Consider the following 72089-nt stretch of genomic DNA (forward strand, 5'->3'; position numbering starts at 1 on the left):
CAGCTGTCATATACAGCTACTCTCTTTATTATGGGACAAGGGCGGGCAAGCAAGTATTTGTTTACATTGCTTTAGCTCCATGGTGGCTTCTGGTCAAACTTCTGAATCTGTGCTTCATTCCTAAAATGTATAGCTTACATAGAAAATGATGTATACAAATGATAAAATATACTGTGACCGGAGATACAATCAGGCAGCCCAGACATTTCTCCATACTAATAAGCGTCATGTTTTCTGCTGCCTTTTTTCCTCTCTGTTTTTACCTTTAGGAGTTCTTTATGAATATGTTATATTTGACCAATCAAAAGAGATATGTTCAATAACACATCTGGCCAATGCATGATAATTATGTTGTCAGATGACTGCAATTGTGTTAGTTTCAACTGGTTTAGTCCAGAGCAGTCATTGTGGTGTGTGGTGAGTCCCCCGGTGCCAGATCAGCATTGCTGTGGTCCTTTTTGTTTGAACACAATTATGGGCTGAGAGCTGGCAGCTAATCCCAATCAAGTCGGTTGCTTGTAAGCATAACAGTTGCAGAAGACGGTGAGCCACGACTCCACATGGAGCCTCAAATGTGTGTTTTTTCTCTGTATTTACAGAGACCAGTGTCTGATGCCAGCTTGCTCACTGGGACACTTCTATAAGAGCACTGCACTGCATCCACACCAGGACCTGCACAACAGATTTCTGCACATGCACCCTTAACCTCAGCTCATAAGCAAATCAGCAAAAAACAGTCTCCAGCAATTAGATACAGCTATTTTAATCTTTACGGCTTATACACACTGGGGCACTTTTTACTTATGTTTGTTGTCAGCATTTTTAAAATGTTTTTCTGTATTCAAACCTAGGCGATTTTCATCTGTGTTGAACAGAGTAAACATGCCAAATCACCCCCAAATGTTAGATGGCACTTAATAAACTTGCAAGTCAAGAAAAAAAGTGAACTTAAATTCTGAATTCTCTTTGCTATTCTCCATTCCTACTGACATTATTGTAGTTGCTGTTGTGTTTATCCTACAGTTCTTTGTGTTCAGACACCAATGCTAAAAAGCATTGTTTTTCGGCACATGTACGCTTCATGTAAATAAATCCTGTTCTTGTAAATAAACCCCTTCTGAGGATTTATGTTGTACCTTACTCTAATGTATTCACTCTACCTGTGATAAGTTTGAAAAGAAAAAAAAAACTTGCTACAATGTACCATTTGCTCCCTTTGGTCTGAACCAAACCACAGGTATGAAAGCATTCTAATATTAAATATACAAAAATAAACACCAAAACCATGAAAGGTAAAGTGAAACTACTTTAAAAAAACATAAAGCTGTATGTCCACATTAATAGAATTCTTACTAACTTCCTGCTGCAGTTTTATTTTTACACCACACCCAACACTTACCTCATGTCTCTGTTTTGTTATTGCTCTCGAGATGTTGTCCATACTATCTTCAGTACTTGTAGTTTGATCTTGGCATAGAGCAGAAAAAGGTGATATTAAAGCACAGAAGTGTTAAATCTAACAATCTGCAGAGTATGTACAATATTAATAGTGTACTTTATATATTTTGAACAAACACAATCCTGCACAGTAATGTAATTTAACCAAAAACAGAATATTGTAATCTAATATAAGTTAGTGGCTTTATATCCTTCTCGTTTGCTTTTTTATTCTCATCTCCTTATAATAGTTCATTATCAAGTGTTTGTTTTATTTTCATTTAGTTCCTGTGTTTAAATCTTTTTCCTGTGCCTTGATTTGGCATTTCTGGCTAAACATATCATTCATACTGTATGTTCTTGATTTTCTTTGGTTTTTCATTCATACATTTTTCTTTAGCTTAGTCCCTTTATTCATCAGGGGACACCACAGTGGAATGAACTGCCAACTTATCTAGCATATGTTTTACACAGCAGATACCCTTACAGCTCCAACCCAATACTGGGAAACACTCATACGCTCTCAGATTCACACACATACACTACAGCCAATTTAGTTTATTCAATTCACCTATACTGCATGTCTTTGGGATGTGAGAGAAACTGGAGCACCAAAAAGAAACCCACACGAACACAGGGAGAACATGCAAACTACACACAGAAATGCCAACTGACCCAGCTGGGACTCGAACTAGTGACATTCATGCTGTGAGGGGACAATGATAACCCCTGAACCACTGTGTTACTGTACCTTTCTTTGTTCTTACTTTCTCTAATTAAAAGATGGCCAACATTAGATAGAGATAGAGAGAGTGGGGATGGGATCAGAAAAAGTCTGTGAGCCAGGATTAGAAATTGGGACAGCCAAAGTGTGGAGAGTGACATATATTGCTATTGCCCTTCGGGTGTCCCAATTTCTAATCCTGGCTCACATGTTCCTGATCCTATCCTCTCTATCTAACCAACTTTGCTTCCTGTTTAATATTCTGTCCTATCCTAATATACAAAAACACTAATAAAACAATTAAATGGAACAACAAAAGCTGTACTAAAATTTCAAAAACAACTGACAATTTTGTTGAAGGGTTATGAAACCCCCTTCTTTCGTTTCAAGTCTACCTCGAGATGGGCATGGAGCACTGCAAGCAGAGGGAGGAGTAAGTGAGGCCCGCAGAGCAGGAGAGAACGAAGGGAGCAAACAACTGTTGTCAGTTGGCTCACAAAATAAGACACAAACAATGAGGATTTAATAATTTACATAGGTAAAATGCAAAGACATCAATTGCAAGTAATTGAATGCCCTGCTACATATGTTATTCGCAATTTCATATAGGCCTACACATAACCACACTTTGTTATATACATTTATACAACAGTTCTGTCTGGTTCTTGAATCTGATTGGCTGATAGCCGTGCAATATTTTGCCAGTAACACAAAGGCCTCTTTACCCTTTCCCTTTGTGTATTACTCCGCCCACATATAGTCAGCAACAAGCAGAGACACACTACAGTTTGACAAATATTACTGCTGTTAGACAACATAATGCACTTTTGATGCTTTTTTAGTCGAGAATGTAGTTGTTTAGATTGCAACTATGCAGTTTATTTATAAGAATAGTGCCTATTTTAAAGTATTTAAAAATTCTGAACGAGCTTGTCGACGGCCATTAGCCTGCCATAGAGTAGGCCAAAGATGGTTGACGTTTTCTATCCACAAGATGGCAACAGAACCACAAAGTAAGGCCTAACGCTTAGAAGATAACAGTCTGATTTCTAATTACAGCAAACCAAATCATTATTAAACTGGTAAGCATACCTGCCAACAGGTACAGTACCTGGGTTGCCAACTTTGGTACAGTACCTGACCGCAGGCTTAATTATTGTGATATCCCGATTGCAACAGAGAAATACGGTAGACTAACACTGTAAGAAGATATCTCTGTAGATTAGGGATGGGAAGATTAATCGATATGTATCGATACGCCGTCATGCGCGTGCACGATGCGAGTGCATCGGTTGAGCAGCAGAGGATGAATGAAATTTTGGAAGCAAATCTAGATGCATCGGTTTTTGCGAGATGCATCGGTTTTTCCAAGATACAGCTTATATTTTTAATAAAGAATGTATTTTTTATTTATTAACAAGTGTTGTCAACCTTTTTTTGGCGCATAATTTAATCGACCTACATAAAGTAAGCCTTAGCAACAGACTTGCGGATGTGTACACCACAACTCAGTGTATCAGGTGTGCGGATGAAGCTAGTGGTGCGCCCTCAGAAAGCGCGAGAAGCAAAACAAACATTTTATTCCCCACTGAGTTTTAAATCTAAAGTATGGCAACATTTAAGAATGGACGACATGACAGGACAGATGCAATTTGCAAAATGTGCCGCGCATCTATAAAATACGCGGGCAGTACGACTAATCTGAAATCTCACTTGAAGCGGCGCCACGGTGTTGTTGTGAAAGCATCTTCCAGTGTTCCTGCATCCCCGGCTTTCGCACTGCTTCAACTGTAGCTACCAGCTCCAAAAGTGGTGAGAAAAGCATTGCAAGTTTTTTTCCATGCGCAACAGTTTTGTGCGCTCTACGCCAATAACGGATGTTACTGCATTGTTTATCTGCAAAGATATTCAGCCTAGTGTCACGGAGAACGAAGGTTTTAAACGCATCCTCCTGTTAATTTTTATTTAATTATAATAATAATAATAATAATGATAAAAATAATGGGTGTCACGGTGGCACAGTGGGTAGTTTGACCACCTCACAGCAAGAAGATTGCTGGTTTGTTATTTTTATTAGCCTGTTGTTTACAGTGACAGTGATGTTTCAAAGCAGCATAACACTGCTAGTTCACCACCTTAAATTTTGAATATTCAGTGACACAATATATCTTTGTAAAACTTGTTTTCATAGTTGAAAGGTTAAATCACAATTCTTGTTGTGCAATGGTAAACCTTTATGTTGAAGGGTGCAAATAAATAAATATTTTAATATATATTGCACTTATACATTCTGTTTATCTTGAAAATACTTAAATAATATGTGCTATAGGTTCTAAAATGGCCCTCTACTATAAACTGACACTCTGGCTCTGAGAGAAGAGCCAGTTTGTAAAAAAAGTCTTGGTTTTGCTTGGTTAATAAATAATCAAACTCATTCAATGGCACAGCATCCTCTTTTACATAATCTCATAAACTTGATCTAATTAGTTAGTGCTGAATTATCGCATTGTATCATGATATGGATGTGAATCGTATCGTGTTGCATCGCATATGTCACAAATGTATCGCTAATATATCGGATCGTATTCTTTGTATCGAGATGCGTATCGGATCGGCATTATAGCTTAGATGCCCAACCCTACTGTAGATGGATGGCATTTCACGTCACGTTCAGCTTTATAATCTTAAAGTGTGAGCAAAATCAGCTGTTTTGTCATCACTTTAGACATTACGCTAGAGTCATTCAAACACTCGCTCTACTGTTGTTTTGTCTAGCTTCTGCTGTTTTGACATCAGCTGCAGATGTGAAAGAATAGTGGAAGAAAGTAGTTCCTAAAAAAAAGGGTTTTCAGACTCTCCGTGTTTGATTTTCTTATTTATATACACGACTGTGCCTTTGCACTGTCGTATAAATGCAATATCAAACGCGTAGCAGTGCGAAATGGCTGTATATCAGCACTGGTGGGATGCTAAGGCATGAGGCCGCAGTGATGATATACAGCCATATTGCACTGCTATGAGTGTGATATTGCTCATATATATCATGAAGATAATCATGTAAACACTAAATGAGTAGTACTTCACTCTCCTGAATCCGCAGGTCAAAATGCAGTGGACAATAGTCCAGCAGGTCTGCCCTATCTATTTCAACCATTAGCCCTGCTGTTAAACATAGGTGATCACAGCAGCACGGATATAAGTAATGTGTCTGAATGGTTACGAACTCAACTGATGAAAGGCAAAGTCCGACATTCTACAGTTCTCTTACAGCTCTCCCAACAAAAATGCTTGCTGCAAACCAACAGCTTTGCTGTATTGGCCCTAAGAGCATCGCGGAGGAAATACATGCAACAAACCCTATGGATCATGGAAACAAACACATACGACCATTTATGAACGGCTAAATACTGCTTGCCATGTGCGAACCATGTCTCACCCAGTCATTGGGTCTTACCGCTTCCTGCACATGGTCTCATGAATAATTATGAAGCAGGGACTTCTCATAGGATAAGAAAATTCTGCTATGAATAATAATGAGAAATCACAGATTTTGAACCCAGCCAAAATTATTTTAAACTCGAAGATGAAATAAGCTGACAAAAGCTCAAAATTATCCAGTTTTCCGTTGTCTTAACCTGATGCTCAACACACACAAATCTGTTAAAGTAAAAACTATTTAAGGGTGTCTTGAACCTTTAATAAGCACTTCTGTGGGGAATTTTAAATATTTCAAAACTCCAGGGGCCTCATGTATCAATGCTGCGTACGCACAAAAACTTTGCATACGCCAGGTATCACGCTCACGTGTGGATTTACTAACAATGAAATGAATGTCTGAATGTGCGCTGGTCCACGCTAACTTCATGCCTGACGTACGCACATTTCTTGTGCGTTTCTGTTTTATTTCCATTGCCGACTCCTAGAGGCAGTTGTGTTAAATTGCACACTACAATGTATCTTTGAGCTGTGCATAGGCAAGCTGTATGAAACGGGTTTATCCGCATATCTAGCAGGTATATAAGGTTTCCATACCATGCAATTGACCAGCCAAACAATAAAGCGCAACTTGCAGCAGTCGCCGGTTTTCCCAATGTAACATGAGTGTTCGACAGCATGCACATTGCTATAAAGGCGCCATCTGAAGATGAATTTGCATACGTGAATCAGAAACATTTTCATTGAATAAATATGCAAAAAAACATGATGCACAGACTTATTAATGATTCCTACTTGTCTTACTCATGATGAAGAGTATAGGCAAAATCTGATATGTAGCGGGGTGTGGGGGTGGGGGGAAAGAATAAGATCATCAGACTCTGGATTCGAACCAAGTTCATGCTCGAACGTGTCAAAACATGATGTCATGTGCTTTACTAGCTACGCTACTCACTGTGTTAAAGACACTACAAAATTGTACACCTATACATCGCACTATTTCTTTTTTAATCCACACAGCGCGATACTCAGACCCAACTATGTTAACCGCATCAGCTAAACTCTCCCCACTCTATTTTGTTCTTTTATTATTAATTCCTGTAGGACAAACTTGCAAGTAACAGTTTTTTCTCCGGTATACCTCCGAAAGCAGCACCGTGAAATCTCATTCTGTTCAAAGTTTCTCTTTTTGCTTACTTTTTCATTGCTTTTTTGTTGCAATGGCAAGCTGTATGAGACTGGTGCATCCGCATGTCTAGCAGGTAAATAAGGTTTCCATACCATGCAGTTGACCAGCCAAACAATAAAGCGCAACTTGCAGCAGTCGCCGGTTTTCCCAATATAACATGAGTAATCTACTGCACGCACATTGCTATAAAGGCGCCATCTGAAGATCAATTTGCATATGTTAATCAGAAACTTTTTCATTCAATAAATATGCAAATAAAACATGATGCACAGACTTATTAATGATTCCTACTTGTCTTCCTCATGATCTAGAGTATAGGAAAAATCTGATATGTAGCGGGGCGTGGGGGTGGGGGGAAAGAATAAGTTCATCAGACGCTGGATTCAAACCGAGTTCATTAGAACTGAGACACTACAAAATTTTACACCTATACATCGCACTATTTCTTTTTTAATCCACACAGCGCGATGCTCAGACCCAACTGTGTTAACCGCATCAGCTAAACTCTCACCACTCTATTTTGTTCTTTTGTTATTAATTCCGCAGGACAAACTTGCAAGTAACACAGTTTTTTCTCCGGTCTACCTCCGAAAGCAGCACCGTCAAATCTCATTCTGTTCAAAGTTTCTCTTCTTGCTTGCTTTTTCATTGCTTTTTCGTTGGGTTTTGCCAAAGTAGAGTCATTAGCATATTCATACGGGGGAGGAGGCAGGGAGGGGTTTTGCGCTCGTGCATTCATGCTCGTGCGTGCATCATTCGGATGTACAAAGAGAATATGCGTGTGATTCCGCGTATGCAGTGTTTCATACATCTGAATTTTTTACTGCGTACGCACATTTACAGCTTTGTGCGTTCGCAATGTTTTAGTATGATTTCAACGCTAGTCTTCGTACATGAGGCCCCAGGATCTTGATTCAGAAGCAAATATTCATGACATATAACCAACATCAATCAATTAAACCAAATCTGAATACCTTGAGATGTCCTGTTGTCCCGGTCTTGTCTAAACACAGTGTTGTACATTTCACTAGTGTAGAACTGCTGGTTATTATCAATAAACAGTTGCTCTATCCTCTTCATCAGGTCTCTAATGTCTGACTTCTTGTTCATGATCTTGCTGCAGGTGTGATATCTTCCTCCACATTTCTCAATCAGCTGCTCCAGAGCCAAGTTTTTCTTCAGGTCATCGATTATAGAGTCGGACTCTTCCTCGTTCTCATAGGTGAAGAGAATCATCACAAACTTATGAACTCTGTCTCCAAAAACACTTTGAAGCCACTCAATACCCATAAGACCTGCATCTGATAACTGTCCAAGTCGCACAACAAAGACGAAGGCCACTATTTTATTTTCACTGACAATTTGACCTGCAATTTGATCCAGATCATGTGCAGATTCATGCAAACCAATCAGATTAATCACAGACACATGACGTCCTAATATCTTCTGCAAAAGAAGATTTCTGGATCTTGCTACATTTCCGATATTTGGTTGTGTGTCTCCAACAAGAATATTGTCATCTTGAAACTGGACTGCCACAGTGTTTCCAAATAACACAATGGTAAGATTATTATCTATAAACACACACACACACACACACACACACAACAAACATTATATTATTCAATACCCTGCAATATCAGAACAGAAAACTAATACCATCCAGCAAATGCAAAGAATCAGAAATTATTTTCATACCCATACTGTTGAGCGAAAGAAGAGTCGAGACACTCGAGGTGCCCTGCTCATCAGGATTGAAGATAAAGCTGTTCATAATTCTAAAAAGGATAAAGTAGTTAAAAAATCTTCCATCAGGGTGTTACAGTGTGCAAGATCATGTGTATAATGTCAACTGATTTCTGTTCAAAGTGTATCTTTCCAGATAACTAGCTTGTGTTCATCGTTTAATTACTCTATGAGTATCAGGTCATAACTCCAGAGACTTTAACCTTTCCTGTTTGGTGAAAATCCAGTCTAACAAGATCTGAAGTCTGATGATCTTTACTACATCACATGCCTTCTTTTCTAAAAACAGCTGACCAAATACACCTGTATCTGTTTACACTAGCTTTCAAGTAAAAGAAAATTAGGTACAGTACAACGTACATGCTAAATAATGCTGGGCTGTATTAACCCAAAGTTGGGGAAAATATTGACAAACTCAACAGTTATTGAATTTTTATTTTATAAATAACAACAACAACAACAACATTGGGTTAATGCAGAACAGCATTTTTTGTCTACTTGTACTCTAATTATTATTATTTACTTTAGATTTTTTCCACACAACCCCAAAGGCTGCTTTTTTTTATTAATACCAACAATCTGTATGATGTAATTCTGTCAGAAAATAAATATTTTAAGGTAAATCTAAATATTTAATAAATATTTCAAATATTTGAATATTTGAAATTTGTTCTTCAGAATTTTTTACTGAAATATTTTTGAAATTTGCCATTTTGTGTTTTACCTTTACAAGTATAACAAGCTATGACAAATATGGTTATTTAACTTTGACATTTCATATCTTGGACACTAAAGGGTAATCATGAGCCATAAAAATACATTACAAGGCAATAAAAAATAATCTGCTTTCTTACTGGGTGTGTCATCTCTCCTGAATTTCATGAGCGTCATATGATCCACAGTACAGTATGTGAAAGTGAAAATGCTTCTCTGTTTTGTACACGTATTCGCTTTTTGTAATTTGCATTACAGTACAAAGCCTATATTCAACATTAACTTAACACTTAAACATCTTAAAAGTTCAAAATTAATGATTTGTAATCAACAAACAGTTCACCAATTTCAATTGAGAAGTGAATTTTCACTGAATCACTGAATTTTGTGAGCAAATAAACAACATAATCTTTAGTTATGACAAATTACTACAATCATTTATGACAGCTTTACATAATGCTGTTAGAATCATTAACCCAAATTAACTTTTTTGGTTCTAACAAAATAGCTAAAATCCATTAAAAAAAAAAAAAAAAAAAATTATGTTTATTCCTTTTTATTTTTTTTGTGCTAAAACTAATTTGTGTGTGTGTGTGTGTGTTTTACCTTGTCCACGTCGTCGTAATTTTTCATGCCATTAGTGATGAGTCGTTTGCGAACCAGCCGCATTTATTAAGAGCCGACTCTTTGTAGCGAACAGGTGTATTCGACGTAAACAGTCGTCGGTCACCGAGTTGAGCCGAGCGCAGCCGAAGGCGGAGCCGAAACCGAAACTCTCGGGCTCCCGTAGTTTGGTGCAGTCAAGGCAGATTACATGGCTTGGTCAATGAGTTTTGTTATTGCATTAGCAAGAGAAGACACAGTATTGAAACATGGTGTATAAATGTAAATAATAATTATAATAATCATGAATTTCAGGACCTCTATTTAAATTCAAACTGGACAATTAAACTGTAATATCATAATTTTTTTAATCTTAATTTTTGTTTATTTTTATTTCTCTTGCTCTTTTGTTTATTTTTTTCTCTACTTGTCATAATATGTACGATTGACTTATTGTGTAAATTGTATTTGGTGTAATGTGTTCATGTGCAATAAAATAATTATAATTCTTAAGCTGTGGAAAGCTAAAAAAAAAAAAAAAAAAAAACATGAGGGAACAGCAGCCTGTATACAAATCAAACTGAAAATATATAAATTTATTTATTTATTTTTTATTTATAATTTTTATAGATTACTTTTTATCATACAAAGATTATAATACAATATGTATTATAAATACAAGATTAAGCAGAGCTCAAATTATTTGTTTTAATAGCTTTCTTGTTAGATGTTGAAATTTGATTTGTTTTAAAATGCTAATTAGGGTTTACATTTATTAAACTTATATGGATATCAAACTTTTGGTCCCACTTAATTCATGATAGTAACAACTAATTAACCAAAAGTAGTAGCTAAAAAAACTAATTAGCAGCTTAGGTGGGTAATAAGTAGGTAATAAAGCGATATTGTAAATATTTAAACTAAAGCTACACCAACCTTTCCATAATTTACCATAAAAAATATGACGTTTGTGCAAAAAACAATAAAAAAATCTTTACAAATATTTTGAACAATGAAATCATTCACATTAAAAATAATAATAAATTGAACAAAAAGACATTGCCAAAATTGAGCAACGCTTTAGATGAACATTTCAGAGAAAGAGCCAGATATATTGATCACATTTAAATCGGTCATGCCACAGCAAAAATAAACAAATAAATAAATAAAAATAATGTAAATGCACCAATAATTTATGTTAAACAAAATAGATTTTTATAGATTTTTTTTACCACCACTGCGCACCTATATAAGATAATATATATACTTTTTTTTCCAACAATGTAAATTTGCTTAAATTTGGCTTTTGCTTCGTATTTCATAGAGACATTGTGTATGTTGTATCAAGTCATTCAAATTTGAATTGGTATCCTTTAAAAACCAACCATTTTTATTGTTGCTGATAATGAACCTAGCATGACTGCTTATTTACACCAAAACTGTGTGTTATATACTCCTCCCTTCTTTCAGAATTCTGTTGTCTTAATAATATTTTTATTTAATTTTTACATTATAATTATTTTCATTTAAACTGGCACTGGTAGTAAAAAAAAAAAAAAAAAATGCAAGAAAATACCTTGGCACTGGATGTGTGTGTACAAAGATGTGCGTGTTCTCACCATAGGAAAAATCCAACAGTGCAGGGACAGCCAGAGGGTACATTAAATTGAAATGAAAAGGAGGAAACTATGGAGGCTTTGTAAATGTATCAAACAACAAGAATAACAATAGAAACAACAATTAATAAGTTATTTAAAAAATCTCAAAAACATCTAAGTCTTTGCATGCTTTCACTTTGATACTTCAGATTTATTAGAGGCGGACAGATTTAAGAGGAAAAATATTTTGCATGCAAAGTATAAGCTGAAAAAAAGAAAATTTTTTCAAGTCAAGTCAGTTAATTGCTTCTTTTATAGTTGGTAAATTATTGAAGAATCTTTCTAAACTGAAATGATCAGAACTAGACACAGTACCTTTTAAGGGCCAATCCAGAATGAAGGTTTCTGAGGAGTGAAAAATCTTTATTGTCAAACTTGCACATTTTTTTTTATTGCATAACAGCATTATAAATAAATTCTCCTCACAAAGAGACACACCCTAATACAATAATACCTTATTCAGCTCCAAGACAGCCTAATGTACAAATTACTTCTTAAATTTCACTTTATTACAATTTGGGACTCTAAAAAAATGCTTAGACTTTAAAGGTGTAAATTCATGATGCAACATGACTAGGGTTCGAAATTGTACCTTGCCAGCCTTGTGATATAAACGGTCCTACAGTATAATTTCACAAGAGGCTTTCTTAGTGTCTTTGAATAGATTTTAATCTGGTTCATCAACTTTGTTTTTAGACTCTGACAGACTCATATACCATACAGCATTCCAATACTGCAGAACACTCATAAGTACAGACACACACACACACAAAAAACATTTTTTTAGATGCTCCAAAAAATTGATTCCTTGTTTTACTTAGCTTACTTATCTAATTATTAGTTCAGAAAAAAAAAAACTTGGCAACAAAACAATCACTGCAAATGACTAAAACAAACAAACTAACAAACTATAAATAAAATATAGTTGTCTACCAAATTATTATACAATCAACCCTACAGATTGTGAGTTTTGTGTCATCCAAAATAAAACGCTAACATTTTTACTAACCGGAAATTCAAACTGTTTTCCATTCAATGTTAAATGGTTGCCAAATTATTGAAATAAATTGCCAAACTACGAAATTGCCCCTGTCATAAGTACAGCAGCATTTACTGTTGGTAGGTGGTGCAATCGCTTATGTAGCAAAACCAGAATTACATTCATTATTTAAACTTTAAAACCATTTGATAAAACCATATTTAAACAATAGCTCCTTTTTCCAAGAGTTCATACTTAGCTAATAATCAATAAAGCGTAATTGGCATGCTGTCCCGGAAGAGAGCCCTGAGCTCGTGATATCCTCGAGCCTGTTAAAAGAGCCAGAGGGGAGTTCGAGCTCAGGTAGGTCTCGAGAACTCCCCTGCTGTCGCCGTGTGAGAAGTGTTAACTTAGGTGATAATTTGGATTAGTCGATTGGCTATGGTGTATGTTATTGGACGGTGGGAGGAAACCAGGGAACCCGGGGGAAACCCACACGAACACGGGGAGAACTTAGAAACTCCGCTCAGAAACATCAACCGACCCTGTAGGAGGTTGTACCGGTTGTGTTCTTGCTGCAAGGCAACAGTGCTAGCCACTGAGCCACCGTGTCGCCCTATCAGAAAAGGGTGGAGAGTAGGGGTGGAAGGGGGGAAACTTCAAGTCGAAGATAACTGGAGTGAAAAATTCTGGTTCCCCTTCGGTTGGGGAACTTCAGTGCCATAGAGTGGATTGATTGAATCCACGAAATGGGAGGATTCGGTTCAGAAGCCGCTTGTCTGAAAGAGTATTGAACGGGCCAATGAATGCAATGAATTGGCAGCGTAAGCTTGCACAGGTGTACTTCATTGCCAATTATCCCAGCATATAAGCACACCTGGAGCGAGCAGACGCCATCATTTTCGCTTCAGAGACTTTCTGATCGAGTCGATGAGGGTTCCTCCTGCTGTGACCAGCGATTCTGAGCGAACGAGAGCATTCTCCCGGTCCAGAGTGTGTACACGCAGCGGCAGACGGTCGAGCTAGGTTTCTCCCTTGCCTGGCGTTCTTTGGGTCTGCTCCTCCAGAGCGGTGCGTATAAAGTTGCAAACTTCACAGACAGAGCAACACAGTCGTGCAGCACGTCCTTTTCAGGACGGCGCTCCGACTGTGCGTTTCTGGATGCGGTGGTTTCCTGTCCTCGGATGATGGGCACGAGCACTGCGTTGCATGTCTGGGGGGTCCAGTATGTTAATGCGCTGCTCGCGGGCAGTTCATGTCGTCATTGCGATGCCATGACTGTTGCGCAGTAAAGATCGCGGCTAGTCTTTGCAAAAGGGCGAACCACCCCAGTTGTCCCCTGCACTCGGGCACTCGGGCAGATCTGAGGGTTTCAGCGAGAGATAATCCGTCGCCCACGGGCCCGCGGACCTCCCGCTCCTCTAAGCGCTCCATCCAAGCTTCGGGCGGGGGAAGCGATCCGTCTAACAGATGGTAGCCCTTACGCCCGATGACACCAGAGACCAGACGTCCACCGCGGCATCGGAGGGTGGGCTTTCATTGTCCGATGATGATCCAGACCCGCTCGCCCCCTTCGGGCTGGTGAGCGCTGTCACTACGGATCCTGAAACGGACATGTTAGCCGTGCTTTCCCGGGCTGCTTCGGCCGTGGGTTGGAGATGGTTTATCCCCCAGCTCCGCGGCCGGACCGACTAGAGGGGCGTTCCCTTCTTCCCGGAGGTGCACAGTAGGCTCACGCGGTCTTGTAAAGCACTTTTTTCTGCTCGTGCTGCGTGTCCCTCCACCCTAACCACTCTTGATGGTGGAACAGCCAGGGGGTATGTGGCGATTCCTCAGGTTGAGGGCGCGATGGCGGTAAATCCGCGCGGAGCCTCTTCTTGGCGGGGTCCGCCTCGTCTCCCATCCAAAGCCTGTAAGTTATCTACCTCCCTCGGAGCTAGAGCTTACATAGCTGCGGGCCAGGCTGCTTCCGCCTTGCATGCGATAGCCACCTACCAGCGCTACCTAGTGCAGGCGCTGGCCGAGCTGCACGAGGGTGGGTCCAACCCAGGCTTACGAGCTTCGCACCGCCGCCGACTTAGCTCTTCGGACTACTGAGTCCGCTGCGTGTGCGTTGGGGAGGACGATGTCCACATTAGTTATCCAGGAGCGCCACCTCTGGCTGAAATGCGCAAAGTCGACAAAGTCCGCTTTCTTGACTTTCCCCATATCCCAAGCCATGTTCGGCGACACCGTCTGTGAATTCACCCAGGAATTCAAGGCGGTGAGAGAGCAGTTGGTGGGTGATGTCTTATCGGCGGTCCGTAGCCCGCTCCGCCCGCCGTGCCATTCATACCTGCTCCTCGCCGAAGGCGCCCGCCTACGAGAGCTGCTCCGCCCCCGCACACGCCTCTGGCGAAGCGAGCGCATCGGGCACCTCGGAAGCAGGCAGCCCCCCTGCCCAGAACGCCGCTAAGTCTGGCAACGGACCGCGAAGCGTCCCTGGGACAGGCCATCTGGAGAAGAGGGAACTTGCTCTTTCCCCGCTGGAGGGCGGGGCCCCATTTCCAACGGCACTTTTTACTGCCATAAAAACATTATGAAAGGGCACTTTTCACTTCCCCAGATGTGACAGCCCGTAATCTGCCAGTCTGGGACGCTATGCTTTCTAGCTTGCAGATTTGGTGCGTTTCGCCAGTGGCTCACGAGCGCTGGGAGGACGGTCTCCTTTCTCCCACCCCTCGAGCCTCCTCTCCGGAGCTCGGGTTTGGAGTGAGAGCAAATATCTCACCTCCAGCTTTTCCGTGGGACCCGCGAGCTTCCCGGATCAGCACACCCACTCCGCGCTGCCCCACTGCTGGTACGTCAGCAATTGTAGCGATGAGTCCATTAGCGGGAGCTCTGCCTGCCTGGTTAGCGCGGGCCAGCTCTTCGCGGTGGCTCATACGCACAATCAGACTCGGCTATGCGATTCAGTACGCGAAACGGCCCCCCAAGTCGCGGGTGTGTATTCACCAGGGTCAGCCCCCTGTCCGCCCTTGTCTTGCGAGAGGAGATTGCTGTCCTCCTGGCGAAGGATGCAATCGAGCCGCTCCCTCCAGCCGAGATGGAGAGCGGGTTTTACAGCCCACACTTCATCGTGCCCAAAAAGAGCGGTGGGTCACGGCCAATCCTAGATCTGCGCGTTTTGAACCGCTACCTGCACAAGCTGCCATTCAGAATGCTCACGCAGAAGCGCATCCTCCGGTGCGTTCGTCCTCTGGGTTGGTCTGCAGCATTAGACCTGATGGACGCGTATTTCCATGTCTCCACTCTTCCTCGCCACCGTCAGTTTCTGCGGTTTGCGTTTGAAGGTCGAGCTTGGCAATACAAAGCCCTCCCCTTCGGGCTCTCTCTGTCTCCGCGGGTCCTCACCAAGCCCGCGGAGGGTGCCTCAGCGCCCCTTCGGCTCGCGGGCATCTGCATACTCGATTTCTTTACGACTGGCTGATTTTTGCCCTCTCTCGGAGCAATTGATTATGCACAGAGACAAAGTGCTCTGGCACTTCCACCTGTGGGGGTTTCAGGTCAACCGAGAAAAGAGCAAACTCGCCCCCGTGCAGAGGATCTCTTCTCTCGGGCTGGAGCTGGACTCGGTCACCATGGCAGCGCGCCTCTCTGGAGAGCGCGCTCAGCTGATGCTGTACTGTCTGAGAGAGCTCGACAGTAAAATAGTGGTCCCACTGAAACTATTTCAGAGGCTCCTGGGGCATATGGCATCCGCAGCCGCTTCATGCCGCTCGGATTATTCTATATGAGACCACTTCAGCACTGGCTTCACGATCGAGTCCCCAGACGCGCATGGCACGCGCGCGCACACCGAGTCTCTGTTACTGCGCTGTGTCGCCGCGCCCTCAGCCCTTGGAGCGACCCCTCGTTCCTACAGACCTGGGTGTCTCTAGAACAGGCGTCCAGTCTTGTTGTCGTTTCAGCAGACGCTTCCAACACGGGCTGGGGGGCTGTGCGTTGCGGGCATGCGGCTGCGGACCTGTGGAAAGGTACCCAGTTGCATTGGCATATCGCCTGGAGCTGTTGGCAGTGTTCCTCGCTCTCCACCGTTTTTTTCCGGTGCTGGAGCGGCAACACGTGCTGGTCAGGACGGACAGTACGGCGGCGGTGGCGTATATCAGCCGTATAGGGGGTATGTGCTCTCGCCGCATGTCTCAGCTCGCCCGCCGTCTGCTCCTCTGGAGTCATCCGCGGCTGAAATCGCTGCACGCCATTCATATTCAGGCAAGCTCAACCGTGCAGCCGATGCGCTCTCACGGCAGCCTTGCGTCCTGGAGAATGGAGACTCCACCCCGAGTCTGTTCAGCTGATATGGGCGCGATTCGAAGAAGCCCAGATCGATCTGTTGCTTCCCCCGAGATCGCTCATTGCCAGTTGTTCTTTCCCTGACCGAGTGCTCTCGGCACGGATGCACTGGCTTACAGCTGGCCTCGGGGCACGCGCAAATACGCGTTTCCCCCAGTGAGCCTGCTTGCGCAGTTACTGTGCAAGGTCAGGGAGGACGAGGAACAGGTTGCGCCCCTCAGGCTCAACCGGACCTGAATGTCAGAGCTCTCCCTCGCGATAGCCCTCCCCTGGCAGTCCCTTCGAGAGAGCACCTACTCTCTCAGGGACAGGGCACCACCTGGCACCCTCGCCGTTCTTTGGAGATTTTTAGACGCGAGGAAGACTTAGGTAACCTCCGATTGCGGTGGCTAATACCGTCACTCGGGCTAGAGCCCCCTCCCCGAGCGCGCCTATGCCCTGACGTGGAGTCTATTCACTGAATGGTGTGTCTCTCGCTGTGAAGACCCCCGTAATTTGCCAGATCAGCGTTGTGCTTTCTTTACACCGAGAGAAGTTGGAGAGCAGGCTGTCGCCCTCCACACTCAAGGTTACGTGGCTGCCATCTCCGCTCTCATGACGCGGTGGCTGGCAGCACCGTGGGAACGCATAGCCTCATCATCCGGTTCCTCAGGGGCGTTAAGCGAATTAATCCACCCCGCCCCCTCTCATGCCCTCTTAGGATCTCGCCCTCGCTACACAAGCCGCGTCAGATCCTTTCGATTCTCGACTCAGTATCTTTCTGTCCCTGAAGACAGCTCTGCTGGTCGCGTTGATATCGATTAGAGGGTCGGGGACCCGGAGGCATTTTTCGGTCAGTGACTCGTGCCTGTAATTGGGCTGGCTTTCTCTCACGTCCTGAGACCCCGCCCGCGATATGTACCCAAGGTTCCTACCACTCCGTTTTAATACGAGGTAGTGAGCCTCGGAGTAGGCAGACCCAGCCCTTCTTTATTGTCCAGTTCGCGTTTTGCGTATTATCCGGACCGCACTCAGAGTTTAGATCATCTGAGCAGCTCTTCGTCTGTTATAGCGGTCGGCAGCAGGGAAGTGCCGTACCGAAATAAGTTCCCACTAGATTGTGGATGCCTTTCTTTCACTATCAGAGCCGAGATGAGCCGCGTCCCCCGAGAGCGCTTCGCATCCTCTCGAGGGCGCGCACGCGGCGCCCCTCTAACAGACATCTGTAGAGCTGCGGGCTGGGTGACACCCAACACATTTGCAAGGTTTTACAATCTGCGAGTGGAGACGGTTTCCTCAAGGGTATTAGGTAACATTTGGTGATTGAGGAAACAATTCGGTAGGGTGTTGAAACACGCTTGCTGCGCCATTTTCGCTAACACGGAGATACGTGCGCCTTTTTATCTGTCAGTAAAGTTCCCCATCAGGTGAGCCCTGCAGATTCCTCCGTGGCCCCCAGCACTGACTCAGCGGAGGAGTCACTTGCTGGCCCACTACGTTGTAGGTCTGCCCGCTGGTCAGCCCGCGTTTTGGGTAAAGGTGCCTGCTATGCGTGATCCCCACTAGGCGATCCCATATCCCAGGTCCTCCCTATCGGGATTGCACGCTTCCCAACGTACTGTCGTATTTTCCTAGAATTATCTAGATGCTCACGACTTCCCAAAAATATATCTAAATCCGTAAAACTTCTGTTGAAGTAGGATAAATTAGGGCCCGGGACACGTTGGAGGACCACGCCTCCCATGATGTGGGTGCGTCACGCTTGCTTGACAATTCCCTCATCGGGGGCGTTGGTAAGGTGCAGTCATTATGGCGCTTTCCATACTTCTCCCATTTCGTGGATTCAATCAATCCACTCTATGGCACTGAAGTTCCCCAACCGAAGGGGAACGTTCGAGGTTACAGAAGTAACCCTTCGTTCCCCGAGGAGGGGAACGGAAGTGCCATACTCCGTCGCCATAATGACTGTCCCTTAGCTGTTTGAAAGTCTCTTCAGCTTAAAAGGATGGCGTCTGCTCGCTCCAGGTGTGCTTATATGCTGGGATAATTGGCAATGAAGTACACCTGTGCAAGCTTACGCTGCCAATTCATTGCATTCATTGGCCCGTTCAATACTCTTTCAGACAAGCGGCTTCTGAAACGAATCCTCCCATTTCGTGGATTCAATCAATCCACTCTATGGCACTTCCGTTCCCCTCCTCGGGGAACGAAGGGTTACTTCTGTAACCTCGAACGTTATTTATAATGCTTCCATAGAGTAGATTACAGAACTAATGAAGTGCCAGCCGTGTTGATTATAAGCACGTGATCTTCTTAAAATTAGTTTATAAATAAATAATACTTAATTATAAATAAAAATTTTAGATCTTTTCCAGGACTTTTTAAAAATGTAATGAAAAAATTAAAAAGTGATTGTCCCCTTACTGATTTCTTTTTTCCCCATGCTTGTCACACTTTAATGTTTCAGATCATCAAACAAGTTTAAATATTAGTTAAAGACAGCACAGGTAAATGCATCAAACAAATTTTAAAAGTACATAGCCCTGAGTGAAAAACTGTTTGTGCAACCAAGCATTTTTGATAGCGTGCAATGAGTCTGTTACAGCACTGCGGGGGATGTTTGGCTCGCTTATCTCTGCAGAATTGTAATTCAGCCGCTTTGGAGGGTTTTCAAACTTGAACAGCCTCTCATGGTCATGCCATAGCAACTTAATTGGATTCAGGTCAGGATTTTGAAGAAGCTGAACCAGTGTCTTCATTTTGTTTTGCTTCAGCCATTTAGTAATAATTCAGCCGTGCAGAAATTCTTCAGCTGCTCAGTGTCATGTTTACCAGTGAACAACCACCAGATGTCGCTGGTAAACACACACACACTTAGAACTACACTTTTCCTGTACTACATGTTCATACATGCTCTTCACCCACACACCTGCTTTCTCATTTAGCTTGATTTACATTCACACCTGAGGACTTTCAGAGACTGATTAACACACACTATTTAAGCCACACATTCACTCCTTCAGTTTGCAGAGTCTTGTTCACTGTAAAGTAGCATTACAACGCGGTTTCCTTGTCTTGTTTTCCTGTGTTTTGAACCTAGCCTTGTTTATTTAGTTATCCTTGTCTGCCGCCTGCCTTTCGACCTTTTGATTGTTAAACTGACTACGATTCTGGATTGTCCTCACATACCTGTTTGCTCCCGTATTGACCACTGCTTGCCTGACTGTGAATAAACCTGCATATTGGATCCTACCTTCTGTTGTGGTGTTACTCCCCGGCGTTACACTCAGAAACATATGTGATAACATAAAGAGTTTTTTTTTTTTGCCAGTAAAGTGGTAGATTGCCATTTAAAAGTAGCTTTATGCAGTGCATTTGTTTTCTGTCTTTTAGTTAAATTCTAGTGCTGGGGTGCACAAACGTGGTGCTGGAGGGCCAATCTACTGCAGAGTTTAGGTCAAATTTGCCTAGATACACATACCTGGATGCTTGTAATACTAGAAAGAGTTTGATTAGCTTGTTTAGGTGTATCCAATTGGGGTTGGAGCTAAACTCTGCAGCACACTGGCCCTCCAGGAAACACACTTCCTTACTCCTCTGTTTAATTACATACAGTAGCAGAATACAAACAGAATTAAAAAAGACACAGTCGTCTCTGCTCTTGTTTCTGATCCATGGTTTTTTCTCTCTTCATTCTCTGCATCACAAAAAAGAAATATTTAATGCTTAGTTTATATAAAATGCCTATTTAAAAATATAAATTATTTTTCACATACTTTTGACCAAAAGCTGTGTGCTTGGATTTTCATTTGTCATGGTGATGTAGCAGACGTATGTTCCTGCATCATTATATTGAAGACCTTTAAGTCTGAGTGAGAAGTTTCCTTTCAGATACTCATTAGGGAAGGTTTGGGTTCTGTTTTTGTAATCCAGGCCTTGCTCCTCTACTGAAGGTTTCCCCTTGATGATGCCATAAACTTTCCTGCTGCTGTTATGTCTCCAGTAAACTGTAATATCTTCTTGTTGGAAATCATTTTTATTAGAACAACAAGGCAAGACTGCAGAATCCCCAAGATTACCCTCAACCGTGGCCTGCAGAGACACTGAATATGAGAGATATATATTTTAATAAACAGTAGCTCCAACCCATTTTAAATAAAAATTACATAAGTGCTCATTTATTCAAGAGCCCCTATTATGGGTTTTTGAAAATGACCTCCTATGCAGTCGAAAAGGTCAACAATAAACATTTCCAAATATGAGGTGCCGGATCCACCGTTGAACTTGCCCTTGCCTTCAAACACAGGGCATGGGATTGCATCACGACTGAAGAGCGATCACTGTGAGATGGCCAGAGATTCGGGGTTGTGGAGTATAATTAAAGTTCATTTTCACAACAATATCACTGTATAGCCAAGCCAAAGTTGTGCTGTGTTCGTGCCTGTCACTGTTCTGATGATTGATATAACCTACCCTTCAGCACAGGATTTGCCAGCCATCTGTTATTAAAGGAAAGATAAGCAAGGACTATTAAAATAGTGTATGGGATTTTGTCAGACCTTTTCAGTAAACAGTTCATAAATGGACCAGTTTCTTCTCCCTTCAGAGCATAACCTGTAAGTATGAAAACGGTTGCCTCCTTGCTTTCTGTAGCTTCCAAAATTTGTTTTATTACGATAAATATGTGCTTCTTTTGATATGATGTAATTTTAGAGAAAAATGATGTCCATGTATGTAGACTCGTGGTCCGAACTTACATAAAACACCTGTTCCCGAATTTATTTAAACATGTTTAGACTATCAGAGAGTAAAAACAACATTTTTTCCCCATTTTGGATAGTTAAAAATAGGGTTTGAGACATTTCATATGCTGCAAAACATATGATAAAACATATAACATTTTAGGATGACACTGTATTTCTGTAACAAAATTCAAACATACTTGAAACATCTAAAGTAATTTAAATAGCCACTTAAGAGCTAAAAATGTGCTGTACACATATGTGGACACTCAGGCCCTAGGAGGTTACAAGACACTAAAAAGTGTTTTTGGCCTTGCATGCAAATCTACCTGCTGTTGGAAAACCAAAACATGACCCTTTTATAATGCATAATAGGAGCTCTTTATTGGCCATATTGCGACTTCCTGATGCCTCACAGGGCTCGAAATTAACTTTCTTACTTGGTAGCACCGGTGCTCCCAACATGAAATATTTAGGAGAACCAGAAAAAATTTAGGAGCACCCACCAAAAATTTATAATATTGACAAGTTGTATATTAAAGGATTTATTGTATTTGAAAACAACATCAATTGGGACTAACAAAATACAGAAACAACCATCTAACTAATGCTGTGATGATTTAATATTTGTGCAATAATTCTAAAATGAATGTTGAATAATTATAAAATATTAATGATGACGATGATGACAATAATACTAATTATGAAATATATTTTTCATTATCATGCTGCCTTGAATGTGCTTTAATGTAAGTTATCTGCTATATAAAGTCCTACTGTTACTTTATGAAAAATAAATTTATAGTTTGCATCAAACACAAATGAAGCATTGTAGTAAGAAATATTTGTTTTGTACTATTATGTTTATATGCATGTCAATTTAATAAATAGTAGCCTATTTCTGCTACAAAACAAACGATGTAATATAATAAATCCATTAAATTCAATGCTGAAAGCTGCAAAGCAGTCATCAGTAATTAAATAGAAAAATAATATACACCTCAAGAAAGAACGGACAAAAGAAAGTAAGAAAAGTCTCACTTTTAAAAGTTTTGGTTTCGGTTCGTGTCGTTTTAATGCTCAGCTTCGTTACGCGCTGAATTACAATTTTCTGTGTTTGTGGAAAAGCATGCTAGTCAGCCGACCCAATATATGAGGGGGGCAGAGCAGGATTCTCCCAATGACCACCGGCGCTATACTGTTCTTTGTTATAACCCGCATCAGTTTAAACGCAGTAAAGGCAAGCTTCATTGGCGATGGTGTTTTAGCGGACATTTGCGCTGTTGCAGCCTGATCTCACGAGGAAACGTATGAAAAAGTTACGAATTGCCGTGAGATTGTGTTGGCAGCACACGCAGTGCATGCAACGCATCGAGATTCAGTGTACTTTTCACTCTTCAGCAGTTTGCATTCCCCGCGGTCACAGAAGCTCCCTCCCTATCATCTGACAGCGGAAAGTCTTGAGTGATTGACAGCTAATATGAACCAATATAGCGGCAGGGAAGAGCGATTTTACCATGTTAAAAAATAAAAAATAAAAAAAAAAACAGGTCGCACTCCAACCTAAATATTCAGTCGCACGAATGCTCCCAATATATATTATGAGGTCGCAAAGCTCAAATTTCAGGCGCATATGCGACCAAAATGGTCGCTATTTCGAGCCCTGCCTCATATAAGTTGCTCGAGAGGCAGTGAGGGTCCTTTGAATTTGTGATGCGCTGGTGGCTTTAGACAGACACACTGAGCCCAAGATGTTATAAGGAAAACTTTATGTAAACTTGAAGCATGACAAACAATACAGCAATTTGTGTCGTTGAATATCTGTTTTGTATGGTGCCGATTATTGCGTTGGTGTGATGGTTGTTGCGTGTGCCGTTGCGATGCCGGTTTGCGTTGCTTGTTTTGTGTAGCTGTTTTGCGTGGCTGTTTGCGGTCAACAAAAAATACGGTAACCCCCCTCTCCTTCTAACACCTGTGTGATTGTGCACGCGCTTTATATGTTCTAGCAGGTGCCAGTTATGCCCACGTGACCAAAACATAAAACGTCACTGTGAAACCCAAACTAATCAGTATACAAATAAATATTATAATTAAATGAAAAGTAATATGGCTCCTATAGGCCACTTTGGTCCTGGTGGGCCAGTGTCCTGCAGAGTTTAGCTTCAACTCTATTCAAACACTTTCCTATAGCTTTCCAGTGATCTTGAAGACTCTTTGATTTGTGTTGGAGCAAAACTCTCCAGGACTACATGTATGTTGACACACTCAATGAAAATTAAAAATAAAATTGGTTCATGTATACTCACCTTTGCTTAACAACGCTGCAAACACAAAGAAACGGCAGTACCTGTAACACATTATTTTTTAAATATGTTTTACCTTTATCACATTTTTATCTATTTACTGCTATATATTAACAACAATGCAGCAATGATGCAGCATGAAGCAAGATGCAATTTAAGGAGTCATGAACTGTCTTTTTATTCTTCATAGATTAACCATTTGACACATATTTTCACACTGGTGTGATCTCAATGTTCAATGCATGATGTGATCAACTGCTGATTTAAAATCTTTCCTCCAAGTAAGCCAGAGAAAGAGATGTGTGGCGCTTGTCATAAATGTATTAATTTATTTTTATTTTATGTCTCAAGCATTTACTTGCACAAAAGTACCAGAAAATCCAGCCTGATCTCACGAGAAAACGTAAGTATTTTACGTTTTGCCAGTTTAGTGGCTAATTCATACGAATTCGTACGAGTTCAGTCGTACGAAATGGTACGATTTTAAAAAGGAGGCGTGGCACCTGACCCCACCTCTAACCCCAACCGTCATTGGGGGATAAGCAAATCGTATTAAATTGTACGAATTAGATCGTACGAATTCATACGAATTAGCCACTAAATGAAAAAGTTACGAATTGCCGTAAGATTGTGTTGGAAAATCATAGCCTTTAAGGTTTGCAAAATACAAGGTCAGGTGGTGGACAGAGTGCAGTGTCAAGCCGGACCTCAGGCCCGTTTACACTAATATGTTTTAGCTTTAAAATGGCATTTGAAATGAAAACGATCCGCGTCCACACTACTGTTTCACCCAGCGTTTCTAAACAACTCTCCGTCCACATTATATCGCTGGAAACGCACATTACGTGACCACACACTCACACTGGCATGCACTGGAGCATGCTTTGAGTACATCTACCCATATGATATGAGAGTTGTGCACATCAAGAATCTACTGCTGGATCACTATATTTGTTAAACGTGATGTTTGATTCATCTTGTTGTCTATATCTAATGACATATTCGCAGACTTTGGTGTTTTGAGTCTATTGCTTGTTCTCAGGCAACGTGTTTTGGCAAAGATAAGTTAATATATTAATTAATTTTACGGTCACACTTTACAATAAGGTTCATTAGTTAATGTTAATTAATGCATTTACTAACATGAACAAATAATAACCAATGCATATACTACCGTATTTGTTCATGTTAGTTAACGTTAGTTAAGGAAAATACAGTAGTTCATTGTTAGTTCATGATAACTCATGGTGCATTAATTAATGTTAACAAGTATGGACTTGAATGTTAATAATGCATTAGTAAATGTTCAATTATGATTGATAAATGTTGTACATGTGTTGTTCATGATTAGTTCATGTTAGTAAATGCATTAACTACTGAAGCTTATTGTAAAGTGTTACCAATGTAACCACGTACACTGATTCTGTACATTTGACCGATTGGTTGCCTTTATTTCCTTTATTTAGTTATGCTTTTATAATGGCCATTATTGATTATTAAATCTGATATTCAGCAGAAGAGAGGGTATGTTTCATATTAGCCCCTTTCAAACATACACACTTTTCCGGAAAATTACTGGCAATTTTCCGGAAAGTTGTGTATGTGTGAACAGGCCCTTTTTGAAAATGCCGGTAAATTCGTTCTGGCTATTTTCCGGAAAGAGAAGTTGTAATATTACCTGTAATTTGCCGGAATCCTGCGCTGTGTGAACGCAAAAGGAAGATTGCCGGAAAGAGCGCGTGCACGTCCAGAACGTGCTGACGTGAGACTTCTGCTTTAGCCAATCAGAACAGTCAGACGCATTCACGTCTGTGCGGTTTATGAGAATAAAAGGCTTTGAATATTTTTCCAGACACATTTAGCTGCTAGAAATTAGTCAGATAACGTTTATATGTTCATCTTAATGCCAACCTTGTAATTAATTATTGATAAGATGCTTATGCTAAGCCGTTGTTTGTTTACCTTCAAGCTTTTCGTGTGCCCATGAAACAGCCCATGAGCACACACACATATCATGTACATCTCGACATCCGAAAGTGTTTCTCTATATGTTTTCATCGAAGTTGTTCTCAATACTGATCCATCCACGGAGTTTGTGATGTAGTCAAATGTTTACAAATACAAGCGTAGCCGTTTGGAGGTCATTTCTGGTTAATGATGTCAGAATTTAACTGTATTTTGCGATGGATGTGTGGACGCTCTTTTCCGGAAAAAAATCCGTAACGTCCTCGCCTGTGTGAACAGCACTTTTTTTGAATTTACCGGTAAAGTCGTTCCAGAAATTTTCCATATATTTACCGGTATCACTGTGTGAAATGGGCTATTGTCAATGAAAATGAAAGGAGGCAGTTATGTTATCTGCTGTGTTTTGTTATAAATATGCATACAGTGAAGATGACGATCATATAAATATGCAGCTGTATATAAATAAGCCTATAAGATGCCTCAATATTTTAATGTCTGGTAAGGTAATATCAAAATATGGAAATGAAAATAGGGAGTTCCTTATATTATGTTTTCATTTTATTTATAAGACTAGTGAAACAGCATAGCCAGGGTGATGTGAATGAGGTTATAAAGTACACTGTTCCCTTTGAAGATTTACCTGACGTGTTCTCGGGAGTTTGTTTTCTATATCAAACTTGCGAAGTCTGAACTTACAAGGAGAGGATGCAAGACTGAACTGTGTGTAAGCTACTTAATATTGAGAAAAAAGGGCCAAACGGCCAAAAAAGGCTGGCCGTTGGAACTGTAGCTGCTTTAGCCCAATCAGGCCCCGGGAAGTGACTGTGGAAACACGACTGGCCCTGGCTCTCTTGCTTTTGCCGTGACAGTGGAAACGTGGCTAATGTTATGATTACCTTGTATAGGTAACAAAAGTATATACATGTACAATCATTACATCCCCCAGTTAAACAGCCACTTACTTTTATGCAACTCAGGAGACATTGATAAATTAGCATGTTGTAAATCCAGCTGTTCTGATATCACCACCAACATGGCACCACCCATCACCTGTCATATATCAAATAATACAATCATTATTAAGCTGTCTATAGGATGAAGTACATGTTCATACACATACTTGAGAATCAGAATATCAGATATTTCCTAATAAATTTAGTATGTTGTCAATAAATGTAGACAAGAGAAAAAAAAGAATCAAAAGGGGATATCTTTGTAAATCGTCAGGGCTGCTGGTGATTCATGACTCATGTAGGTTAGTCACCTGAGGCCTCATGTATCAACGCTGCATATGCACAAAAACTTTGCATATGCCACGTTTCACGCTTGCGTTGGGATTTACTAACAATGAAATTAATGTGAGAATGTGCGTTGGTCCGCGCCAATTTCATGTCTGGCGTCCGTGCATTTCTTGTTTGTTTTATTTCCATTGGCGACTCCTAGAGGTAATTATGTAAAATAGCACATGTAAAAAAACATTGCTATTAATTTAAAATTGATAAAATGGGTTAATTGACACATTTTTTTTTTTACCAACTATGTGATTTAGAACATATAAAAGCATTTGCAAATGTATAAAACCCTTAGTCTATGGCAATGGCAGTGTTGGCCTTATTAGAGGACATTGACAATGGTTGAATCCGAAAGGAAACACATCTTTAGGGATCACAGTAATTTTCTGGCCCACGATGATGACTGGATTATTAGGCGTTTCAGATTTCCAAGAGCTATCCTCTTGGAGCTCTGTGCCGAGTTGGGTCTAAATTTGGAAAGTGAGACAGTGAGGAGGCTCCAATGTGGCAGGGTGCACGATGGGATGGCTTCTTGGTAAGTAATGTATTTAAAGATATTATTCCAGGATTTATTTTTATTTTTTTATTGAACGTAATTATTTAACTGCATATCAGGAGACTGGTTATCCATTAAAGTTGTGGCTGTTGACCCCCCTTAACAACCCACAAACTGACCAAGAGTGCAGATACAATGATGCCCTGTTTTGCACTCAATCAGTTGTAGAGCGGCCGATTGGGCAGCTAAAATGCTGGTGGCGCTGCCTTGATAAGATAGGAGGGGTGCTGCTATACCTCCCTAACAAAGTGTTCCTCTAATACATCTGTGTCTCCAACAGACACGGATACTACTCCTGACAGTAAAGTGTCACCCTCAATTAAGGCAACTCTTTCCTCAAAGGGTGTCAGTTCAGCATCCCCTGTTTCCCCGCCTCTTTGGTCCACACTTTGACGGTGTACAGGTGTTCTCCTCTTAACCTGCACCTTAACATCGGACCATTTCTTTTTAATTAGTTTACAGTGCGATGTTCAGACCCCACTGCATTAACCACGTCAGCTAAACCGTCCCACTCTATTTTTAATTTTTTTTTTATTAATTCCGGAGGACAAACATGCAAATAACATTTTTCTCCGGTCTACCTCTGATAGGAGCACCTCCAATTCACATTCTGTCAAGTTTCTCTTCTTGCTTTGCTTTTTCGTTTGGTTTTGCCAAAGTGAAGTCATTACCATATTTATACGGGGGAGGAGCCAGGAGGGGTTTGGCGCTAGTGCTTGCTGAGCTCAATTTCATGGTAATTTGGATGTACAAAGAGAATATGAGTGGGATTCCACGTACGCAGTGCTTTTATTACATCAGATTTTTTTTACAGTGAGCACATTTACAGCTTTGTCCGTACGCAATGTTTTAGTATGAATTCAATGCACGTTTTTGTACATGAGGCCCCTGGAGTATTTAAAATGACATGTGAAAGAGTTAAAAACACCTTGTTACTTACACTTGTGTGGTGAAATGTTATTATCAGATCCAATATTGTTCACACAGCATCATCTTTTACTTTCAATCTTTCTGAAAATCTGGAACTAAATTGTAACATTTGATTAAACAATACAATGTAAAATCAAGTAGTAATAATAATAAAAAATGCAAGTAGTGGTTCTAAGGGAAACTTACAGAATGTGTTTAAAAATATATATCAAAACAAATCGAGAAAAGTTTGATTCTCAGTTCATGACCCCCTTAGAATGAGAAGCAGTATTGCAGAGCATGTACCAATAAGTATCTGCAAACATTATAAGATGATTTTAATCAATATAGATGAAATTTAATGAAGTCATTATGAATGATTTATTAGTACACAATTTTTGACCAATAGTTGGCATCAAAAGCTATTAGCATTATTTTATTTTATTACTTGGTGGTCTTTTTTTGTGTAAAAGAACATTTTTAACCATTTCCCCTCCATGTTTGGTGCTGTTTTGATTGAGAAATTAATATTGTAGTATTTAAATATTCATTTAATCATCATTAAAGCGCTCTCTCTAATTTATTGTCTATCACTAAACTGTTATGTTCACTCAGTCAGTTGAAAGTTTTGTGAGTTGACACATAGACACGGCCTCAAAATATATCACCTTATCAGGCAGGGAGGGAGTCGGTCGGCAACGCTTTTGGATACAGTTCAAGTATGTTCAATGCTAAATATAAAAAGGGCGCAAAGATCCAGCCCAGATCCTTCCATCCTGTGTATAGGCAATATGCCGCCTTTGCCATTATGCATGTTCCATGCTATTTGTCACTTGTTTAACTATGTAATTAAAGTCAAATGGCAAACAATTGATGTAAACTAGCCAACAATATTACAAAAGATACGGTTAAAAGCAGTCCCTCTTTAGATTTTCACTTAAAAGCAATCCATATCTAATGAGTACCGATCACACAGAGCAGTTCTTGTTATGATTCTCCTTAAAAAAAGCAATTCCTCTAAAAGTGGCACAGATTTTTTTTTTTTTTGCTATTTTCAGACCTAGCGCAGCTATTATTTGATTTGTGCCACTTTGTGCACTCAAGGGCATGCTGGTCTAAAACGTTGGCGGCTTGCTATTTTGAGGCAACTGAAATAGACCACGCTATTAATCTACTTAATGCTGGTCTAAAGTCAGTTGTGCAAAGTTTTTATTATTTATAGAGCATGTTAGTTATGCACCTATGCAGGTCCAAAACCTGCAAACACATTGCTTAATGCACATAGGATGTACAGCAAATTTCTTTACATATGAATTAAATTAAAGGATTATAATATTTAAAAATATATATTTTTGTACATATTTATAAAAACCACTACCAGTTTTGGAGACGTCGGTGTCACACCCAAATAGAAGGATCCAAACGCAAATGTCCAAATCGGCAGGTCATCAGGTGGCAGGCATCGATCCGGAGGCAGATGAGACAACGGAGGACAGACCAGCTTAATGTCAGACAGGTGAAGTTGAAGGTAGGTGGCTGGCCGAGATGAATCCAAGAGAAAACAAAGAAAAATCACAGGCAACTGAGCCAAAACTGGGCAGGGAGAAAAACAGAATCAAAATCATGAAGCAATGAATGACAATAACAGGAATCAAAACAAGATAACGCAGCGAAGATAGCCTGAATAACAACAGAACACACTAGCAACTAGAAAGTGGAAAAAGGAAAATTTGAATAGCAAGAAAATTAGAGTAGAAAGGTAACAGGTGTGGCAAGGCATGTGCGTGCTGATCAGTAATAGCGATCAGCTGAGTGAATGCTGCAAGGATGACAAGGAGAGAGAGAGAGAGAGAAAGAGAGATCAACCCAGTGTCCTGACAACCCCTCCCTTCCCCCAGGCACACCATATTCTGCTCATGTGAGCCGTTTACTCCAAGATGAGGGTTTGACAACATTGAGATCATGATTAGCATGCTCGATCTGCCCATTGGTCTGTGGATGAAAGCCTAATTACAGACTGGCAGGGGACCCAATCTGCCGGCAGAACTTCCTCCAGAAATAGGAAACAAACTTGGGCCACCTGTCAAAGACCACATCCTCTGGAAGACCATGAATCCGAAAGACATGGTCCAACCTCCCCAGCTGTCTCTTTAGCAGAAGGAAGTTTTGGAAGGGAAATGAAGTGGACTGCCTTGGAAAAGTGGTCCACCACTTTGAGAACCACTATATTGCCATTAGATGGAAGGAGGCCTACCACAAAGTCCATGGCAATGTGTGACCAGGGGCGGGAAGGAATGGGGAGAGGTTGTAAATAGACCAATAGATGGAGAATTGGAGGACATGTTTTGAGCACAGACTGAGCATGCCCCCATGAACCGACGAACATCCTTAGCTATGGCAGGCCACCAAAACCGTAGGCGGATGGCAGCCAGTGACCTCCTGACCCCCGGGTGGCAGGTGACTTTAGAATAGTGGGCCCCACCCGAGAACGGCAGTGCAAACTGCTTCAGGAACAAAGAGCAGACCCGACAGGCACCCATGGACACCTTGACCCCAGACTGGGCCCGTTTGACACGCTCCTCAATTTCCCAGTAAACCGCCCCCACCACACATCTGGAAAGTATGGTGGTATTGGGAATGGAAGGACCTACTGGAAAACCAAATCAGATTGTACTGTATGTATGGCAGATTCCTATGATCAATCCAAACAATAAAGGGTACTGCCGTCCCATCCAGCTAGAAGTGCCACTCCCCCAAAGCCAACTAGACTGGCAATAGCTTCCAATTTTTAACATAATAGTTTCTTTCTGCGGGAGAAAAACAATGTGAAAAATATGCACAAGGATGGAACATGTCTCTGAGCACATTATTGATGAGGGCTTGAAAGACTTCTGGAGCATTGGTGAGCCCAAATGGCAGAACAAGATATTCAAAGTGTCCAGTAGGTACATTGATTGCGATATTCCATTTATCATCCTCCCTCATATGGATGAGATGGTAAGCATTTTGTAGGTCCAACTTTGTGAAGAATCTCACACCCTGCATCAGATGCCGTATGTTTAAGGGATGCCAGCAGCCAATCAAAAGAACGGTCAAAAACCTTAATCATCTCTTCCTTGAAAACTGAAAAATCTGAGCAGCACAAGGCTTGAGATTCCCATACTGCCACACGCTAGTCACGTGCCCACCATAACTCCTCTTCATGGCAGATCAACATAGCTCCTTGAAGCTCCACTGCTGAGCGTATTGTGACATCTGCTGGATCTATAATGGCTAGTGTATAATGTCACACCCAGAGAGAAGAATCCAAACTCTGTCAAAACAAAGGTTTTTATTTATGATTAAAAAAACAATGAGCCGAGGCTTGTGTCTCAAAAGTGATGATGATGTGATCGCTTGGCGAGAGCGAAAGCAACCAGTGTCCAAAATGGCAGTCATTAGAGAAGTCATGCAGGCGGGCATTGATCGGGAGGCAAATGGAACAATAGAGGACAGACCAGTTCAGGGTCAGACAGGCAAAGTCTAAGGTAGGTGGCTGGCTGGGATGAATCCAAGAGAAAACAAACAAACAAACAAAAAAATCACAGACAATCAAACAAAAACTGGGCAGAAAGAAAAACAGAATCAGAAACATGAAGCAATGAATGACAACAACAGGAATCAAGACAAAATAATGCAGTGAATAGCAAGATATCCTGAAAACCAACAGGACCCACTAGCAACTACAAAGTGGAAAAAGGAGAGCTTAAATAGCAAGGAAATTAGAAGAGACAGGTAACAGGTGCGGCGAGGCATGTGCGTGCTGATCAGTAAGAAGAATTAGCAAGAATGACTAGAAGAGACAGAAAAAGAGAAATGTCCTGACAATCTGCATCACCGAATGAGGCATATCAATAGAAAGTACATTTGAATATGACCACACCTTGTTATTAGTGTTCATTTATTCGTTGTTGGAAATTAGAACTGAATTTAAAAATAGATTTAATACAAATCTTTGCGCTTAACAAACAAAATTAAAAAATTAAATATGTCTTCAGCAGAGTCCACCCAACACAGTTTCTTTTATAAATGAAAGAGGTCGAATAGCTCGTTCTTTAGGCTAGACTTTTTTTTTATCCTTGCACAGATAATCTGTTTAACTGTTTTTTAGTTTTTCCACTTACAAAGTCCACCTTGGTGTGACACAACTGACTTTTAAAGGGAATGGGAGATGAGATACTGATTGGTTTAATGCAGGTTATGCTCAAAACACACTCATAACTCATTAAGAGAATAAGCACAATCCTTATAGACCATGCACCGTCACACATTTTTCCATGCACAAAAAAAACACAACCAATTTTTTTTTTTGTTATATAGTCATGCATATTCTTATATACACAAAAAATACGCACAGTATACACAAACTTTTTTTTTTTTTGGTTATGACTAATTGCAATTAATGATTTGACTGCACTAACTATTAATATACTTTTCAAAACAGGTTGTAACTATTTTGTAAAATGAAAGAAGATTTAGATTCTTAAAAGGATTCGAGTAACCTTAATATTTAATATGTTCTTAGGTTTAGATGTTTATACATGAAATAAAAAATCTTCCAGTGATAAAGACTAATGTTTGTGCAGAATGTTCTTAAAAAAACAACAGTCATTGATCAGTCAGTCTCAGGCTTTTGACTTTTAACTGTGTGAATCTGCTGACTTGAAATGATGACAGCACAATAATCAAAACTGCAGCACTATCCCAGCTAACATTGATCCGACTGCAACATCTTCTCCTCCGCACAAATTGTGTGCAGTTGGTCTGAAGAACCCTTGTTCAGATTATGAAATATGCAAATATATTGCACTTACATCTGGGTATACGGCAGAAATATATATATATATATATATATATATATATATATATATATATATATATATATATATATATATGTGTGTGTGTGTGTGTGTGTATGTGTCCTAAGTAAGTTTTAAATGGTTGTGAAGAGCGTCAAACATTTCAAGACCCATTAAAATCAGATATATCTTTATGAAATACATATTTACATCTCTTGTCAAATGACAAATTACATTCATAATGATATGAGGATGTGGCAAAAATGTGGACGATTATTACAAATCTGTTACCGTGTAAGTACACGGTTTGTATTATGCAATTAGTATTGTAGATATGTTTTATTAGCATTTACCAGTATTAATGATTCTGTTTAAAGTTAGTCTGCTAAAAGGCTGTTATTAACAATGAGAGCAAAACTTACGAATCCAAATCTAAAAAGGTACTTACAGTTAATGTAAAATGTTAAATATATTTATGTAGGTTTTATTTGCTGGTGGACATTAAGCAGTAAAAGTCTAACCACTTTTCTTTAAACTGCTTAAATTTTTTTTGTATTATAAATAATCGAATTGCATTAAGATTCAGATTTGTCTTGCAGTGTCAAAAACAATCAGTCACCTGTCGGACAGAATCCAAGACTCTTTCTTGGGGTCAACTGTCAGAACCATAAGGTATTCCATTTTTTTATTTATTGTTCCTTAAATAATTTCATCCTTAAAAGTGTATGTCAGAAGATCATGTTTGCAAACCTAGAGCCTGTAGTGTCAAACAATGCTCAAAAACAAAATTTCACCACATGCTGGAATATTAGGCTGCTATTTATTTTCACACATTTATATTTTTATATGTTAATCTGGCCTGTGACGTGGATAAGATAATACTTGAAAATTCTCTATTTATAGCCTTACTGTACATTAATAACTGATAAAATGTAGTTGTTTTCTAACTAACATTAATATAGTAACTGCAATAAATGTCTGTTTCCCACTGTTGCTTTTAACACAATAACTAAATTTTATTACTTATAACTTATTGTAAAGTGTTACCAGCTGTATTTTACAATCCATTTGCAATTACATTTTTAAACATTTGTATATAATATAGCAATAGACAAAGTAGTTTTTATACCTGTCATGAATATTGTGATATAATTACTGCATATCCTGATAAAAGGCTTTAGTAAATAATTGCAACTTGGAAAGTTAATGCCATCATAAGCATGATGTTAGCAACTGGTCTGTATCCAGCAGGTCTGCATGTTCTGTTAGGAGGCTGGATTCTGAAAGGGAGATCCTGTGACGTGTCTATCAAAGCTGAAGAGAGGAATTGGGTCTGTGTAAGTTTGAAATGTAACAGAATGTGCGTCTCTGTCTAGTGGGATCGCTCTGACTGTGATTTTGATGTTACATTTTGGTTAAAATGTCATGAACAGGTACAGTACATATTTATCTTGCATTGTTTGTGTATATTTCTGCATAATATTTCAGGAAAAATATATTTTACTAACCCAACCATTAACACTTAATATTAAAATGATTTTAAATTCAGTTTTTTATCTTTTATGCATCATTGTATGTCTCCTTAAGTACATAGCTGTTTTAATGTTAAGATGTTTTAAAATGTTAAGTACAAATTCAGGCTGTCAGCCAGACTGAAAATATTAAATTAAATGATAATTTCAGTGTAAGCCATGAATAACAGTTTTTGCTTGTCACAAAAATGTGGATATGGGTAAATATGTGCAGTTATGGAGGAACAGAGCAAGCACATTTTAGGAAGAGCTGGATTAGAAATAAAAGACTCTAAAATAAAATTTCTCTTATGTTGTGTGTTTTGTTGATGATTTATTAACTTATTAGGTGTGTCTGTTTACAGTGATGTAATCTGTCACTATGTTATAACTATACTAATATGCACAATAATTAATTTTGCTAAATTTTGAGAATATTGCATAAACGCTCAAAAAATTTAATTATGATGTACACGTGATTACAACGTTATAAAGACGTTCAGGTCTGACTGAAATCGTAACCTTATTGCCGTTCACAGATTTAAATATTAATGTGAAATATTATGTGATTATTTCATATGTATAATTAGGCTATTAAAACACTTAAATTACGCAGCATTACATCTTATAAACAACCAGAATACAGCATATTTATAGGTCTAGATGACGTGCAGAAAATACGTTTTATTCATGTCCAGAAGAATGTCCGCAACGTCATTTCAATTCCCGCTTTGAATAAATTTATCAATGACGCAACTGTCATCACGTTCAAACTTTTGCTGGGATAGAAGGACATGCGAACATTCCAGTGTGTACAATTGAGTGCGATCCAAAATTAGAAAAGCTTAGACAAGCAGTTTTGATGGTTTCAAACTACCTATTCATATGAACAAACAATGTGATATATATTTACAGAAATGAGCATGATAAAGTGAAACAGCTAGCTTTAGTGGAATTCACATCACATAAACATTGCTATAGCCTACCTGGTTGTCATGTTTAAGGATTTTAAACGGGATGTGCAATCATACAAAAAAAATCTTGTTTTCTTCTCAGCCTCTCGTAGGTTGAGTAAAGCAAATCAGTGGCAGGGGCAGCTGCCAACTGCCAGCGCCGCAGAACCACACACACACATTCCAGGCTCATATAGCTACTATGGAGCTAGATTTGTTTCTTTATTATTCAAAAATATTTAGTTTTTAAAAAAAAAATAAGTATGTAAAAAATTTAAAAAAAATAAATAAAGATTTCAAATAGAAAACACGTTTAATTTAAAAACTTATGTCAATGATAATAAAATATGTTGGATTGCAAAAAATAAACAATTGTCCTATTATGCAGTTACCACAATTTTCATTGCACTTATTAATTTTGCTCTCTTTTCTGCTGTTTTTCATTGCACATCTAGAATCTTTGCTTGCAGGTTGAAATGTTTAGCTTGTGAGTTGAAAAGTTTTGAACCCATGAATGCCGGGGTTAATTTTGTGTCTTTATTATTCAAACAAACATATGAAGTTTTTGACCAAAACTAGATACAATGCAATTAAAAAATAAAAGATTTCAAATAATAAAAAAACATTTATTTAAAAAAATTCACACTGCAAAAAATAAACTATTGCCATTTTATGCAGTTACCACCAGATAAATGCATTGTGTGCTCATTCATTTTGCTTTCGGTTTTGTTTCACTTTTGCGGATCTAAAATCTTTGCTTTTGAGTTGAAAAGTTTTGCGAGTTGAAAACTGCAGCTCAGTGGGCGGGAGGCTGTCAGTTAATCTGACTAGACAAAGTTTAATACTAGCAGTCATAACATAATCAGATGGGAAATGTGGATGGTAATACACAAGTTATAATACAGTTTCAGTTAACTTACCTTAAAGAAGACCTGCTGCTCCCCATTAGCTCGCTCCTGTCACGGAAGGCAATTCCAACCGCGCGAAAATGTAATGGGCATGGCCAACCTGTAACCTCAATCAAGATGACCAATAGAATAAGGTGTTTTATAAGATCCCGCCCACTGAGCTGCAGTTTTCAACTCGCAAAACTTTTCAACTCAAAAGCAAAGATTTTAGATCTGCTAAAATGAAACAAAACCGAAAGCAAAATGAATGAGCACACAATGCATTTATCTGGTGGTAACTGCATAAAATGGCAATAGTTTATTTTTTGCAGTGTGAATTTTTTTAAATAAATGTTTTTTGTTATTTGAAATCTTTTATTTTTTAATTGCATTGTACCTAGTTTTGGTCCAAACTTCATATGTTTGTTTGAATAATAAAGACACAAAATTAACCCCGGCATTCATGGGTTCAAAACTTTTCAACTCACAAGCAAAACATTCTAACCTGCAAGCAAAGATTCTAGATGTGCAATAAAAACAGCAGAAAAGAGAGCAAAATTAATGAGTGTGCAATGAAAATTGTGGTAACTGCATAATAGGACAATTGTTTATTTTTTGCAATCCAACATATTTTATTATCATTGACATAAGTTTTTAAATTAAACGTGTTTTTTATTTGAAATTTTTAATTTTTTACATACTTATTTTTTCTTTAAAACTAAATATTTTTGATTGAATAATAAAGAAACAAATCTAGCTCCATAATATACCAGAGCTAAACTATATGGGGCGTCTGCAGACCGACGGATCCAGGCAGTTTTACGACCCAGTTTTACGCCTCTGTTGTTCCTAATGCGTCCAGTTTGGGGGGGGGGGGGGGGGATGAAAGATACATGGCCAAATAATACATTTAAAGGGCACATAGTTTACCCCCTTTTTATGATTTAATATTAATATTATGGTTCTTCTGAGTGTGCCAGTTTAGGTTCAGTTTAACACAGTTCAGATGTTTTTATTAAAATGTGTTAAAAAGTGTCATGTTGGGGGCGTTTACACATTTTGCTGTTTTAGGGGCGTGTTGCTTCACAGTTTCAGCTTGAAGCCCGTAACAAGGGGGCGCAGCCAAGAGCTCCTATGCTCTGTGTTTGCAACAGACAGGCTGACAGGCACGTCCTGATTCTGCAGAGTTCTAGTGTTCCAGGGCCAACAGGGGTGGAGATTATGATAGATTATGATACATAACGTACATGTCGTCCAAGCATGGCTCCTAATTCTTGGGCTAGGTCTGTAGCCTCACCTTCGCTGAGGGCAGAGAAGATGCTAACCTTTGTCTTGGCTTTTTAGGGACGCTGCTCTCTGAGGTCCTTAGGCAGGTCTTCTTTACTAACCTTTGTATAAAATCCATATACAGTATTGTTTAAAATTTTGTTCACAATTAATAGTATGATAAATAGCTGTAAGGTAAGATAAAGAATATGCAAACCCTAATCAGGCTTCTTAATATGTTGACCGACATGTTTTTAGCTACAATCCTTCTTTTTAATTCAGCTTCAGTGACAATGTACTTCCTTTTTGTTCCTGGCACTGACAGCCTTCCAAGTACAGTATAGTCTCTTCCCTGAGCTGTCTTCCTCTCTTCTTTTGCCTCAGCTGTGTTTTCTCTACCTTCTGTTTCTTTCTCATTATCTATGCTTTCCTCTTTCCCTCTTTCCTCATCCCCTCTCTTAGAAATGTTTTGGTCTTCATTTTCTTTGGGATTGTTTCCTTCTGCTTTTCTTTCCTGTTCTGCAGGATGTAGCAGAGTTAAATTTTTCTGATAGCAAAACAACAGAATGCTCGTGTATCCTGTACAGTATTAAACATCACTTATTTAAATGGTAAAATATATATATATAAAAATATATATATATATATATATATATATATATATATATATATATATATATATATATATATATATATATATATATATTAAAGTTAATTTTAAATGTGGGCAGCACAGTGGCGCAGTGGGTAGCACAACCCCCTTACAGCAAGAAGGTACCTGGTTCGAGCCTGACTGGGTCAGTTGGCATTTCTGCGTGGAGTTTGCATGTTCTCCCGTGTTCGCATGTGTTTCCTCCAGGTGCTCCAGTTTCCCCCACAGTCCAAAAACATGAATTGGTTAAGCTAAATTGTCCATAATAAATGAGTGTATGGATGTTTTCCAGTGATGGGTTGCAGCTGGAAGGGCATAAAACATATGCCGGATAAGTTGGCGGTTCATTCCACTGTGGCAACCCCAGATTAATAAAGGGACTAGGCCAAAAAGAAAATGAATTAATAAATTAATTTTAAATGAAAAAATACATATAATTTCAGTACTCCCTAATTAAATAAAGATCCCTTAATAACAATAAACCAACAAATAAATTCACCCTTTAAACTGCTGCGCATTTTGTCCCAGATCTGTGCACGCCTTGAAAATGCATCAGTCAGTGTAAACCAGGATAAACAGTCAAGATCACTGACTAGCTCTCTGGGAGGATCCTAGTGGGATAAATTGAAAAACAAATCATTTATGTTTTCTTTGGGAGAACAAGGAAGGCCATTTTCATTATAGAAAATAGTACTAGCAACACATCTACTAATAAATGTTAAATTGGGAACTTACTTTCAGGAAGGGCTCTGCAAAGAGTAAAACAAAGATGCCACATTCAGTGGTGTTTCCTTGCTGTCCAGTCTTTAGAAAATACTCGTGGTGTATTTCGTGAGTACTTCCACATTTCTGAAAAAATTTGCTTTATTAATTTGTTCAAATTGTCTGTGTTGCATTGAAAGTGTACATAAAATTGGACCAATATACATCAGAACTGACCTTCGAATGTTTTGGTACACTTTCATATTGTCACCCGTTGCTGCAGATATCGAATCAAGCATTAAAATGCAAGGCCTGAAAAAAACACACAAATATAGTCACAACATGTATAACATGGTCAGATACTAGCAGAATCAGGTGCATTTTTTTGTGGTAACTATACTAGGCAAGTTTGGTATAGAATGAAATAGTTTAGCAACAAGAAGAATGTGGCATAAAAAACTATTGACAAATATATAATTATAGTTTATTATTTTTTCTGCTTCAGACACACTGTGTACAAATGCTTCAAAGGCTGGAATCAAGAAGTTATGACCAACACTGATTGGAGACGTTTTGATAATTGAAATAGTATTCTATATTTAATTTACTACTCAAGATTTTGAATGTGCCATTTGTGTATTATTTTTAACTCAGACGAGATGTAATAATAGACACAGCTATTGTAACACATGGTCACGCTGTTCCTTACCCTAATGTCTTCAACAATACAGCATTGCATCATCTTTCAGTTTGCATTTATTAAAATCTGACGTAAAACAGTCTTGTATAAAAATGATTTTGCGGTCAAATGCAGGCAATGAAATCATTAACTGCTCTTCCACAAAGTTGTACCTAAAAAATTGAGGAATATTTATTTTTTATTTAATAATCCATTTATGTGGTTTAATAACCTAAATGCAACATTTACCTCTTTCGTTGGACCAATTTTCGTCCTTTTTTAATTAATTCTGCACCTTCATTTCCCGGGTAGCAAACAATGAAGAGTCTCCAGTGAACTCTGTAAAAACATTACCGGATGATATGCCATCAATAGTACCACAGGCAAAGTACATGCAATGTGGTGTACATTTTACACTGTTGGAATCTGTCAGGGTAATACATATTTACCATATAAATAGGGTACATATGGTAATATGGTACATCTACCATATTTAATGACAGCCAGTAAATAGATACAGCACTCAACCAAGAACATTCTCAACTATCAAAAGATAGTATTTACAAAAGATGTCCCCATCTTTTATCCATCTCATCACATCTGTAAATCCACTGTAAATGCATGAGATGACATAAATCCAGATGGTCACATTTTGATGTACGATTTGCTATAATTGTGACAGTACACAACATTGCCCCTTTATCTTATCTTTACAACACCTTAATTCATCTTAGTACACAAAGAAGTCATACCTTGCTTGCAATTTAGTGTAAAAGTGCACTGGGTAGATATACGTTTTCCGCTTTGAGTTAGGGCTTAATTTTTCATGGACAGATCTAGCAAGATTAAAATGAATCAAATAATTTATATATTTAGACTTTTTAAATACTTTCTTCAAAATATTTACCTCAACTGAATGTCCATGATAATGTCATCTAGCCACACTCTATCATCCAATGTTGCCAATGACACTTTAGTCAATGTGGGCACTCCTAAGGACCTTTAAAAAAAAAAAACGTTTAACATTAGTGTGAGTTATACTTTACAAAAAAAAAAAAAAGTTTATAAGTTTATTTGGATGTTTACCTTTTTCCTTTCTCCATTAATGCAATATCTGCACAATGGAAATTTTTTTATCATGATGACTAATCTAAAATGTAAATCACAAGTTTGTCTAATACTATGCTAGCTATAATGCATAATGGCCCAGGGCTAAGACAAAATATTTAATTATTATTATTATTAGCCGATTGTTATTATTACTAGTACGTTATTATTATTACTTTTACTAGTATTGTTGTTGTTATTAATATTATTATTAGCCTGATATTATCATCATTTATATACTATTATTATTTATACATTATCATTGTTGTTGTTGTAGTAACAAAAAAATGGGCCTGGGCTAACACAAGATATGCTCACTATTTATACTTTATTATTATAATTATTATTGTTATAATTATTAGCCCGATATTATCAATATTATTTATATATTATTATTATTATTATAGTACATAATGAATAATGGCCCTGGGCTAACAAGATATTTCATTATTATTATAAGCCTATTATTTAATTACTATTTATACATTATTATTATTATTATTATAATTATTAGCCAGATATTATCAATATTATTTATATATTGTTATTATTATAGTATATAATAAATGATGGCCCTGGGCTAAGAAGATATTTCTTTATTATTATTAGCCTATTATTGTATTACTATTTATACATTAATAATAATATTATTATTAATATTGTTGTTATAAATATTAGCCCGATATTATCAATATTATTTATATATTATTATTATTATAGTACATAATGAATGATGGCCCTGGGCTCACAAGATTTTTCATTATTATTATTAGCCTATTATTTTTATTACTATTTATACATTATTATTATTATTATTAGCCCGATATTATCAATATTATTTATATATTGTTATTATTATAGTATATAATAAATGATGGCCCTGGGCTAACAATATATTTCTTTATTATTATTAGCCTATTATTGTATTACTATTTATACATTATTAATAATAATATTATTATTATTATTGTTGTTATAATTATTAGCCTGATATTATCAATATTATTTATATACTGCTATTTTTATTATAGTATATAATGAATGATAGCCCTGGGCTAACAAGATATTTCATTATTATTATTAGCCTATAATTTTTTTTTAATACTATTTATTCATTATTATTATTATTGTTATTATTATTAGCCCAATATTATCATTAATATTTATATATTATTATTATCATTATAGTATATAATGAATGATGGCCCTGGGCTAACAAGATTTTTCACAATTATTATTAGCCTATTATTTGTATTACTGTTTATACATTAATATTATTATTATTAGCCTGTTATTATCATTATTATTTATATATTATTATCATTGTATGTAATGATTGGTGTCCCTGTGCTAAGACAATATATGTTCATTGTTCCTGTTTATTATTATTATAATTAGACTAACATTCATATTTTATATTATTGTTTTTAGTTATTGTTATTATAATTATTGTTTTTGCTGTTATTATAAATATTATTGTGATTATTTTTATTATACGGCGATCAAGCATTGTCTGTCTAATATTACATGAACTATTAGAAGAAAGATGGTCTGGGCTATTTTTAAAATCATTTTTGTTATACAAAACATTGCAATATTATCTTTAGCCTATTATAATCATTATAATTATATTATTAATAATAATTAGATCACAGGAAAAATAACGGCTCTCTTCCTTGGTCTGAGGGCGCTTATAACGGCCTCAATAACAAGGGTTTCAAACTATTTGTGCCTTATTTGAGGATTTTACCTAACAGATCCATCACGAAATTACAGTCAATATCCTATGTTGAGTAATAAACAGTCTTACATGTAAATATTGAGGTAATTAACTTACCTTAAGAGATGGCGATGATGCCGTCAGGATGGGATTAAAAAAACTGCCGCCTAAATTTGCGCTATCGCGTCACGTGACCAGCTACCGCACGCAAGGACATTTGATTGGTTGAAACATTGTATCATAATCTCCACCCTTGTTGACCTTGGAACACTTAGAACTCTTGCAAACACAAGCCTCCACCAGGGTAAACACAACGGCGCCGCGCCAAGCCACTGACCAGAAGCTCCGCCACGTGCACCCCGACAGAAACCCACGCCCAGAACTCCGAAATTTACGGCGCCGCGCCACGCAAGAGGTACAAGCAATAAATCTGATTAGAGTGATAATGTGGAGAATATTGATCTTGTGTTGAGTCAAAAAAATAGAGCAAGGGTGTTCCTTTAATGATATCACTTTGACTCACACGCTGAAAATGGCGGACGTGCAACAAGTAACTTAGGATATGATCGTGAGGCGAGGCTGTCAATCAATATTGGTGGGCGGAGGGACCACACTCCTACGTAAAGTTGCGGTCGGTCTAAAAACCGCTCCAATTGGTTCACTGTTTTTTTGTTGTTAAATTGAAAAAAAAAGGACTTTGTGTGTTTATATCACCACGATATGACGCTCTATACACTATACTTGCACACGTGTCCAAACTGTTTGAAAAGTAGTTTTTCACCATAGGTGCCCTTTAAAGTCAACGCTCCCAAATTATTAAATGTCCTTGTAATGAAGTTCGTTTTGTGGGAAGAAGGAGGCGGAGAACCGACGCAGTTTTAAATTATATATTAATAACAGTGACGGCAGCTCCTCACTGAGACTGAAAAACAAACTGAAAGCAAAAGTAAAACATTATGCCCGGGCCCGGTCCTCTTTCGGCTTCCTCTGCCATCGTTCCTCCTCTTATAGTCCAGAGCTCCTTCTGTGGGATTCGAGGCCGGTGCGCACCACAGGTACATCCACTTACGCGCAGCCTCATACCATTCCCACGGCTCTCGGCCACGCCCCCTTGCCACAGTTCTGTTCATGAAACTATATATTTAATTAGATTACGCTAAATATGAACGCTGATGTATAAGAAAGTGAGTTATAAACTCACTAGATAATATGCAGAATTGATAAACTCAACAAATAATTTCAGACATGCAAAAGCCCAATTGCAAATTAATTTAGATTTATTTAATAAGAAAAATTAAAAACACAAATAGGTGGAAAGTGTAATGGTTAATTGTAGCCTAGTAATACATTTTCATATAGAGAGATACATTTTGTTGTATTGTGTATATATAAAGTTGCATTTTGAAAATAACAAAATTATAACCAAACAATTCAGTGTAATATGGAGTAGTGATGTGCTTTGATAAGAATGCAGTGGTATTGACTACCAGACAGCTGCAGAACGTTTAGACAAACAATTTACTACTTTCTAAAATTCCAAGGACCATTTAGCTACCTGACAAACAAAAACCCAGACAGCATTAGATTTTTTTTTACATTTATTTATTCACAACAATATCACTAGAGATTGCCAGTTTTCTTTAAATGAAGCTAAATTCTTGCATCAGATTCTTAATGCTCACTAACAACAAAACAAAAAAAAGTTATGTTTAAATACTCTGGAGCCGGGTCCTTTTCTTACTATCTTAATATTTAAAAATTCTTAATCCTCAGAAACAATATGGAATGGAAAATGACAAAAAAAAAAAAAAAACTTTTCATGCCACTTTATGTATTATCTGGACCTATGCAAAACATATATATATAAAAAAAAAAAAAAAAAAAATATATATATATATATATATATATATATATATATATATATATATATATATATATATATATATATATATATATATATATTTTTTTTTTTTTTAATTTGATTTATGATTTAAGAATTATAACTTAAGGTATAACAAAAGGACCAAGTCGTTATTATTTTTTATTTTTTTGTTATTTGCAGCTACACATTGTGATCTTGACTTTATTCCCCATCTTTAACATATTTAATTAATTTCTTTGAAACAAATTGTTACAATAAATATTATGAAACAATAAGTGATAACCAATATGAATGCATGGACAATGCAAACTTCATTGCTAATATATAAAATGTACTGTGTAGCTATATAAACGAAAATTAGTAAACCATTTATAATTGTGAGTTTCTCTATGCATTTATAGATTTTTGATAGTTTAATTGTTTAAACTTTAACTAAATTTCATTATATTAAATGTAATTGAATGCAATGCAATTTTAAAAAAAATTAAATCAATCAATTTTCAGATCTGTTTAGATTTATTTTAATATTTAAGAAAGTCAAGGAATAAGAAAGTGGAGGAATAATGTAGTGTAGATTTGGCTGACTACCCGGACGACACAAGTGTTTTGTCTAATCCATGAGAAAATATATATCTTTAAATTAGTTATTAAATATATAATTACTCCCTTTTTGAGACAAAAAAAGTAAATGAAAATAAGCCTACATAAGGCACTTTCTTATGAAGGTTAAAGGTGACGTAGGTGATTGTCTTCAGAAGCATTTTTTGTTGTGCTGGTTGAAAGTCTCTTCACAGTCAAATAGTATTGATTAAAGAGCCCATATTATACATGAAATAGGGTCATATTTTGGTTGTAAGGGTCTCCAACAACAGTCTAATATGCATGTAAGGTCAAAAAACACTTTCAATATCTTGTAATTCGCATTTATTTTTACCTAATTATCACAGCAACTCCCATATGAATCGTCCAGTGAATCATTTGTTCCCAAACCCCTCCTTAACGCAAAGCTAATCTGCGCTGATTGAACCAATGACAGTCTGTTGTTATTGGTTGACACTGACTGCCTTCTGCGCGAGACAAGAGTGAAATGCCCAGCAGCTAATCAACAATATAAAATTAGTCAGAGTGCATGCTTGCTTTATAGTGTAAGTTTGTTTTTGTGAAAAGTGGGGACATTACATAGGTTTCTATTCATTTTACACTGTCCAAACCATATATTGTATTGCCCTCACCCCACCCCACCCCTAAACCCAACCATCACAGGAGACTGTGTGCAGCTTTACTCTCTGATTAAACTTATTCTGTAGGCTTTATAAGCATTTTGAGAAACGAGGACGTCACCAATGTCCTCATATTTCACCTCCTTTTTGTAATACCTATGTCATACCTATGTCATTATACAGATTTGTGTCCTGATATGTCACAAAAACACATACACACACACACACACACACACACAGCCCTCCTCCTCGGACGAAAATGTGCGCACACACACACCCATTACCCTCCTCCATGGAGGTCCGTAAACAAAGCAGCACGTGTCGCGTTTTTAACGTGGCTTTACACGCGATATGAGAATATATCGAGTTAACCTGATACAGTACACCCGGTTATAAGTAACAAATCACAACTAAATATATTTGCAAGCTAGAGTACACGAGGCAGCAACTTTAATCGTACGTACTTACACTTGAGAAATTGCGGAAGAATCCGTTCCAGGTTCTGATCAGTAGTCTTTACTGATCCTTCCTTTAACAAACGGCCAATGAAGTATTGTTTGTAGCATGTAGTTTCCAGAAGCACTCAAACTGCTCAAGTCTGGGCTATAATGCTGAGGTTTCATCTTTATATAGAGACTCAATAATATCCATCTGCACATTGCGACTTCATTTGACCGGCGTGTACATGTGCGCGTGTGTGTGCGTGTGACTTTTTCTGTTTTAGAGGGCCGGGCTGCATGTTTCAAATCTCCCGGGTTTGCGTGTGCAACTACTTGGTTTCGTTATTAAGTCATGGCGAAACACCTAATGACTCATTATCAAGACGACTTGTTTGAAGCACTATGAGTCGACCCCTTTATAGATGAATCAAGTAAGTAAATGCAGTCTGTCTGTCAGCAAATGCAGATTTGAACAACTGCGCAGCAGACTGCCGCTTGAGCTGTGCGTTCACAAGATCGGTAAAACCTGCTGAATCAAAACTTTTTAAAAACCTGAATCAACATTGGAGTTACCTTTGCACGCTGGAGAAAGGATGAAACAATGTCTGAAGGATTTCTCTTAGACAGGTAACTGTTTTAAAACTGTTTTAGCTTCATGCAAAGCTGATGTAACGTTAGATGTTGTTGTTACAAACGGGTTATATCTTCACAGAAGTGTTGTTCAGCCACTAAAATCTTCCGATGATAGATTAATAAGACTATTTTCAGTTTCATTAGGGACCTTTTACAGCATCGATAATGTAGATTTTATAGTTTAACAACAAAACACAAGTAAATAGCGCTATTACACCTCGTCTCTACCTATATTGTTTACCATGCAACTCTAAAAATTCACTCTGAAATAACATGTCAGTTTGGCTTGCATTCCACCAGACAAGCACTAGTCGCTTTTAACACATAAGAGAGGGTTCTTTTGCTGTGCTCGGGTTTAAGGAGGCGTGGCTCTAGATGGCAGGGGAGGGACTGTGACCCAGAGAATTATGCTAAGCTGTTAGCATTGTGGCAGAACACCTACTGCACCTTTAATAATAATAATTTTATTATTAATAGTACCCTTAATGGTCATAATAATAAAAGCAAAAATGACTGGCGTAATAATTTCATTTGAAACTACATATAGTAAGAAAGCAGATATTTAAAATTGTAATGAATGTTAAATCATTTAACTTTTTTCTTTTTACATTTAATAAATGTTGCCTTGATGATCAGAATAATTTTCTTTAAAGAAAAAAAAATGAAAAAAACTGACGCCAAACTTTATTATTTGGATTTTTTTTGTGCACACCTTTAAATATTGAATATCCTTTTTGCCACTGGACAGTTTATGGTGCACTTTTAATAGAATTTCCCTCTTTTTTACATCTTCAGGTTAAGCCATATTTATTTTATTTTTTTGTGAACCTGGGTGTAACATCCCCCAGTAGATCCGCAAGGATCTATTGCACTACAAGGTTAATATATACTAGTACAACGCTTTTTAAAAAGTGAAATAATCTGATTTTAGCAAAGATTGTAAATAATTTTTTTAGGATTTATTTAACCATAAGCATACACTCATGAGCTCAGGATCAGAAAGTCAAAGAAGTCTGAAAAAAGTTGATGATCAGACCAGCAAAGACTGATTGAAGGACTTGGTTTTATCAACTCAATAGCCGCGTTTCCTCTATCGCGCCTAAAGCGAGCGAGCCAGGGTGAGCCAAGGCCAGTCGCGTTTCCCGTCACTTCCGGGGCCTAAAGAAGGCCTAAACCAAAGAGGGCCAGCCGGGGCGGAGTGAAAGGAGAGGCGGGGACAGTTTTCCGGTCGCACATGAGTACATGCGCCAAACACATAAACAAATAAATAAATAAGGGAAAGAAAACATCTGGAACAAATTATAGGCTGGGGTCTTTTTGCGTATGACCGCCCTTATGTTTCTCTTTTTTAATGTAAGGCTGTTGCATAAAATAACAAAGTAGTTTTAATTTATAAGTGACTTTTTTTTGCTGCGTCCTCCTTGATGTTTCAATAACGCATAATAATCTTTACACCATATTAAAGGCACAATAGACAGTCAAGGTTTTCGAGAGTTTTTGTCAAGTTTAAAAGGTGTGCTTGTGCGCGTTTAGATGCCTGTATGTGTGTGTGAGAACGAGGAAAAAAGCGATCCCTTCATAGCTCTGTTGACGCCGCGCGGCTTTTTTCTTTTATTTTCTTTTATTGTTTTTATTTATTTTGGACGATAATACACTATATGAATACAACAGAAAGACATTAAACTTTACAAATTTCATGTTCACTTTTGTAGGCTACAAAACAATTGTGTCATATCTAGTTACAATAGCCTCAGCTATATTGAAACAATTAGGTATAATAAAATCACATTAAATAAATTAACCAATATAAAACTAACAAAAGCTAGCTATAACAATAAGGTACTATATCAAACTGTTTTAAAGCCATATTAAACTTTTATTTGTCAAAAGCCTCTCCAAAAAAAAAAAAAAAAGATTTTAGATATTTTCTAAAAACAATAAACACCGGAAAATGTTTTAAATATTATTTATAAAGTATTTGGATATGATGATATGAATCAAATCATGCAAACAGCATTTTCGGGGTGAGTGAAAGCAGAAACTAGGTGACCTTCTTTCTTCCAGCTGCGCAGGACTTTACAGATGCATTAGGGAAAACTGCAAGTTCAAATTGTGTTCTGTGTCCTCAAACAAGTGTGTATGTTATTATATGACGTGGTAAAATTAAAAAAGTAAATTTAAATACATAAAGAACTTTATAGTGCATAGCTGATGAGCGCAACGAAATATAGGCTATATTTTATTACGTGCTGCTCTTATGTGCTGAAACACTGAACACTTTTCTTTACTTAAGATATAATAAGCAACATCTTTAAATAAAGGGAATCACTTATTAAGTGTCATGAAGCCTATAGGGAAAAATTCATGTTTCAGTTCTCTCTGGAGCATTTGGGATGAATGTTGGACAGCGTCTGTCTAACTGAGGATGTTATAAAATATATTTAATATTGAGTTATTAACAGAGAATTTTATATATGTGGTTTTATATTATGGATGTGTGTGCTCCCTGCGCTGGGTTTCTCTGTTAGTGGCAAGACCACTGGATTTCGATGCCAACAGTCGGTCGGCGAGTAAATGAATATGATGAATGAGAACACACAGGCATGCATGCGTATAGACATGCATTGTACTGCAGTACAGTAACATGTCATTTGTTTGTTTTGGTTGTCCTAATTTTAATAGTTTCGTGATGATGTGGTGTGCTTTATCTGCCTGATTCCCGCTGAAGTGGGCGGGTTGTGTGACGTTCGATTCGGGGGATGTTCTAGGGGCTGGGTTTGCGTGACGCGCTGCGAGCTACTAGCCTGACAGTGGAAATGCGACATGATTTCGGCCTCACTGCTCAACCTCCCGGGCGATTGGCCCGGCCTGGCCTGATAAAAGCCCTGGCTCGCACTGGCCCGATAGTGGAAATGTGGCTAGTGTGTTCAGCCACCATCATGGTACAAGCCCCCTATCTGTGAAACCAGACCTTAGAATTGTAATCTCAATTGAGTTCTCATAAAATGCAGATGGTGGAGGATAAATGAGGTGAGAATAATCGTCACTTCCTGTTCTTGTCTTGGTTGAACTTTTGCTCACTACTGAAGGGTAGTGCTGTCTAGAACATTTCATTTCGATGTGCTTTACTTGCAGCTACAACATGATGAGTTTGCTCTTTCATCTCTGTGAGTATTTTATCTTTGTTATGCTTTCTGAACTTTTACTTCTTGCACAAATCAAATCAGTCAAAAGTTGGATGCATAAACTTTTTTTTTTTGGCTCATTTGTTTGTTTGGTTGTTTGAACCTTTTATTGAACCTTATTGTAGTACTGTACATTGTACTACAATAGTACTGACAAAGAATCTTTGATTTTATTTTGTAGATCTGCTTATATGGTGTGAGGCAGCACAGACTTTAACAGATCAACAAACACAATTGGGGCAAAATGTCAGCATAAACTGTGATCTTGTTGAAACTGAGGTTTATTGGTTTTTACTGAATCTTTCATATTTAGTCCTGATATTACGCTCTTTCCAAACACCATTTTACTACAATGAACGATTCAGACTTAAATATTCAGTGAACTCTAGTCGTCTGTTAATAAATAATGTCACCACCGATGAGTTAGGAGTTTATTACTGCATGAGCACAAATACACAACCAGAATTCAGCAACGGCACCAGACTGTACATCACCGGTAAGCTCTCTATTGGCACTAAAAACTTTCAGAACACTGATTATGTCAAGACTACTAATGTACTGTGACTTTTTTTATTATATTTTACAGAAGAACCTCCGCAAACCGAGTGCCAGAATAATACAGTAGTGCAGTTCATCCAGCAGAATCAGACATCATGGCTGACTCTCGCCCTCATGTCTGGTCTGTGGATTGTTGTTTTGGTCGTTGTGATCATAGGTGGGTTTTGTTAATTTAAATAAAATGACATGTAAATACACACTGATACTGATTAGCCAATAATTATTTTCATATTATGGCTGATAACTAATGGCATGGTAAAGTGCAGTACAGTACACTTTTATTTCCATTTCCACAGCCAGAAGTACCAAAATAGTAAACATGTATACCACTTTTAGGGACTCTATTGTAAGACTACCTGGCACAAGGTTACGGTACCAATAGAGTAGAGTTAGACTTGCTGCTGGTTTGTTTACAGAGAATTGTTACCAGCATATAGAAGTCAGGGAAATGACACCCTAATAATACAATGATGGCCTACAGCTATAAATCATGGTCGAAACAAAATGCAAAAATAACTTGCTGTATTTCCTGTAAAGCGGCTTATGATGCCATTCACATGGCAAATCTAAATGTGAGTAAAATGTGCGGGAAAAGGGGGGGAGGGGGTGTTAGTGCAGGGTAACACCTAAGTTATATGTCATTTGAGAGCATCAGGGGGTCTCTACATATATATAGGGACTCCCAGAGCTTCTGGGAGACTTGGGATGTCTGCTGTGCCTAGCATGAAGTATGTACTTTCTCACTTAAGGTTGATTTATACTCTGCTTCAAGTGCACACGTATGCTCCGACGCAGCCATTGGTCGCATAGCATGGTTGCATAGCCCTTTGTTGCTGATGCCACCTTTCAAATAATGTAACTACACATCGCAAAAACGCATAGTGCAAGCTCTGTGATGGGTCTGCTTGGTAGGGTTGACACGCATGGGCGGTGCTGAGAGCCACAAGCCTAATAAAGCGAGTGTTTACAAGTTTGGAGTCCCATGAAGGAGCTCCAGATGGAAACTTTTGTTTTGTGTTTACCTTATGATTAAAGTTTTTGCATGTCCATTGGTTCCCGCCTCTGAATGAGCGAGATTTATCTACTTGTAGCGCTTAGAAAAAACGAACCACCCATAAATACACTTGACACAGAGGAATAGGGGAAGCTTTCCCACTCTGATGTGATGCACAAAGAAAGAATGTCAATCCAAGTGACTCTGCAGACTGTTTTGTAATAAATTAAATGTGCATTTGTCTTATTGTTATTCAATTCGCAGGATACATGAAGGTTTATGGCTGTAGAAATAGGCTAGCAGAACAAAACACTGGTCTACAGATAACACAAGTTACCCAACATGATCCAGAGCAAAGCCAATTACAGGTACTATCTATCTATCTATCTATCTATCTATCTATCTATCTATCTATCTATCTGTCTATCTGTCTATCTGTCTGTCTGTCTGTCTGTCTGTCTGTCTGTCTATCTATCTATCTATCTATCTATCTATCTATCTATCTATCTATCTATCTATCTATCTAATCCAATCCTCTTTTCTACATTGGTCTTTCAGGATGTTGAGGTGGACACTTCCATGCTGAGTAATAATCCTCCTGCCCCTGTAAACAGCACCTATGTTAAATTAGAGCTGCCAAAACCACAAACACACGCGTAAAACTGACCTACATGGCATTCTTGCAGAAACTTGTGAAACTGTGGTTGTCAAAGCATTCATGTAGCTGATCGTTGTGTGTTCAGGCACATCTGTCTGCACCTCAACCCAGTGAAGTTGTGTTTTGCCAGTGCTAGATGTAGATTTGTTTTAGTTTTTAACCAAATGATGACCTGCTATTGTTGACTTTATGAATTTATTTTGGTCAAAGAATATGTTAATATCATTAAAGTTTTTTTTAAACAATTGATCATGACATAATCCTATTTCTGTGTTAGAATTCTGCAAGGTGCAAAAAAAAAAACAGGTCTGATTATTTACAGGAAGGGGCCTGTAGAGCTGGTTACAGCCACACAAATGTCTAGATCTATATAAAAATAGTAACACTAGCTATAGTGCATCCAGAAAGTATTGATAGCGCTTCACTTTGTCCACATTTTTTTGTTACAGCCTTATTCCAAAAAGGGTTTTATAATGTATTTCCTTAACATTCCACACACAATACCCCATAATGACAATGTGAAAAAAAGATTTTTTGAAACTGTTGGAAATTTATTAAAAATATTTTTTTAATAACTGAAAATTCACATGTTTACAAGAACTTTGCCGTGAAGATCTAAATGGGGTATATGCCGAAGCATGCTAAAAGGACTTTTAATTTGCCATTAACCTGGGTTAAGCGCTTCCGGCGAATTGAATGCCAATGCAAAATCCGGTGCGTTTAAGGTCTGTTTTCTTTAAAAAATCAGCGATTTCCACTAGCTGAGTGAGAAGCACTGCATTAAATTACATTTCCCCCGCCATATCTTTATAATATGAGCATTTATTTTACCCCAGTATATTCAATGGAGCTTCTGCGCTAGCCTGCCGATTCTGACAGGCGCGTGCGAGTAAACAGCTTTTTGTCTCGCTTTACGCTTGAGCAACTAAATAAATGCTAAAGTTTATTTAACTGAATGTATTTTAATGACATTACAACATCAATGCTGTATAAGGAACCGTATAAAATGAGAAAAAGTTCACAATAACAGGTCACCGGAAGTGCATCAGCATGGGAACAGCACTAGCTCGGCATATACCCTATTGAGCTCAGGTACATTCTGTTTCCTCTGATCATTCTTGAGATGTTTTAGCAGCTCAACTGGAGTTCACCTGTGGTCAATTCAGTTGATTGGTTATGACTTGAAAAGGCATACACTTGTCTACATAAGGTGCCAGGGTTGACAGTGAATGTCAAAGCAAGGCAAGTCTAGTTTATTTATATAGCTTTTCGTACACGGTGGCAATTCAAAGTGCTTTAAATAAACAATAATAAAAGAGACAAGAGTAAGAAAATAAAAACAAATAATAAAAATTATAAAAAACAGATAAAAAAAATAAAAATGTGTTAAAACAGGTTATAAAAGAATGAAAAAGAAGAGAAAAACATAATAGAGTGATCTGTCGGATGTGGCACAGTGCTCATTCAGTAAAGACACTTCTGTCTTGATTTGAATGTGCCTAATGTTGGAGCACATCTGATTATTTCTGCAAGCTGATTCCAGCAGCAAGGGGCATTGTTGCTGAAAGCTGATTCACCCTGCTTTGACTGAACTCTTAGAATTTCTAATTTGTTTGATCCTAAAGATCTGAGTGATCTTTTCAGTTTGTATTCAGTGAGCATATCTGTAATGTATTTAGGTCCTAGGCCATTTAGTGATTTATAGACCAGTAATAATACTTTAAAATCTATTCTGAATATAAACTGGGTGCCAGTGTAAAGACCTGAGGACAGGTGTGATGTGCTCTGATTTCCTGGTTCTGGTCAGAATCTTGGCCACAGTGTTCTGGTTGAGCTGCAACTGTCTGACTGTCTTTTTGGGAAGGCCCGTGAGGAGGCCGTTACAGAAATCCACCCTGCTGCTGATGAAAGTATAAACAAGTTAAACAAGTTTCTGTAAATCCTCACTGGAAACAAAGCATCTGATTTTTGCAATGTTTTTGAGATGATAGCATGCTGATGACTATGTCAACTATGACAACTGCTATGACATGACTATTAAAATTCAGATCTGACTCCAGAGTCACACCAAGATTCTTGACCTTATTTTTTGTTGTTTGACCTTTAGTGCCAAGGTACGCATTCACCTTGAGAACCTCATCTCTGTTTCCAAATGTAATGTTTTCTTTGTTTACCTGAAGAAAGTTTTGGCACATCCAACTGTTCATTTCATCAATGCATTAATTGGCAGGGGTGTCAATGGGGCTGAGTGTCATCAGCATAGCTGTGGTAGGAGATTTTTATTTTTTTTTTTTATATATTTAGCTCAGAGGGAGCATATAAAGATTGAACAGGAGAGGTGCCAGAATTGAGCCTTGTGGGACTCCACACGTCATGGGTGTCCACATCGACCTATGGTCACCTATACTGACATGGTAACCTCTACCTTCAAGGCTTACCAGCCTATCCAGAAGTATGTTGTGATCGATAGTGTCAAATGCAGCACTGAGATCGAGCAATACCAGCACTGTTAGTCTGCCTGAATCTGTATTTAGGCGGATATCATTCATTAACTTTATAAGAGTTTAATCTTAAGAGTATACGATTAAATCAATTTTTCAATCATTTTGCCAATGAAAGGATTGAAAGATTTGAGATTGGCCTGTAATTGCTCAATAGGGTGTTATCCAGGTTGCTCTTTTTTAAGAAGGGTGTGACAACTGCAGTTTTAAGTGAGTTTGGAAAAATCCCTGACAGAAGTGAGGCATTTACTACTTTTAGAAGATCCATTTCTAAACAGTTAAACACCGTTTTGAAGAAGATGTGGGGAGCGTGTCAAGACTGCAGGTTGATGTTTTCATAATTTGCACAATCTCTTCTTAGATTTTACCATTAGTTGCCATGAATTTGCTCTGACTTCGACACAACTTGGCTGTTTGGTTGAGCTGATTGCCTTTCTGATATTATTGATCTTATCAGTGAAGAAATGAGTAAACTCATTACATTCGTAGCTCACTGAGAATCCTACTGGGGGGTTCGAGAATTATTGTTGCTGTTTAAAAGGTTTGAAAAGAAAGTCGGTCTAGCAGCGTTTAGTTCCACATTAGAAGCATGAAGACTGTCTTTATAGATATTATAACGGACTACTAGTTTCGTCTTCCTTCACATACGCTCGGCTTTTTCATGATTTGAACTGCTGTTGATTTTCTTTCTTCTCTTTAAGGTCCTTTTTTCACTTCAGCCCTCTTCCTAAGTTTAACAGAAGCAATGTCATCTATGACATTCTTAACTTGTTCAGCTTTACCACAATTTAATATATCAAAAAGACATAAATTGAGAAATGGACTGTTGTTGTTTGTTAAAAAGGTTAGAGCGAAACGATAAAAATGTTCATTTTTAGTTCAGACTGAAGAGTATTTCAGGATGAGGGGCGACATGACTAAAGGCTCGCTTTCCTATTTCAGTTCGAACCTGGGGAACAGTCAAATGATAAGATTCACTTGAACGTAAGGCATATTGGCTTTTAGACTAAAAAGGGAACATAAGTATGAAGGCACCATTCCCAGAAGAGCCTTGAAGACCAGAGTCATCCAGTGGGTGTACCTTCTTACATACAGAGAAGGCCACTCAACTTTAGCATACAATTCCCAATGGTGAGTTGGTCTCTGACAGCCTGTAACAAATCTTAGAGCACTGTGATAGAGTTTAAAGAATTAAATTACTTAGTACAATATTTTTTGCTTTTTAATAAGTTTTGCTTTTCACATTATTATTCATTTAACATAAACACAAACAATGAACTTACTCACATAGCAAAATTTCTCTGGCCCAGCTCTGGCCCACACAATCAGGTTTTGCTTGGTCCACATGACGCAGTGAATTACGGTACATGACTGGACCAAGTCTGTCTTCCAGACAAGGGCCAAACATGGACCATATCTGTCTCAGCCAAGTTAATAACTCATAACTGGGCCTGAACTGGGCCAGATGGGTTGGTGTGTCACGATTTCAATGAAATTTATAAGCCTATGAATCATTACGCTTAAGGCACACTATGGGCATGCTTTTTTCTCAAAGTGACCTGATTGGTTGAATTTTTTTCTTTTCTCAAAAATTATTTTATGTATTTTTAATGTGTGTCAAGACTCGCCAAACTCACATGGTCCATTTATACATTTTTAAAATCTGGGCCAATTTCTACGTTTTACATTTGGCCCTTAATATTGTGTGCTGCCTTAATGACGGTGCCACTTCTGACAAACCCGGGCCACGTTTGGCCCACACGCTGCATGCCAGTGCCGGATGAATGCCTGCTGTGCCAGCTTTATGCCAAATCTGGGTCAGAATTCTTTGCCACTTGGGCACAGGTGTCAAACTCAGTTTTTAAAAGGGCCGCAGCTCTGCACAGTTTAGTTCCAACCCTAATTAAACACACCTGATCAAACTAATTGAGTCCTTCAGGCTTGTTTGAAACCTACAGGTCAGTGTGTTGGAGCAGGGTTGGAACTAAACTGTGCAGGGCTTCGGCCCTCCAGGAATTGAGTTTGACACCCCTGCACTAGGGTATGGCTCTTTTAAGCTTATTCTCACGTCTGAGCTCCAGGCAGTCAGCAGGAGCTCTGAGTACACCTGCCAGGCAGAAAGCAGCTGAACGTCCATCCTGAATCTGCCGCTGAATCTCTCTGTAGGTTGTTTTTAATTCTGACAAAATTTATATCAGATAAAGATATCAATTCGGCACGAACATATCATTTGAAGGGCCTTCTGCTTATTTAACCCTTACAGACGTTGGCAAAGTCTTGTAGATTGTCTTGCATTATTTTGGCTAAAAATATTAGGGGAACGAAAAAATCTAAAACATACTGCTCTTTTTAAATAGACTAATGTTCTTCATAGCTGAAAACATCATACATGCTCAGACGAGTCTGTGCTCACCTCTTAGAGCAGGGGTCACCAATCTTGGTCCTAGAGGCCCGGTGTCATTGCAGGGTTTAGCTCCAACTTGCCTCTACACACCCGCCTGGATGTTTCAAGTATACCTAGCAAGACCTTGATTAGCTTGTTCAGGTGTGTTTGATTAGGGTTGGAGCTAAAATCTGCAGGACACCGGTCCTCCAGGAACAAGTTTGGTGACCACTGTCTTAGAGCATTCTGATCAGTTGAAGAAAAAATATAAATCTAGTGGGAATAAAAGATTTTTTATTCAAAATAAACCAGGGCTAAGCATAACATGTTTACACATTTTTATAAAATAAGTTGGTCAAGTAGTAATAAGTGTTTTAAGTTTAAAATAGTCTAGAAAGCAATAAACTACTATTTTGACAGTGTTTTCTTAAATGCATATTGCACAAAATTGAGATTCTGCTGCCAGAGATGTGATCTTTTCAGTCACAAACTGCTCTCTGCACATCAGCATTTTTAAGCTTATTTGACAGATGTGCACTTGTTTTACATTGTTGCAATTCTTTAAACGTGCTGTTAATAAAAGAAATGCATCATAACTTTGATGCATTTCCCCCCTTCATTTATAGAATATATCCAATAATATAATAAATAAACAATAAACAATTGAACTTTAATAAAGCAAAATTTGGTGTGATCATTTTCTGGCAGCAAACCAGAAAATAAGTTGTTCAGACATCATACAAGTATGTCAAGGTGCAACTTCACAGAAGACCACTGGGGGACACTAATAGACCATGATGTCTAAATGAAAATCATTTTCACCCCCTTGCGTGGTTTTGAAGCTTTTTGAGTTTCTTTCTGTTTTCATATTTTGAAGAATGCTGGTGGATGCAACCAACTCACATCCATGGTGGGGAAAATACTATGAAAGTCAATTGGTGCCAACAACCAGCATACCTTCTTTTGTGTTCAACAAAAGAAAGAAACTCAAAATGTGAGTAAAACCCAATCCTAATTCTATTTTTGTACCCCTACCCCTTGTGTGAAGGAGAAGGGCTTCAAAATTTACCCCTAAGAAATGGGACACCTTTACAGCACCTGCACACTTCATCATATGTCATCACAATCTTATGCTTCAGATGAGATCAGATGATTGTGACTGCTGTAGATATTCTTGTGTTATTTTATGTTATTTATCTTCATGAAGTCACTGAAGGCAACTGTATCATGTCATCATAACCATATAATGTGGCAATAACCTCTTAACTGTAGTGTGCATTTACACCATGGCCACATTCATCAATGTAAGCGCAAGAAAACAACATTAACAGTATAGCAGACTCTGTAAAAAGTCATTCCCTGCCGCTAGACTTTTCTGACAGGGTATTCGAGTGTCAGAACGTTGTGTGACTGCTATACAGGAGTTAATTGATTATAGACAGTGAAATTTAGCTGTTTTTATTTTAGCGTATTTTACAGTTCTATCGCGCTATCATCCCATAAAGGTATTTTCCTATATTTCTCCCATATTTTCAGTCTTTCTCTGAAGGGTGGCAAATAAACATTTAAAGAGTCGAACCTCCATATACGCAACACATATCGCCGAACCACCAGGGGCCGCATCTTGCTCTTAAATATGAGTCTGTTCTGTGCTTTCGCTTTGTTTAGACGTGAAAACACTGTAAAAAATGCCGCGATTCCCTTTCGTTTCATTACAGATGCCGTCGCCCTTTTGTAGCAGGGTGGAATATCCCTTTATGGCTATTGGCTGGTGTAACACTAATAGTGATGGAAAATTCGGATCATTTAACTGACTCAGATCTTTGAGTCTCGTTCATCAAGATGAACAAATGTTTTTTCGAGTCAAATGTTACGAATTGCTTCCAAACACATCTACAACTAACCCAAAAGGTTGATTGCACGACAAATAAGTCATAAATAGAATATAAGTAGGAGAAAATAATAATTCAATGTTTACCTGCTCTTTTGTCTATGAAGGCATTTTTGTCTCTTTGCTCAGCTCACCTCTTCATGTCTTCAAATGTCAGGGGTTCATTCACGTTACACTGACAGTCACATATAATCTTAATCAATGCACAGTCTAAGCAATGATCGATCGTTCAACACGTGACAGAATGACTCAAACCCGAGGACTCGAGAGATGAACGGTTCAATTCTTTTTCCGGCTCTAAACGCGTATGATTGGCTCGTGATGAACGAGTGACTCAGACCCGATAGAGGACATGAGAGATGAACGGTTCAATTCTTTTTCCGGCTCTAAACGCGTATGATTGGCCCGTGAGAAACGAGTGACTCAGACCCGATAGAGGACATGAGAGATGAACGGTTCAATTCTTTTTCCGGCTCTAAACGTGTATGATTGGCTCGTGATGAACGAGTGACTCAGACCCGATAGAGGACTCGAGAGGTGAGCGAATCAAAACTTTTTCCGGCTCTAAACGCATATGATTGGCTTCTGCCAATGTAATGAAGACTTGAAATGAACGATATCACCTCCACAAATGTGCGGATGAATCACTCCCTGAGAGGACTCGTAGTTCCCGAGTCATATTGAAGATTCGTTCAAAATGAACGAATCGTTCATGAACGACCCATCACTAAACAATAACTTGTGGAGCCTATGAGAACCTAGTTGACTATCACTGTAGTTTCTATTGGCTGGGTCATGCTAAGTCATCGAACCTATCAGATCCCAGTTAGGAAGTATAAAAGTTGAGCACGTTTGGTAACTCTGTATGTGACATCTGTGTTACCGTCTTTTTTTCTGATGGGTGAACCTTTCCGGTTGGAAGTAACGGTAAGTACGGAAGTTGTGAGTTTTTGTACACTTCAGTATATTTGGGCAGTAACTGTAGTATACGTGTTGCCAGGATTGACTGGTTTGGTCCTCGGCTGCTCTGCATCAGACACTGTTCGTTCGGCATGCTTTCTGCCTGCTCTGGTTCTCGGCGCTTTGATGTGCGTTGGAGACTTCCGATTTAGTGTTTACCAATAACTTCCGATGTTTGAAGAGTGATGCCATGTCCTAACATCTGTGCGGTATGTATGGCGGAGCGTTTGCTTGTTTTGATTTTGTTTTCTTTATTGTAATTTGTGGCTTTGTGCCAACAGGTGACTGTGCACAAGGGTTTCTATAATTAGTGGTGACCAAGTCTGACAACTGCGGTGGCAGCTCTGCTGTTTTGCTGGAGCCTTACTCTGTGATTTTGTTTCTTTATATATTATGATTTTTATAGTTTCCTTGTTTGAATTGTTATATTTGTATTGTGATTTGTGTTTTTGTTATGCATTTGAGAGATTTTTGCTAATTTCCCCTTTCTGTTCAGGTCCATTCTAAATTGTTTACTTATTGGTTGTGATTTTTATATTTTTCTTTAATAGTTTCATACTCCATATGGCCATCTTCAATATCTCATTCATCCTCTTGTGGACTACATTACCCAGCATCCCTCACAATTCTCAGCTTCTTCCACAGAGCCATCAAACACTAAAGTCAAGTCTCAAGTCTTTACTGCTGAAATAGGAAAATAAACTGACTTCTCTGTGTTTGGTTTCAGTGTATGAAATAAAGTGAATTAATCGCATTTCAGAAATTACGTGTTCTTGGATCCTGCAAATAAACATCAAACTAAGAGAAACAAAGTGAGAATGAAACCACTTCCTCTTGAGTCACATTTCAGTGACTCATGACTTCAGTGACTTCCCTTAAATTAAAAACATTAAAAAAGGTTTTGAAAAAAAGAACTTTAACTTGGTTTTACTGAATGTACTTGTAGCTGAATTTACCACAGCTGTTAGAAAAAGTGGAGCGCTTTAAAGTCATTATGACTAAGTTCCTACTTCATAAAACAGTGTCAGTATTTACTGACTAGGCAAATAAACTGCACAGTTATTTTGAGTGTATTCAGGTGGCTCAGCTGAGACAATAATAATAGGTTTTTTTTTAATAATAGTTTTTAAAATTATCAAGGTTACAAGCAAAAGCAAAATCTAAAAAATATTTTGGGGAAGTGTTGAGTCAGTTTGATAAACTTCAGTGATTAAGGCCCCGTTTACACTAGTGCGTTTAGTTTTAAAACGGCGTTTTAGATCAAAAATGATCTGCGTCCACTAGCGTTTCACCTCAGAACATATCAGGGGCGGAGTGGGACTCTTTTTCAGCCCTGGAGTTTCAAGCCTTAGACCAGCCCACCTCAGTTCACCACTGACTATATTAAAATAAGGTAATTTCCAATTCAGTTTCTAATTACACTATCACGTCTTTTTTTTTTGAGAAAATAGCTGTTTTAGAACTTCAAATGTTCAACAACCCTTACAGTATTATATGTCTTAACAATAAAAATGAAAAAAAAAAAAATGTTACTCAGACGAGGACCGAATCCGGGTTGCAGCGTCATAACCTAACGTGCTAACCACAGTACCCCAACAGCTGTTCATTGACTGGTGACTTATCTAGTTTTATCATCATTTACCTCCAGGCTGCATCTTGCTCACGAGGCTATGAGAAAATAAAATAGAGAAAAGCAGCAGAGCTGCGGTAAAATAATGAATAAGAAGGCTGTGGTCAAGTAAATAAATAAATTATTTTTAAAAAGTCTTACTGCTGAGAGCAACAGATTCTGGAGCTAGGGACACCGGCCCTCGCGGCCAAAAAACGGACCGGCCCACCGGGAATTCTCCTGGTCCTCCCGATTAGCCAATCCAGGCCTGGAACATATCTACGTCCACACTACGCCACCAAAAACGTATATCACATGACCATTCGCGCACTCTGGGCAAGCGCGTTCTAGTATAAACAGGAAGCATGTGTCTCGCTCAGCATTTGGTTATTGTTAGTCAACAAACGCCGGTTGAACAATGAATGTGATGGCAAAGAAAGCAAGAGAGGTCTTTTTGTGGACAAACGACGAGGTTGAGTTTTTTACTAAACGTAACAAATGAATAACTGAACAATAGCGCCTAAAACAGTCAATAGTGCAAACAACACTCTAATTTCTGTGTCCATGTTGTTGTTTACAGTGAAGCCTGGTCTGCTGTTTTCCGGTAGCGTTAAAGCCATGTGTTATAGTCATGTGATAGGGGCTTGACAAATAAGGGAAGGATACACAATGAAACAAAAGCCCCAATCAGGTAGCGAATCTCAGCAGCCCCGCCTCCATTTTCAGATGTCTCCGTTATTCCCCATCCACACTGAGACAGAGCAGCAGCGTTTCAGAATGAAAACACCTCTCCAGCGTTTGGAAAACGCTCCGATATCGGCGCTCAAAAACTCCGGGTAAGTGTTGACAGATGGCGTAACCGTGGCAAAACTTATGCGTTTTCAAACTAAAACGCATTAGTGTAAACGGGGCCTAAATGTTCATGAACGTATGTTGTGCTTTAGAGTAAATGTGTTTAGATGGGGAAAAAATGGTCACAAGTGGTCGCATTCACACGTAAAGAAGGTGTGAAATGACACCATTTGCTGATGTTCATGTCTCACGCAACCCTGTCAAAACCATTGCAGTGTAATGAGTTTGCAATGGTGTTTTGAAATGGAATTAATATTAAGAAACATGTATGTGTGTGTTGAAATGTAAAATCCAAAGCCTACAGTAATCATACTTTTTGTCAGGGCTCAGTTATTTAGATTTGTGTCTTTATTTTGTGTCCAGTGTTGTGGTATTATTAATCCTTTGAGCTGGTTGTTCATTTGTTTGAGTTCTGGTGGCCGTGGCTAGGGTTGCTGTTCTCTTTCAAACATTTGTTAGTTATCTTACTATGAGAACCGCCTTGGGCATGACCAATCCTGGAAGGAACAATTACATCACGTCTGTCGGCTGACAGACCAATCATGGCAAGTGACACGGAGGACCCGGCTCCAGCATATAAGCCACTGTCTGCAATCTATACTCCATTCTTGATCTCTTTCCCATGAAGTTATATTTTGGAAGCTATCCTCAGCAGATTGCAACAAAGTGACCCTTTAAACTGTATTTCCTGCAGTGTGAACCAGCGCAATAAGGTGGACTTTCAACATTTCTTTCCTGAGCAGTTACAGTTTGTTTTCAACAAATCGAGAAGCACTTTGTGAGTCACTCAAGTATCTACAAAAATGTAAAGTTTGTTCCTGTGCATCCAGGCCAAGGGCCAAGGGCGCAGATGAGGGTAAAAATAAACCCCCCAAAAAATGCACTGCAAAATTTAGAGCTACACTCCCCAGTTCCATCTCTGGATGGCGCTGCCAAGCAAACAAGAGGTTCAGCAGCTCAAGTGTATCTGTCTGCGGACTGCAAGATGGGGCCTAACATTCATTCATTCATTCTATTTTCAGCGTAGTCCCTTTATTAATCTGGGGTCGCCACAGTGGAATGAACCGCCAACTTATCCAGCATATGTTTTTTAGCAGTGGATGCCCTTCCAGCTGCAACCCATCTCTGGGAAACATTTATACACTCTCATTCACACCAGACACTATGGACAATTTTCGCTTACCCAATACACCAGTACCGCATGTCTTTGGACTTTTGGGGGAGCACCCAGAGAAAATTGCTGAAATTATCAATTGCTGATGTCATGTTGATAACAATATATTATTTTGGCCACTGTTGAATAGTCTCACTCCCCACAACATTTAATTGTTTGGTCATGGCGTAAGTCTTTACATGCAAAATGGCTGAACAAATTGCCATATATTTTGTTAGAATATATATTTTATACATTTCCATTAGACTTTTTGTTCTAAATCTGTTTACAATTTTTCAACTTCTTCCAGGTAAATCTGGACTTTTTTAAATGAAGGTCTAAAAGGAGATTGTTCTAGTGTCCCATTTTTACTTAAGTTTTTTGTTTGTGCTATGCTGTATTTTCCTATCTGTATCGCAATGACATGATCTGGCAACAAATTACAGGACAAACAGCCACAAAAATATATATATATTGCTATAGTTTAAATCAGAACAGCCCTTTAGAGTACACTGATATTGACAACATGACTACAAAGTGATTTGACTGTCTTATCCATACACAATGAAAGCAGGACTTGTCATTCTAAAGCCACTGACATGTTCATCAACACATAAATTATGTTTTGAGAGATGAACTAAGGATTTTGAGCAGGTGACTGGCTTTTGCAGGTAATCTGTGGTGTTTTGCTAATGATATGGGGTATTGTGTGTGGAATTTTGAATAACTAAGGCAAGGATATGAATTCTTTCCGGATGCACTGTATATGCCCTGGCCTCTCCTGATGGGCAGGGATCTTCTCTCACAAGCGCAAGGGGAGATTTTTCACCCAGCCTCGGACAAAGTAACTCTTTGGGTCTGGCCTGTGAGAGGTTAATTCTAAGTGTCACAGGTTTACTGGCAAGGGTTATAGAAACTATTCAGAATGCGAGAGCAGCTTTAACACACCTGCATATGACAAGAAATGGAATGTGTTTGAACTGTGGTGCGAGCAGCGACACATCGTTTTGCTCAGTGTGCTGTGGCAGATGTGTTATGCTTCCTGCAAGAACTTGCAGGGGTGCAAATCTGGCTGCGATATCTGCATGCCATGTGGAGATCGATGGAAAAAATATTGGTCAACACCCGCTGGTGAGCCGGTTTATGAGAGGAGTGCGACATATGAACAAAGTTTCAAAGCCGCTGATTCCATGATGGGATTTATCAGTGGTCCTGAACGTTATTCCCAGCCACCATTTGAACTGATGGAAAACATTGATTTAAATACCCTTTCACTAAAGGTCGCTATATTACTTGCACTTTCAAGCACAAAGTGCATCAGCAAATTTCATGCGCTATTAATTCATAGCTTTTGCATGATATACGCTGCAGATTTAGCATAAGTGTCTCTTAAAACTAATCCAGTGTTTGTGCCTAAAGTAGAGTAGAGTGAGTACAACACAGTTTCCTTAACCACGAAAGTAAAGGAGTAAAGAGTAAAAGTGAAGTAAAAAGAAAGTAAAGAGGCCGAATGGAGAAGGCTCGTTCTTTATTCTCGCACTGCAAATGGTCTGCTCAACTGTTTTCTCACTCGTGAAGCGTTCAGTTTTTCCACTTACAAAGTCTGCCATGTAAATAACAAATGCGCCATGGAGTGATGCAACCAGGGCTTAATTTGTGCTGGAACAAGCTGGATCCGGATACGGCTGAACCAGGACCTCATTTTACCGATCCCCCTCCTCACACACACCCTAAGCAATTCCCCAACCCTTTCGTCCGCAACACCTCTCTCTCCTCTGGTAAAATGCCAGATACGTTACCCTGATTAGTTCCAGGACCTCACAATTTACAAATTAAGCACTGGGCGCAATTGACTCAGGGAATGGGAAATGAGACTCTGGCTGTTTCTCAATATGCGTTCTTCAGCGGTCTTGCGTCCTCGTGTTCTCGTGTAACGTCATCCTCAGCTGCCTAAGTTCAGTTCCAATACTCAAGACCGCAAGTACGGAGGACGCGTGAAACTTCCCGGATGTGATCTTGATATCGAGGATGCACTGATGCAGACTTGAGCACCGAACTCGCTCTGGAAGTCCCAGAAGTCATTGCGACTGGAGGTGGGAAGCGCAGCATTTTATTTAGATTTATTATTAAAGTTCAGAGATATCACTTATTTACCTCAGGAGTTTCCCAAAATGAAACGGTGAAAGTAAACATTAACATGAATATCTTAATAAAGGAATAAACACATTAAGGGTTGTTTGTTTGCTGAAATTCGTATTAAAACTTGTTTTATTTATATTGTGCAGAGTATATTTATAATGTTTTTATGCAAAATATATATTTTGAAAAGGGGGGAAACAATAAATCGTTGTATGAGTTCTGTAATGTTTAAATAATTTCCATTTAAAACGCGTGAAGGTCAAATGACCATCGGGAAGATGACACGAAGACACCTGGCAAGACCGGTCTCCACAAGAACGCAAGTCCGTTCTCTGCGTTCTTGGAATTGAGAAACAGCCCCGGATTGGTTTAATGCATGTTATTCTCAAAACACTCCCATAACTCATTAAGAGAATAAGTACAACCCAGTTAGACCATGCACCTGGGTGCACAGCATATTTTTTCGTCCTTAAAATAGCAAAAGTGGATTCGGACACACCCTTAATGCTTTTTGTGCCATGTGCTTTAGACTTTACAATTAGATCATTAAAAAGAGCCCAAGACTGACATCCCAAGTTGGGAAAAGTCATTTCCGGGGGATACAGAGTTAATTTGCGGGAGGTTGCAGGAGAGTGGGTGCCTTACAAGCGAGGGGGTGGGTGGGGACCGGAGGGTTTGTGAGTGAGCGACGTAAAGTAGGTGAGAGTTTAATGTGATCATTACTGCGGCACGATCTACCGCCGCCTTTTAAAAAAAAAGAGATTGTGTTTTTTAGGTATGACCACAGTTTGCGACTATGCCGCCAGGTGTTACAAAGGGACAGGATGCGAACGGACAGAAGTGAAGTTTATTCATAAACTAATTTCGAGAGGATCACGTGCTTATGATTGACACGGCTGGCCCCGAGTCAAGGTAATGTACGAACCACCAATCAGACTATTCCTAACCCAGTGTAAATAACCAAACATCTTACCTTTAGTCATCTTCGTCTTGAAGAATCCCCCCTTCCACCCCTTTTCCTCCTCTTTTATACAGGGCAGCACGGTGGCCCAGTGGCTAGCACTGCGGCCTCACAGCAAAAAATGCCTCCGACTCAGGTATTCACCCAACCGGACACAAATTTCGTGTGGAGTTCATGTTCTCCCCATGCTTGCTTGCTCGCCCTGCAACGGGAGGCAGCTCCGGGCTCGAGGATCTTTTGAGCTCGGGGCTCTCTCCCGGGACAGCATGCCAAACTAGCTTATTACCAATCATCAGCTAAGTGTGAACTCTTGAAATAGACTATATACATTATATAATGTATTATTACATTAGCTGTAAATACTCTGCTACTTGTAAATAAAGATAAACAATAAAACAAAGCATAATTCCTTCATTAATCATTAAAAAGACAAGTAGGCTACATTATTTAAAGGAATAAAGAATAACAAATAACCTTTGGGGTGAAGTGCTTAAGTCCGCTATATTCAGCACCAAAACACTAGTTGCCATGAGATTGTGTTGGTTTGTTTAATAAAATAATAATAATCTAGCCTAAATAAAATTAAAGCGAAATATTCACCTTTTTATAGAAGCCTCTTAGTAGGAGCGTGCGAGACGTACCTGAAGAGCGGTGGGGGTGAGTTGCACACAATATACCTGAAGAGCGGTGGGGGTGAATTGTGCCGTGACCTACCTGAAGAGCGGTGGGGGTGAGTTGCGCCACGACCTACCTGAAGAGCGGTGGGGGTGAGTTGGGCGCAACACCTCATACTGCCACCTAATGGTGAAGATTGTATGTTATTACATTATAGAAAGCTGACATACTCCAAACGGTCATCTTCAATATCTCATTCATCGTCTCGTGGACTACATTATCTCATGCATAATGAGTGCGTCATTGTGAACCAGGAATAGTATTCACAGCGGTTTCCACATTTTGTACAGGATTATTCTAAATTTGATTAAATTCATAATTTTCCCTCAAAATTCTACAAATACTCCATTATGACAACATGAAAGATTTTTAATTAAATTCTTCAGCGCAGCCTTTAACATCTACAAAATGTACTTTTTAAAAATACAGTAACCCATGTTTTTCACTAATTGATATGTTTACAGAAGCAAATTTGTGCAATATTTAAATTTAGGTGAACAATGGAAAAGAGGTTCATAAAAAAGCCACAAACCAACTGAGAGAAAGAAGGTGAAAATGAAACCACTTCCTCTCGTGTCACATTTCAGTGCAGGCCCCTTAAAACACAATAAAAAATGTTTTGAAAAAAGAGATTTACTTTGGTTGTATGTACTTATAGCTGAATTTATCACAGTTGGTGGAAAATGTGCAAGTAACACTATAAAGTCTTGTTGATTATGTTCTTACTTCATAAAATAGTATCAGTATTCACTGATTAGGCAAACAAACCACACAGTTATTTTAAGTGCATTCAGATGGCTCAGATTTGACAGATTTTTTAATAATAGTGTTTTTACATTATCAAGGTTACAAGCAGAAGAAAAATATTATTGGGGGAAAGTGTTGAGTTGGAAAAAAATACTCACAAGTGGTTGCATTCAAACATAAAGCAAGTGTGAAATGACACCATTTGCTGACGATCACATCTCGCACTCAACCCTGTCTAAACCGTCACAGTGTAAAGTTCACACTACAATGAGCAAAACACTTAAAACGTGCTTTAAATTGTATTTTAAAGTGGGATTATTCAAGGAACATGCATGTTTGTGTTGAAATGTAAAATCTGAAGCAAATAGTGATCAGACATATTGTCAAGGCTGAGTTATTTTTATATATTTTTTTCTTTTGACTTTGTGTCGAGTGTTTTTATTAAAGCTGTGATCTGGTTGAATGAATGAGTTCTTGTGAGTGTGGCTATGAAGCTATTTTAGTATATCAATATCCAGAAGAGAAGAAGTTTTGAAAAATGTGGAAATACAAATGAGCAATTTGGATATTTTATATATAAAAGACAAAAGCACATTTAAAAAAGATTTGAAGGTTTTAACTTTTTTTTAGTAAATATGAAGCCACTGGAGTTAAACAGAAACCTGATGGGGTCTGAGCTTTCAATACAGCTCGAAAGCCAACTAGATGAATGTGGTTTGTTCTGGAGGCAGGACAAAGCCAACCTCATAATGTGTCTATTAATAGATGTGTGTGATTGGTTTGCATGTGAAGGATAATCCATCCAGCATAAAATTAATTCTGTTGTAAACAAAAACAGCTTTACAGTCAAATATAGGCTTGTTTAATAAAGGATGTTTAATAAAGTTCAAAGGTAAATAAATATATGCCCACGCTTTAAAAATGCAGAGTTGGTTTAATCTGTAATTTTGGCTACCGAAACCAACAGACAAACCAACAGTTGGAATAAAAGCTACAAACATTTTAAAAATAAATATGTTGTATTTTATGAAATAATTTCCCATATTTGATAAACCCAGCTTATAAACCCAGTGTATTTGCTCAATCAAGACTATCTAATTTCCCTATTTGAAATGTATGCTAAATTACTATTATATACTCCCAATGTAAACATTTAGTTACTCAAATAATAAAGAGAATAAAGAAAATAAAAGAATAATATAAAAAAAATCACAACACTTAAAGTTTAGGGTGCATACATCTTACATTTCTTACAATACTATAAGACATGCAAACACAAATCTCAGTTATAGTATTTTAATTTAAATACGAAAGTGAAAATGCGTACAACTTAGGAGTTAAATTGTGTTTTCTTCAAGTAGAAAAAAGGAAAGAAAGAAAGACTAACCATGCAATAGTTATACAAAGAAAGGAGAAAAAAACGGATATGCGCTTGTGCGCGTTCACGCGACAGTATCCTGTCAATGAATCAGAAGCGACGTCTGTTTATACAGAGCTGCTGACGAAAATGAGGTTCGTTTTAATTTTATTGCGTTTACGGCTGTGGCATTTGGATGGTAAGTTATTTTGTTTTATATTCAAATGTATTATAGCACTGCGAGTTAATACTTAGCCTATTAAAAACAGGAATTGCGTAAAACACGAAGATGGAAATTAGGAACGTACAGTTAATAGGGTTTGCGCGTAAGCAATGTTCTGGGGCTGCCTGATTTTAATGAGGAGAAATAACAATATACTATAATACTATTAATACTATATTAGATCGTAGGCTATAAGATATTTATTATTTTAACGAGTTTGTTCAGTTCATTCTTTTTTTGTCTGCGTTCATGAACTGTTCTCAGATCACTCCAGCATTTAGAAAACAAGTATTCAGAAAGTTTATGAATGACTGTGTTTTAGGTGTGTTTGGTGCTGATGAAGATGAAATGAAGACTTTGTCTGTAACGGAGGGGGATTCAGTCATTCTACACACTGGTGTTGCTGAAATGAGAAATATTACTGTGTTACAGTGGATGTTTGGACCTGAAAACCCAGATATTATTATTGCTGAACTCAACCGAGAGGCGATGATTAATAATGTTTCTGATGAGAGATTTAGAGACAGAGTGAAGATGGACAATCAGACAGGATCTCTGACCTTCACAAACATCAGAAGCACAGACACTGGACTTTATAAAGTAGAAATCAGCACAAATCCAGAAGCAGAAAAAATGTTCCGAGTTACTGTCAGTGGTGAGCAGTAAAGTTTGCTGTGCTTTATACAGAGCTGTGTTTTGACGATACATCTGAAAGCTTATTAATCTCCTAACCCTGTCCCTAAGTGAACTTAAAGTTTGACTGATTTGTCTTCACCCTCAGCTTTTCTATCTGCTCCTGTCATCATCAGAAACACTTCTAAATGCTCTTCATCTGAAGGTCCGTCAGTCTCTCACTGTGCGCTGCTGTGTTCAGTGGTGAATGTGAGTGCTGTGAGTCTCTCCTGGTACAAAGGAAACAGTTTAATCTCCAGCATCAGTGTGTTTAATGTCAGCATCCGTCTCTCTTTACCTCTGGAGCTGCAATATGAGGATAACAACACCTACAGCTGTGTGATCAACAACACTATCAGCAACAAGACTGAACACCTGGACATCAGACAACATTGTCAGCCATGTGCAGGTACATTTGTTTTTAATTACTGAGCTACATTGTTAGTTGTGTTCAGGTGAATGATTGAAAGTAGTATTTCTCTTGATTTTAGGCATTGCACCTCCTATAGGGCTGATATCTATTGCTGCTGGAACTCTGTTAGTAGTGGCTGCAGTTGCAGTGTTTTGTATTTGCAGGAAATGTAGAATAAATTACAAAGAAGGCAAGTGTACATTTGCCACATTTGTAAAAAAAACAAAAAACAAAATAATATATATATATATATATATATATATATATATATATATATATATATATATATATATATATGATGAAAGAGAATCTAATACATCTGTCATTATTGTTAAAAAAGGCCAGGTTCCTGAAGAAGAGATAACCTATGCTGAGCCAACGTTCTGTAAAAGGAATGCTCTAATAATGGTAAGAAAAACGTCTCTTTATAATGTTTTTATACTTGTGCACTTTAAATCTCCATGACATCAGTGACTTGTGGTCATTTGTGAGATCATATGATTATTGTAGCATATATAGGAAAGCAGCTTTTGTTTTATAGTGTTTTTAAATTAACATTTGTCTGCTTGACACTAAACGAAGACCAACTTTAAAATAAAAATAATTTTATGGCATCTTATTGACCTTATTCTCCAGGCACGAGCAGACGCAGCCATTAGAATCTATTCGGCTTGAGACTTGCGGTTGCACTTCCATTGATATTTAGACTTTAAAAATGACTCGTTCTGTTGCTTGATGTTGCAAACTGATTTTTTTATATTATATTATTCTACTTTTATGTATAGTCATGAACACACTTGCTTGCAGAGCAAGTAGCGTTTATTGATCCTAGTCATTTCTCCCATAGGCAACTGAATTGGAAGTTCTAAAACAATCACAAAAATGAATGCACTTTAGCATTGAAGAATAAGGTCAATACATCCTAATACAATTTAATTTACTGTGGGACTAAATTAGTGATCAGAAAAGGCGCACAATAAACCTTTTACCTTGGCTTTCCACATTTTTCCAGACAAAGAAATGAGCTAATTTTAGAAAAATGCAATTAATTGCAAAATGATTAATGAATGTAATAATGTATGTATAAAAATTATATTGTAAATAAT

The 72089-nt window shown here is 38.3% G+C and overlaps 4 protein-coding genes and 1 pseudogene across 8 annotated transcripts in view; 2 read left to right on the forward strand and 3 right to left on the reverse strand.

Annotated features, from left to right (window-relative positions):
* zmp:0000000845 overlaps window positions 1–9984 on the reverse strand; it is a 22909-nt gene extending 12925 nt beyond the window's left edge. The window contains exons 1-4 of one of the 2 annotated variants that reach the window (XM_087304598.1): window positions 9852–9984; window positions 8484–8563; window positions 7760–8359; window positions 1400–1467 (exon numbers count right to left, since the gene is read on the reverse strand). In XM_087304598.1, coding sequence (XP_087160724.1) covers window positions 1400–1467; window positions 7760–8359; window positions 8484–8559 — 744 coding nt within the window. In that variant the 5' untranslated portion in view covers window positions 8560–8563; window positions 9852–9984. Of the gene's footprint in view, window positions 1–1399; window positions 1468–7759; window positions 8360–8483; window positions 8664–9851 lie in introns of those variants that run through there. The other variant, XM_087304599.1, reaches the window with a different exon arrangement.
* Window positions 9985–19223: 9239 nt separating this feature from the next.
* On the reverse strand, window positions 19224–36018 carry LOC147838592 (V-set domain-containing T-cell activation inhibitor 1). 2 transcript variants are annotated; one of them, XR_015522258.1, is made up of 5 exons: window positions 35899–36018; window positions 23845–23885; window positions 20573–20899; window positions 20081–20493; window positions 19224–19611 (listed from the first exon to the last, which is right to left on the reverse strand). XR_015522258.1 is itself a non-coding variant. In XM_087304661.1 (4 exons), exons 1-4 carry the CDS (start codon window positions 35907–35909, stop codon window positions 20402–20404), a joined length of 471 nt encoding a protein of 156 aa, XP_087160787.1. In that variant the 5' UTR covers window positions 35910–36018; the 3' UTR covers window positions 19224–20401. The 2 variants fall into 2 exon arrangements, 1 of the variants encoding a protein (XP_087160787.1); XM_087304661.1 differs by having other exon boundaries at window positions 19224–20493.
* Window positions 36019–37873: 1855 nt separating this feature from the next.
* On the reverse strand, window positions 37874–41154 carry LOC147838593 (uncharacterized; annotated as a pseudogene).
* Window positions 41155–49958: 8804 nt separating this feature from the next.
* LOC141380217 (uncharacterized) lies at window positions 49959–52697 on the forward strand. The gene is made up of 6 exons (XM_087304651.1): window positions 49959–50083; window positions 50189–50220; window positions 50420–50734; window positions 50825–50953; window positions 52055–52158; window positions 52349–52697. Exons 1-6 carry the CDS (start codon window positions 50079–50081, stop codon window positions 52448–52450), a joined length of 687 nt encoding a protein of 228 aa, XP_087160777.1. The 5' UTR covers window positions 49959–50078; the 3' UTR covers window positions 52451–52697.
* Window positions 52698–68744: 16047 nt separating this feature from the next.
* LOC101883469 (uncharacterized) overlaps window positions 68745–72089 on the forward strand; it is a 3759-nt gene continuing 414 nt past the window's right edge. Inside the window, exons 1-5 of one of the 3 annotated variants that reach the window (XR_015522250.1) lie at window positions 68745–69875; window positions 70222–70554; window positions 70681–70980; window positions 71063–71179; window positions 71329–71391. Coding sequence is in view for 2 of the 3 variants with exons in the window: in XM_087304640.1 (XP_087160766.1) it covers window positions 69746–69875; window positions 70222–70554; window positions 70681–70980; window positions 71063–71173; window positions 71324–71391 (942 nt within the window). In the remaining variant the exon portion in view is untranslated. Of the gene's footprint in view, window positions 69876–70221; window positions 70555–70680; window positions 70981–71062; window positions 71180–71323; window positions 71397–72089 lie in introns of those variants that run through there. The other 2 variants (XM_087304640.1, XM_087304639.1) reach the window with 2 other exon arrangements.

This window comes from Danio rerio, chromosome 22, assembly GCF_052040795.2.
Source record: "Danio rerio strain M-AB ecotype USA chromosome 22, GRCz13ab, whole genome shotgun sequence".
NCBI classification, from domain to species: Eukaryota; Metazoa; Chordata; class Actinopteri; order Cypriniformes; family Danionidae; genus Danio; species Danio rerio.

Excerpts from the sequence above, each read along its gene's own strand:
- LOC141380217 (XM_087304651.1), top strand. Across the intron at positions 50,954-52,054 it reads TTTGGTCGTTGTGATCATAG|GATACATGAAGGTTTATGGC; the intron begins GTGGGTTTTGTT and ends TTCAATTCGCAG. Across the intron at positions 52,159-52,348 it reads CAGAGCAAAGCCAATTACAG|GATGTTGAGGTGGACACTTC; the intron begins GTACTATCTATC and ends TTGGTCTTTCAG.
- LOC147838592 (XM_087304661.1), bottom strand. Across the intron at positions 20,900-23,844 it reads TGCAGCGTTGTTAAGCAAAG|TGTCTCTGCAGGCCACGGTT; the intron begins GTGAGTATACAT and ends TCTCATATTCAG. Across the intron at positions 20,494-20,572 it reads CACACAGCTTTTGGTCAAAA|AGAATGAAGAGAGAAAAAAC; the intron begins GTATGTGAAAAA and ends TTTGTGATGCAG.